Here is a 72089-nt window from a genome sequence, read left to right as displayed (position 1 = left end):
CATCAACAGGCCGTGCTGAAGCTGATTTGCTTAGGGGACACTCAGTGCCAACAGAATGTTCTTCCTGTTATCGGTGATCATGGTTCCAATCTTAAGTTGGCAAGTAGACAGCCAGCATTCGATTTCTTGATGAAGGACATGGAGCAGTTCCTCCCCAGTGTGACTCTGTTCACCCAGGCTGGCCAGGTGCAGAATAGCGTGACTACGCATAAGTGGTATGCTGGAGAACCACTCAGAACTGTGCCTACATTGGAGGCTGAGGACAAGGTGGAGGATGAGGAGGTACAGGAGGACATTGGCGCTGGACTGACTTAAAAGCGGAGAAAGCCTCTTCCGCCTGATCATCCCAGCGAACCATCACTGACTTGCGTCCCTTCAAGTGCCCTGTCAATAGTGCGGCCACCGTAGCAAAGTGGGGGACAAATCTCATGTAATAGCCCACCATTCCCAGGAACATTACTTGCCTAGTGGTGACAGGTTGGGACCAATTCCGTATCGTCTCTATTTTGTTCACTTGGGGTTTGATGACTCCGCGCCCAATGACATACCCCAAGTATTTAGTCTCCTCTAACCCTATCACACATTTTTTTGGGTTAGCGTTTAGTCCAGCCTTCCGAAGGGATTCCACTGCGGCCTGCACTTTGAGTAGGTGACTTTCCCAGTCGGTACTGTGGATGACAATATTGTCCAGGTAAGCCGAAGCGTACAAACAATGTAAATGAAGCACAATGTCCATAAGTTGTTGAAAAGTGGCAGGGGTGCCATGCAAACCAAAGGGTAACACCTTATATTGGTACAGCCCCTCTGGTGTAATGAAGGCAGTTTTCTTTTTGGTAGCCTCCATCAAGGGTACCTGCCAGTACCCTTTGGTGAGGTCCAAAACAGAAAAATACCGGGCTTGTCCTAACCTCTCGATAAGCTCATCAACAGGATACGCATCAAATTTGGAAATCTTGTTTACTTTACAAAAATTGTTACAGAACCGTAATGTCCTGTCCGGTTTGGGTATTAAAACTATAGGGCTGGCCCACTCACTTTTAGACTCCTCATTAACGTCTAGTGGCAGCATTAGCTGCACTTCCTCCATATAGTGCTGTGATATAGAGATATTCTGGATGGAACTGCTCCATAATATGAAGTATAGTTGATTATGTCCTGAACGTGATTTTTTTTCAGACCATTTCTTATGAATTGATTACCGTATACCTTGTTAACTTGATCGTGCTGATTATATGCTCTGCATGTCCAATTACAAAGATCATTATGAAATAAAAAGTATATATATATATATATATGACAGAGGCAACATTTTACAAAGTGGACAGTGCCTTAGACACCTCTGTTTTTTAAAATTACTATGGCTTTTTAAATGTGTGCTCATGTAGTATCTCATGCACATCTTCCCCATTTTCAAAATCTCCTATTTTCACAATGTTATGCCTCCTGCACACGAACGTATTCGTTCTGTTCCGTGCATTGGGGATCGCAATTTGCAGTCCCCAATGCACGGGCAACCTCCGTGCAGCCGCCAGGACGGATCCAGACCCATTCAACTTGAATGGGTCAGCATCCGTCCGTTCCGCAAAAAGATAGCACAAGTTTTATCTTTTTGCGGTACGGACGTGCGGAACGGAACCCCATAGAAGCACTCCGTAGTGCTTCTGTAGTGTTCCGTTCCGTGCTTCCGTTCCGCATTTCTCTGGATTTGCGGACCCATTCAAGTCAACAGTGATGCGGAATGCACACCGAACAGTGCCCGTGTATTGCGGATCCGCATATGTGGTCCGCAATACGGCAACGGGGCACCTACGTTCGATTGCAGGAGGCCTTAACAAATCACTCTGGTTTGTTTGCATCTTCTATGTAGCACTTTCTGTTGATGAGCACTTTCCTTTCTCTGCCATAGTTCCAGCACTTCTCCAGCTAGTTTATAGACTCCCCTCATCTTTGCCTCAGTGGCTGCATTGTCATACCCATGGACATAACACTGCAGGAAATAAGAAAGACCACCAGCATAGTCCAGAGAACAGAAGATAGAGCCAATTAATGTAAAATAAATACTTTTAAATATTTGCTTTAAGAAATGAGCAGAACTTTATGGTGACTCTTTGTGGCAATCCCTATTACCCTTTTATGTGTCTCCCTGTCATTCCCTTAAAACATATATACATAATATTCATATGTAAATTCTTCTTTCAGCGAGTTCCTTTACCCTGGCCATACTGAGCCTATACAGAAATCTGATCTTGGTACCACTACATATGTTTTACATTGCCATCAGAGTCTAATTAAATACCTGCTCAGAAGAAGTAGCACATTTCATTTCCTTTTGGGTATGCTATATTAGCAAGTGTCTATTTTTATAAACAGATGTTGGGTCTTCACAATGTGCGAAGCAGTATAAATATGCTGCATTAACAGTATAGTTTGTCTTTGTATTATACATTTATTCAAAGACAGAACAGAACCCTCGTCCTTATGTTTGTTTCTATGTAAATATGCTGAAACCGTTTTAGTCTTCGGCGAGTCATAGTAATAAGGCATGTGTCTATCTCGCCTTCTGTTGTTATTTGATATGTTTATTTGCATATTGTTTTGTTGTTTGCTCACTATCTGTTAATAACATGAGTGATTCTGACATACCATTTCTTTTTTAAATCAGATAATTTTTATTGAAACTTTTTCAGTTTTAAACACATACAAACATCCAATTCCCCCCCTCCCCCCAACATAACCCTTTGAGACAAAAGCACAAAAATAAATTTGTATCGCATGGTCTGGTATTCCAGCACAGTACAGTAATTTTACCCAAATAAGTACTTCAAATCAGTATAGCATATTTTCAGCAATAAGGCATGTTCTGCAAGATCACTTTTTCAGGTTCCCCTGTTATGTAACTCCTACATCCTAGAACAATGATTCTACTAGACTACCCTTTCAATATCCCATTCCCATTATCATTATGTTATTTCTCCTCACTCACCTCACCGTACCTACATACCTCACATATTTTCCTCACTCAATCCCACATTCATTCCCTTACGTTTGTAAATTGTAGTGTTGAATCCAAGGAGACCATATCTTTTCAAATTTTTTCGCACAGTTCCTTTTTTGGTATACATAGTTTTCTAGACTAATCAGTACATGTACTTTTTTTATCCATTCATCTACTGATGGTGGTTGAACATCTATCCAGTGGAAAGCAATTACCTTTCTAGCTTGATAAAGGATTCTTATAATAGCTAGTCTCCTTTCAGGCATCAATCCTGGTACCTCCACACATCCCAAAACACACGTCGCTATATCCATACTAAGTTCAACATCCAGTACTATTTTCACCGTCCCCACTATCCCACTCCAGTACCTTCTTAGTCTAGGACAGTTCCACATCAGATGGATAAGGTCTGCATTTGTCACTCCGCACCTCGGGCAGCAATCATCCGCTCTGTACCCCATTCTTTTCAATAGGACAGGTGTTTTGTATACTCTGTGCAGTAATAGGAGTTGCGATACCCTTTGAGCCTCACTTACAGCTATTTGTGTGAACTCCTCCAATACCATATCCCATTGCTCCTCAGTCAACTCAGGGACATCTTTCCTCCATTTGTCATAAAGCAGGAATTCCTGTTTTTTAAATTGCGCTTCCATAAGACATGCATAGTTTAGGGATATTACTCCCGCTGTACCTCCCCCGGATTTTACCAAGTCTACTATTGAATTTTTCTTTGCAGGACGTATTGCCCCTACCTGTTCTTGAGCGTGTAGGGCATGCCTAAGTTGCAAATAAAGGTAAAATTGGGATTTCTGCAATCCAAATTCCTGCTGTAGCCCTGAAAATTCCTTAAGGACATCATTGTCAAAAAGTTGATACATATATTTAAGCCCAGAGTCAGCCCATACCTTAATCCCTTTAACTTTATTCACTTCTGAATACATATAATTTGGCCAGATAGGAGTAATATCAGAATAGCCCTGTATCCCTATTATTTCCCTGACCTTCCACCATGTTTTATGAATGACGCTTAATATCCTATAATTACCGCCTAATGCATGAAAAGTACCCTCCTCCAGAGCAGATCTTAAATTTTTTCCTCCTACCCATGACTGAATAATCCTACTAGCAGTTCCCAAGCCATCCGTCGATTCCCATCCCCTCATATGCTGCATTTGTGCCGCCAGGTAATACATCCATGGATCCGGAACCCCCAGGCCTCCATTAGTCTTTGGCCTACATAAAGTTGCCAATTTGATGCGGGGCGTTCCCTTCTTCCATATAAGGTCCCTGAAAATAGCATTAACTACATAAAAGATCCTCAGGGGAAGCCATACTGGAGAGTTGTGCAGCATATAGAGAAGCTGTGGCATCAGTATCATTTTGACTAGATTTGCTCTACCCATAATTGATAACTGCAATTTGGTCCATGTATTTACTTTCTGTCTAAACTTTTGGAGAAGAGGGGAGATGTTCATTTTTTCAAAATCTAGATCATTGCAAGAGATCTGAATGCCCAGATATTTAAAAGAGTGTACCACCTGTAAGCCTTCCTCCCAAGATTCCCCTACATCCCTGTCCTCTTTCAGTGGCATCAGTACGGATTTAGTCCAGTTGATATATAAACCTGACATTTTCCCAAACCCATTAATAACTTCCATCGCTATTGGGAGGGAAATTCTCCAATCGTCCATAAATAACAACAAATCATCGGCGTATAATGCCACTTTCTCTTCTAAGGAGCCATATTTAAAGCCTTTGATCCCTGCAGAGGATCTGATAGCTTCAGCTAGCGGTTCGATTGCAATCGCAAATAGCAGAGGCGATAAGGGGCAGCCCTGCCTCGTCCCTCTATATAGTGTGAAGCTATCAGATAAGTTGCCATTTACCCTAATTCTAGCTGATGGTTTATCATATAAAAGCTGAATCCACCCTATGAAAGATTGGCCAAACCCTAGCTTCCTCAATACCTTCCACAAATATTCCCATTCTACGCTATCAAATGCTTTGGCCGCATCAAGAGATGCGACCGCCGCATCCGAAGCATGTCTCTTACTCTGAATATTTAAGTATAGGCGCCTGATGTTAACTGCCGTAGACATGTTTGGCATAAATCCTGCCTGGTCCGGGTGGATAAGATTGGATATAATCTTATTCAGACGGTTAGCTAAAACCTTAGCCAGGATTTTAATATCCACCTGAAGTAGTGATATCGGTCTGTACGACTCGGCCTCCTGTATATCTTTGCCCGCCTTAGGAAGGACTACAATCGTCGCCTCAGTCATACTGGAAGGCAGTTTTTTCTGTATCATCGCCTCCTTGAATACTTCCAACAACTGAGGCAGCATAACTGAGGCAAATCTCTTGTATATCTCCGCCGGTAACCCATCACCTCCTGGAGCCTTATTGTTAGACATACTTGCTAGCGCTACCTCTAATTCAGAGATTGTTATAGGGGAATCTAAATCACTACTCTGTTCAGGGGTAAGAGTAGGCATATGAAGCCCATCCAAGAATAAGTCTATTTCTTCATCTGATGCTGCCAGACGAGACATATACAGGTTAGAATAAAATCCCTTCATAATTCCCAGTATTTGCTCCGGATTACTACACAAACTCCCAGCTGTATCCCTGAGGGCCGCTATATAACTAGGGGGTCGCTGTGCCCTAGATACCAGAGCCAGCATTCTTCCAGTCTTCTCTCCTTCTTCATAATATGCTTGTTTTTGGAAGAATTGCTTGTTTTTGGCATTAAGTAGCAGTCTGTCATTTAACTCCTTTTGCGCCCCCTTCCACAGTTCTCTGCACCTATCATCCGGTGTTTTTACATAATTAGCTTCAGTTATTTCCACCGCCCGTGTTAAGGCCTGGACCCTAGCTTTGGTTTCACTCTTTTTCCTGCTAATTTGAGCTATAAGCAACCCTCGCATGAACGCCTTCATGGCATCCCATACTATTGTCCTATTAGTGGTAGGCAAATTAATCTTAAAGAATTCCTCTAGTTGTTCCTTTATACTACTCACTTCTGGCAGGACAGATAACCAGAAGGGGTTAAATGCCCACATCATTCCTTGTCCTATTCTGGCGGGCCTAAAAGCAGCAGAGACCATCAAGGGGGAGTGATCTGTCAGCCGACGCGGAAGATAAGCAATTTTTTGTACTAGTCTCCCCATTTCAGCGTTTACTAGTGCCAAATCAATCCTGGACAGCGAGCCAAATGTGCTAGAACAACATGAGTACTGCCTTTCCAGCAAATTTTTCTCTCTCCATATGTCTATTAAGGACACTTCTTGTATGAGTCTTCCAAATGTGGTATATTCTCCCGAGGATTCCCTTTCCGTCGCCCCCACCCTATCAATGTCAGGGCTTACTACATTATTAAAATCCCCCAGTATGATGGTTGGCACCCCTGGGAAGTCCGTCATGAAAGTCAAGACCTTCCTGATCACTAACGGAGAGTATGGGGGCGGGATGTACACTCCACATATCACACACGGCTGGTTATAAAGTGTACCGTACAAGCACACATAACACCCATCAGTATCCACCTTGCTAGAAATACAGCAAAACGGAATACTTCTATGTATCAGGACGCTGACTCCTCTTGCATATGTAGAATACGTGGAGTGAAACCCCATCCCCACCCAGGCCAGTTTAAGCAGTTGTACCTGCTCCGGCAGCAAGTGGGTCTCCTGTAGGCAGCATATGAGAGGATGTAACGGACGGACGCTTTCCAGAATCGCCTTCCTTTTATTTTTTTCCTTTATTCCCCGCACGTTCCAGCTAAGGAAATTAATGCAATTAGCCATTAGTATTATAAGACAATCTCCTACATACCGATTTAGATCCAATCTGTACCACAATATCTTTTTCTCTTTGCCCCCGCAGGAGGCACTCTACCATCCATACCACACTCATCCAACTACATTGCCATTCATAACTAGAATTACCCTGTCTCATAACATATCCCAACCCTCCCCAAAGTTGTAAATTTGCCATTAGTTGGCGAAACACTATGTAGAACTACTGTTCCCTGAGCTAACCGATTGGTTCCACCTCGCGCCCAAATACAAGGCCTGTGGAAAAATACTGCACCAATCGGTGAGATCAGCCGAACATCAGCCAACAACTCGTATCAGCCGGAGGGGCGTAGTCGGCACTGACTACTATTAGTAATTTAACAATGCAAACACTTGAAAGAGCTTTTACACACCCGCTTATTATAACCAATTGCCCTCCAGCTTCCCGCATCTTACCCGGGAAAACATAGCACAACTACCACAGGTGAGAACTGTAGTATTTTGCCCGTGATATCTTAATCCACAATCGGGTATACAACAAAGCAGTCATGTCTATATCCTGGTAGTGTATCAGCATATAAATTCACTGCAGTATACTGTTCATTACAGCCTGGCATGTCACTTTCCCTTCCCCCTCTTTGCTCCGTATCCCATCTAGCAGGGAAGACTATAGATAGCATTTAGTAAGAAAGGGAAGACAGATCATAGAAAAGGCATTCAAATAATCACTTGCAGAGTGAAAACTGAGTCCCATTAGTTAGGGGGTTGCATCTCCATCTTGATCTGACGTTCATTTCTATCCAACCATTTTGCAGCTTCCCTAGGATCTTCAAAGAAACTGGTAGTATTCAGAGCCACAACTCGCAATCTAGCTGGATATAACATAGAGTATGGGACTCCTAGATTTCTCAATCTCTTTTTAACTTCTAAAAAGCGCGCCCTCCTTTTTTGAACTTCCATGGAATAGTCCGGGAACAGTGAGATTCTATGTCCATCAATGGAGAGATCTTGTAGCTCCCTGGCCTTGCGCAGGAGGATATCTCGGTCTCTGTAGTGTAATAGCTTGGCCAGGACCGTTCTCGGCGGTGCTCCTGGGGGCAAAGGCCTAGTTGGCACCCGATGAGCGCGTTCAACTGCAAACAGCGGAGTTATTGCATTTTGCCCCACATTCTCCTTCAGCCATGCCTCAAAATATTCAGTGGGATTCCTCCCTTCCACCTTCTCCGGTACTCCCACAATGCGAACGTTATTGCGGCGCAGACGGTTCTCCATATCATCTTGCTTAGCCATTATAACATTTAACAATCTGGAGTGTTCAACAGTGTCCCTCTTTAGAGGCTGTACCTCATCCTCCACCTCTCCCACTCTATCCTCTAGTGCTGTGGTGCGTTCAGCCAGTTTTCTGAAGTCATGTCTAATAATAGAAATGTCCTCTTTAATGGTGCCTACCTGGACCGATAGTGCGCTCAGGGACTTGCCGCATTTAGATATAGCATGTAGCACATCTTTTAATGTGGGCTCCCCAGATTCCGAATCGCCAGTTTCACGCTCCAGCTCCTCTCCATTCACTTGTAGAGCTGCGTACCTGTTGGCGCTCTGCCGCGTTGTAGTGGCGGGAATCTGCTCCTCATGGTCTGAGTCGTCCCCTTGATCCTGAGGCGCTTCATCTTGTCTCCCTTGGCGCATTCTGTTGTTGGCAGCCTGAGATGATCTCACAAATTGGCTCAGCTTCACCGCTGTTTCTTTCTGCAACTCTGCATTTCGTTCACGCCGCTTCGGCGTGCTTAGCCCAGCGCCATCTTGGGATTCTTTATCGGTCCCTCTGCCTTCTCTTTTCCTTGACATGCCTGCTTCTCCCGTCAACCAAAACCTCAGCCTCGTTTACCGCACTGATCTGTGCTGATTCCCGACTGTTCAGGCTTAATATCTCCGCTGCAATCAGGGTAAAATCAGGATTAATGACCGGGCAGATGCGGGAGCTCTCACAGCGTGCGACCGCTCACATGCCTAGCAAGCCACGCCCCCCAGACATACCATTTCTTAGTGCGAATTATGAGTTATAGCTTTGAAAGATAATCTGTATGGAGGCTTTTAATTTATTCACTTTTCTTTTATGACTTAGGCAACAGAAAAACTGTTTAGCTAATCAGTTTTGAGTATAAAAAAGCTTAGAAATATAATATAATGCATTTTGGTGAAAAAATGGTTTGCGCATAAAGGTTTTCATTCATCTAGGTCAGGGTACATCATTAGTGTTGAGTGAAAGCAACTGGACTTGTATTTTATCTTAAAGACGTTTCGCTAGTATTCTTAATGGCTTTCTCAATTAGTATAACTTGTAGAAGAAATCTCCGGCATTAAATAATGGTGATTCATGCTTCATTTAGCATTATCTGCTTATCATAATCAACACAAGGTCAAGGTCCTCATGGAAGTAAGATGTTAATCGCAGTTTTACTGGCTGGTGTAATTAAACACCTTTTGGGGAGGGGTTTGAACAGCATTGTAAATGGCAGACAAAAGATTCCTCATCGCTCTACCTCTATTTAAAGAGGACCTTTCACCTGGAAAAACATTGTGAACTAAGTATGCTGACATGGAGAGCGGCGCCCGGGGATCTCACTGCACTTACTATTATCCCTGGGCGCTGCTCCGTTCTCCCGTTATGCCCTCCGGTATCTTCGCTCTGTAAGTTATAGTAGGCGGTGTCTGCCCTTGTCCTGTGGGCGTCTCCTTCTCCTAGGCTGCAGCGCTGGCCAATCGCAGCGAACAGCTCACAGCCTGGGAGGTTTTTTTCTCCCAGGCTGTGAGCTGTGCGCTGCGATTGGCCAGCGCTGCAGCCTAGGAGAAGGAGACACCCACAAGAGAAGGGCAGACACCGCCTACTATAACTTACAGAGTGAAGATACCGGAGGGCATAACGGGAGAACGGAGTGGCGCCCAGGGATAATAGTAAGTGCAGTGAGATCCCCGGGCGCCGCTCTCCATGTCAGCATACTTAGTTCACAATGTTTTTCCAGGTGAAAGGTCCTCTTTAAGCTTGGTTTCTCCACTTTGACATAAAAAGCTTCTTTTACACATTCATCAAATAAGTGTCCTTTGTCTTTAAGATGTAGGTACACAGCTGACCAGGGTTGCCAACCAGAATTTATCTTTTTACTGGGCAACTTATCACAAAATCACAGACAGCCAACATTTTTCACGGACAAATTGGAAAACCATAATGAATTATAAAGATTATAAGAAGTACAGGTCAATAGCTCAGTATACTGATAAGGACTCATTACCAGCATTTACTGTGAGCTGTAAAATAATGATAACTACCACCAAAATAATTTAGTTAAGTTCCACCAGCCTAAAAAAAATATCACGGACACATCAATTTTTTTCACAGATACATGAAAAAAGTCACCTATTTTTACGGACTGTCCAGAAAATCCTCGGCGTTTGGCAACCCTGGTCCTGACCGTAGATGTTGGCTATTCTGTGGCGAGTCATATCCTGGTGTACTGTAGCTGCTGTTTTGTTTCCCCAATGTACAAGTCTTGGCACTCAGCACTGCACTGGACTAAATACACAATATTGCTCTTATTGTGTTTCAGCATAGGGTACTTCGGGTGAACCAGTTGTAACTTCATTGTGTTGCTGGGTTGAAAGCAGATAGGGATGCATTGCTCATTAAACATTCTTCTAAGCTACTCTGTTTTTATAACTACCGAGTTATGGACACAGCATAGCTTGTTATGCCTCGTTGTTTGTGTAGCTACCATTCACTGATATAGGAGTTTCTGTAATTCTGTCTACCTCCATCTTGTACTTACTGTAGTTATTTCCATCTTGGCCATGAAAGGCCAAGATGGGACAAGCCCTCTAAAGGGAATGTGTGATCAGAATATGACCTATCGTTGAAATCTTTTTTTTTATTTTTTTTCCCCATATCACGATCTACAGTATATTAAAAATATGTAAATAATCCTACACTTTCACACTATCCGCTATGCCTGCAATTTGTTAAGACTTCCTGTCTTTTGAGAGCAGCTACAAAGACCATAGACACAATGGACAGAAGGGGACCACACTGACTTCTATGGGAGAGTTTTTTAGGTGTGACCTACTGTATGCAGAAGTCAGGAGGGAGCTGATAAGTTGTGATATCAACTATTGTGAATGGTGGATTCTATGTTATCTAGCCAGAACAGGAAATCGTGACCTATTATTAAGCCTAGGGGGAAGTGTGAAAATTGCAGGATTACTGTATATACATTTTTAATATAAATAGTGACTAGTGTTGATCGAGCACCATAGTGCTTGGGTGCCCGGGCCGAACACATCGGGATGCTCGGGTGCTCTACAGCAGTGTTTCCCAACCAGTGTGCCTCCAGCTGTTGCAAAACTACAACTCCCAGCATGCCCGGACAGCCTTTGGCTGTGCGGGCATGCTGGGAGGTGTAGTTTTGCAACAGCTGGAGGCACACTGGTTGGGAAACACTGCTCTACAGCACTATTTGCACTTTAAATGTATCTCATATAATCATATGTTGGTTCCCGTTTTATAAATCACGTTCAGCACTTTGCACTTTATTCAGTATTAATTAACTATTGATCATGCAATTTTAAAATGAAATCAATTTTTATAATTCATAATTTATTATATATTATCATTATTCCCAAGAGCTAAAATGCTAATACTGTTGTTTTCAATACAGATAAGATATTCATGCTTTTAAATAGGTCTCTATCCTCTGATATACGGGTCATCAGTGCGCATGGCCGCTCTGTCTGCCAGTCTGCTTCCGCTTTTTTCCTATTTGGACTGGTTGTGAGCGACGGCAATCTGCGTTCTGATGTATTGATTGCCTTCTCTGGCGTCGGCCTCAGGGTGAGGGCGGAAGCAAGATGACGTGGTGGCAAATGATTGGTCATGCGCCGCACTCTTGATGACAAAGTGTATTGGATATCACATGACAACAGCCCCGACTAGTTATTGGTATGGCTCCCTTTTTAAAGCGACCTCTTTCCCTTATCTAACCACTCCTCCTGAGAAAGCCATAATAAACTAAACGCGCGCCGAGGAGCGCCACCACCTCTACACCCTCTGATTATAATTAGGTATGTTTACCTTATTTTTGCACTTTGGGCTTATGAAAAAAGCAGATCGGCATTTTCTTTGTTACCCTTGGGAACAGTGATAGGCTACCCCACAGCGTATTAATGATTGCAGTGTACATCATATGATTTAGCTGCAGGTCCGTTTCGCATAGGGTTACAAATATCACTAGGAATTGCCTATCTTTCCCGATTTCACTAATATCCAGAGGGAGTATTAGAGATTGTGTGCGGTTGTTTTTCCCTACTATCATGTTTTTGCTGTGATTATTACTTTTTAACTTTGTATTTAATAAAAAAAAAGATTTTTATTCATCAAGGTGTTTTTGCACTCCATTTGGGGTTGTTTTTAATCTATTATTATAGTGCATTATTTTCTGTGACTATATAAATGTAGCCATGTACATCCGCAACATTTATTATCATATTGTGCAGGATGTTTTATATATTTTTTTCCGTGATTAGTGGGACTCCTACACTCATAAAGCCTATGCACTAAGTGAAAGGGCTGCCAAAAATTACAAGGAACCGGCACTACAATACACCCTTTGTTACACATAAAGGAGGGCATCATACACTTGAAAAATTACGATTGATGGCCTGCTGGTGACCCTCAAAAACATTTGGAGCAAGGGCCTTCTGATCTGGCCATCTAAAACAGATCGGGCGAGGATCTGCTGCCGCTTTGGCGACTCTAGATAACCTTGGCCCTATCGCATGTCCATGTGACAGCAACGATCCATTCGGGTGTCTGACCTATCAACTTTCGATGTTATTTTCAGAGTAAACTACGGTGACCATGGGTAACGGGGAATCAGGGTTTGATTCTGGAGAGGGAGCCTTAGAAACTGCTATGGCTACCACTTCCAAGCAAAGCAGCATGCGCACAAATTACCTATTAGGTAAGGGCCTGCTGGTGAGCTGACCCTGTAAAAGATTGTAGGTGAGTGCCTGCTGGTGAGCTGACCCTGTAAAATATTTTAGATGCGGGCCTGCTGGTGAGCTGACCCTGTAAAACATTATATGCGAGGGCCTGCTGGTGAGCTGACCCTATAAAAGATTTTAGGTGCGGGCCTGCTGATGAGCTGACCCTGTAAAAAATTATATGCGAGGTCCTGCAGGTGAGCTGACCCTGTAAAACGTTATATGCATGGGCCTGCAGGTGAGCTGACCCTGTAAAAGATTTTAGGTGCAGGCCTGCTGGTGAGCTGACCCTGTAAAACATTATATGCGAGGGCCTGCTGGTGAGCTGACCCTGTAAAACATTATATGCGAGGGCCTGCTGGTGAGCTGACCCTATAAAAGATTTTAGGTGCGGGCCTGCTGATGAGCTGACCCTGTAAAAAATTATATGCGAGGTCCTGCAGGTGAGCTGACCCTGTAAAACGTTATATGCATGGGCCTGCAGGTGAGCTGACCCTGTAAAAGATTTTAGGTGCAGGCCTGCTGGTGAGCTGACCCTGTAAAACATTATATGCGAGGGCCTGCTGGTGAGCTGACCCTGTAAAACATTATATGCGTGGGCCTGCAGGTGAGCTGACACTGTAAAAGATTTTAGGTGTGGGCCTGCTGGTGAGCTGACCCTGTAAAACATTATATGCAAGGGCCTGCTGATGAGCTGACCCTATAAAAGATTTTAGGTGCGGGCCTGCTGGTGAGCTGTCCCTGTAAAACATTATATGTGAGGGCCTGCTGTTGAGCTGCCCTGTGAAACATTTTAGGCGCGGGCCTGCTGGTGAGCTGCCCCTCTAAAAAATTTGATACGAGGGCCTGCTGGTTATCTGACCCTCTAAGAAATTATATGCGAGGGCCTGCCGGTGAGCTGACCCTGTAAAACATTGTAGGTGAGGGCCTGCTGGTGAGCTGACCCTCTAAAAAATTATATGCCAGGGCCTGCAGCTCAGCTGACCCTGTAAAACATTGTAGGTGAGGGCCTGCTGGTGAGCTGACTCTCTAAAAAATTATATAGGAGGGCCTGCAGCTGAGCTGACCCTGTAAAACATTATATGCAAAGGGCATATATGCGAGGGCATTATATGCGACGAATAAGCATGTTAATATGATGTAAGAGGAGGAGGAGGAGGATGAGAAAAGGAAGATTCAACCATATACTCTTGTTTGTGGTGGAAGGGGTGCATGGGAATACAGTTTATTCAATACACCATAAAAGCCACATTTAAAGTGCCTTTATGTGCAGCCTCTTTCCTCTGGTGGAGTCGAGAAGTCATGGTCAATCCAGGCCTTGTTCATTTTTATAAGAGTCAACCTGTCAGCATTTTCAGTTGACAGGTGGATACGCTTATCTGTTATAATGCCACCAGCAGCACTAAATACCAGCTCAGACAAAATGGCAGTGTTGTCAGATGGAAATTTTTGGAGCAATTTTTCAAAAAGGATATTCTGGTATTGCACCGTTTTGCTTGTCCTCTCCACCAGAGGAATGAGAGATGAGAAGTTCTCTTTGTAGTGGGGGTCGAGAAGAGTGAACAACCAGTAATCCGTGTTGTCTAAAATGCGTATAACGCGTGGGTAGCGGGAAAGGCAGCCTAACATGAATTCAGCCATGTGTGCCAGAGTACCAACAGGCAAGACTTCACTGTCGTCATCAGGAGGATCGCTATCAATCTCCTCCTCCTCCTCTTCTGCCCACCCACGCTGAACAGATGGGTACTACCCTCTGTAGCAGAGGCAACCGTCTCCTTCTCCTCCATCCTCTTCATCGTCCAAGTCGCGCTGAGAAGACAAACTTAGGGTGGTCTGGCTATCACCCTGTGTAATGTCTTCCTCCATATCCATCTCTTCCACCTGCAAGTTTTGTCCTTAATTGTGAGCAGTGAGCATTTGAGTAGACACAGAAGTGGAATGGTTACGCTGATAATAACATTATCGCCGCTCACCATCTGTGTGGGTCAGGTCAGACATCCATGCCCACTCCTTGCTTTGAATAACGGAAGCTGACTGGAAAGGTGACGACCATGTTGCAGCTGGTATTCCACTACTGCCCTCTGCTGCTCCCAAAGCCTGGCCAACATGTGGAACGTGGAGTTCCAGCGCTTGCTCACGGTGAGCTGGCAATTTCAAGCGCTGCTGCAACGTTGACAGACCGGCTAAAGCTGTCGATGACTTGCAGAAATGTGCACACATGCGGCGCACCTTCACCAGTTCTGCACTTTCCTCAAAAAAGGAACAGTTGCTGGTCTGTTTGGTGTGGCCCACCTTCTCCATTTTGTGACCCCATTGCCTCTTCCAGCCTTTTGCGGTGTAGCAGATCCCTCCCCCTCTGTACTGCTGTCCTCGCTCGGCTTTTCACCTTCCGAGTGTGGGATCACTTGTTTGCCCAGACTCTCCATGGTGGGAGGAAGAATGTGGCACAGATAATTTAACTGTCCGCAGCGGAGATGTTGCCCCGGTAATGTCACTGTCCGCAGCAGACACCGTCTACGGAAAAAGTACACTGTACGTCACAGATAAATTTTTTAAGCGCACACGTTACACTGCAGATGTGGCGCTGGTAATGTCACTGTCCGCAGCAGATACCGTCTAAGGAAAAAGTACACTGTATGTCACAGATATTTTTTGAATGCACACACTTTACACAGGAGATGTGGCTTAGCTAATGTCACTGTCCGCAGCGGACACTGTTTACGTAAAAAGTGCACTGGTTGTCAGATATTTTTGGGATGCGCACACTTTACCCTGGAGATGTGGCGCAGCTAATCTCGCTGTCTGCAGTGCCCTAACTATTGTACGCGATTTAGCGCAGGATGCGCTAAAAATAGATATTGCTGCCTCACACAGTAGTCCTTAGAAGGACTTTTGGGTCTGTAAAGTGCTATTTAGCGCAGGTTGCGCTAAAAATATAGATTGCTGCTGCCAAACACAATAGTCCTTTAAAGGACTTTTGGATCTCTGAAAGTTTTGGTGGTAATAGTATTGTTAAATCACTCCCTACACTGTCTGTCCCTTCCTTAGCACAGCTCTCCCTGACTAAGAATGAGCCAAACATGCGTCATAGGGTGCTATATAGCACCCGATGATGCCTTTCGGCCAGCCAATCACTGTAATGCCATCAGCCAACATGGCTACGGCATTACAGTGAGGGCAGTACTTACCTGCACGTTTATTGGCTGCATAGCAGCCAAGAAACGTGCGGGGCGGAGGCTCGAGCATTGCACTCGAGCAAATGCGGTATTTGGCCGAATACCGCCATGTGCCGAGCATTGAGATGGTCGAGCCGAACTGGTGTTCGACTGAGCATGCTCGATCATCACTAGTAATGACATGAAATAAAAAACTACTACTCACCAAAAATCCTAAAAAGAATTTAACATAAAAACCTGATTTAAACAATAGGTAATTTTCTGATGACACATTCCCTTTACTAACATCTATTACCTATCCACAGGACTACAGCCAGTGACATATTGTTTGGCTGCAGTGGTAACATCCTGAACACTGCTGCTGCCAATCACTGGCCTCAGTGCTATATGACACAAGACTGCTAAGAACAGCGTTTTACTGCAGCAATGTACAGAACAAGATCACTACAGCCAAAACAATATGTTACGGGCTGCAGCATGTGGAAGAGGAAGTAGCAGCGGTGGCTGGGAAGGTACCATTGTAAGACTACTTATTATTTTGACAGGTCCTATTACAGTGTAGTTTATAGAAATAAAAAATACCTTGGGCAACCCCATAAGTCTACTTTGCAAGAGAAGCTATATCTCCCATTTTAATTTTTTACCTTTATGGTGGGAGATATGTTCAACTACATGAATCCTTTAAGAGAAGTATATACAGTCACTGTTACATAGACGCTCAGGATTGGGAATCATCAAATTTTTTGAACTTTTGGCATTCCTGATTCAATGGATAACTGCTATTCAGTTCAGATTCACTCCTTGTTCAAAATATCATCTTGCCTCATCAAGGTCTCCCAATCTCCAGTGTTGTATCTATTCAGACCTATCAAATTTCCTAAACGCTGTACATTGTCCATGCCCCTCAATAAGATCAGGCTTGTTGCACCCTCCCACTCCCCCACCCGATACACATGCACGCTCGGTGTAAATATCAGGGATGAGTATCAGATGTGCAGCACAATGCAGATTTATAAGAAACAATGTATAGTTAGCAGAGTTCTATTGAGTTCTATGATCTCTTTATAACGTTAACAAACGCACAACATGACAAATAAAACTGGACAAACACAAGTGCCAAGCAAGTCAATTTATTAACTTTTTTTTAGTAGGAAAAGCCCTGGTATCATTGCTTGTTTAAGTATCCACAGTAGAAAATTCCTATCTTACATTACTTATACTTATGTCTATTGTAGATTTTGAGATGTGCTTAGGATCATTATCTATTTGTAGAAGCCATCCTCTTTTCAAATTCACCTGTTTTACGGTTGGTGTTACGTTTGCTTCCAGAATTTGCTGGAATTTCATTGAATCCATTCTTCCCTCTACACGTGAAATGTTCCCTGTGCCATTGACTGCAACACAACCCCAAAACATGCTAAATGGTTGGAGAGGTGATCTTTTCATGAAAGTCTGTGCCTTTTTTTCCCTCCAAACATACGGTTTCTCATTGTGGCCAAAGAGATCTAGTTTGACCTCATCTGTCCACAGCACTTGTTTCCAAAATGTATCAGGCTTGTTTAGGTGTTCTTTTACAAATTTCTGATGCTGAATTTTGTGGTAAGGACGCAGGATTTGCCTTTCTAGCAATCCTACGAGCAGCTGTCTCTGAAATGTTTCTTAGTCTTCCAGGCCCACTCTTGATCTCCACTCTTCTTGTTAACTGCCATTTCTTATTTACATTTCAAACAGAGGAACTGGCAACATGACACTACCTCAAAAGGTGCAAGCTGACGTTTTTACCATGGCCCTCATATTACCCTGATGTGAACATCATTGAAAATCTGTGGATGGACCTCTAACGAGCAGTGCATGCAAGACTGGCCAGGAATCTCACAGAACCAAAAGACTTTTGCAAGGAAGATTGGCTGAAAATCCCTCAAACAAGAATTGAAAGACTCTAGGCTGGCTTCAAAAAGCATTTACAAGCTGTGATATTTGCCAAAGTGGGTGCTACTAGGTACTAACCATGCAATGTGCCCGAATGTTGGCTTCAGACCCTTTTCCTTTTTTCTATTATCTTGAAAATGTAAAAGATGAAAAAAAGGTTTTTGCTTACAATACAAAGAGAATGTGTCATCTTTAACTTTATGCCCATTGGAGATAACTTTATCTTCAACTTTCTTAACTGTTCACAGTTACAATAATTTTGACATGGGGTGCCCAGAGAGGGAGAAAGAGAAAGAGAGAGAGAGAGAGAGAGAGAGAGAGAGAGAAGACAATGGCAGCACAGCAGGCCAAATATAAATATTTTATAGATCTATAGAAAAATAGATATATCTTTCTAAGCATAGAAATCCAGTGTTTTATTATAGTAAGGCTATAGTAAGCAGTGTATATGATATGTACATGCTAGGACACAGCTCTGCCCTCAGCATGCTGATGTCTCGCCCTGTCAATCGAGTGGGGAGAGTGTGCAGAGCACAGTGGTGTTTCAAAGACAGTGCTCCAAGGATAATGCCCTGCTCCCTGGTGCTCCAGTTTGCTCCACTTTGCTTATTTGACTATGAATAAAACACTGCTATTTAACATATATACAAAAGAAAGTCATCATTTTATTCAGCATGAACAATTCTACCAGGCAGTATGGTCAGCAGTGATGGACGAACATCGGGTGGGGACGGTATGCAAACGCAATCAAATGTTCGCGAACCGCAAGTTCGCGGCGGGCCCCGTTCAATTGAATGGCAGGCGAACCTGAAAAACCTTCAGGTCATATTGGCAGCCACCAAATACTTAGTAGAAGTGCACAAATAGTCCCACAACATGGACAGTGACATACTAAAGGGGGATCAATGACAAAAATTCCAACAAAAAATATGTATCTTAATCGGGGGCCATTTTATGCGTCTTAAAGGGAAATTCTCTGAAATGTGCCCTGTCGGATCTTAGAAAAATTGTATTTTAGGCCACGGGAGTACGGGCCTTAAAAATTATGCATTCCCCTGACATAAAAGAAATTCTGATTTTGTGGCTCGAGGTACATCATGTGGTCAATGGATACAAAATTTACAGTAGGCCACTGGACTACAGGCCCCAAACATTAGGCATTCACCGGACAGAAAAGATCAAGTGATTATGTGGCCAGAGGCATATTACATGGTCAATGGATATCAATTTTAATGCAGGCCAGTACAAATACAGGTCAAATACATATGTTTAAAAGAACTAAAAATATTAAATTGGATTAAAAACATTTATATGAACAGAGTAGTAATGGTGATTTGAGTTAAAACTTAACTTTTAATTATTAGGGTAGAATATGTCCCTACATGTGATACTTCGATACAAGGAGAGTGTATGATAGCACAAGGGATACAAAAATATATACTTGGTGCACGGCGGAAATTGGGTTAAAAGGTGCCTAGACAGCCCTAATATATAAGTGCTATCACGGCCCTAGCGTCCTATTTACGGAGCACCCGTTCTGATAAGAACGACCCCGTCGGGAACCTGACCCTTTCACTACTTGGCCCTATTGTGCCCTAGTGTAGCTAGTCCCTACACGCATGTTTCGTTTTTCAGAACTCATCAGGGGAATTTAGGCACACACAGGGGAGCAATATGATGTGGTGACGTATCGTGTTGGTATCTTTAGTTAGTCAACACATACATCAATACAGTTATGATAATGACACAATTGATACTTCAAAGTGGCAGCCTACATTCGGGGCTCCACTCCTGTATCAGGGCTGAGTAATTGCCTAATGATGTAGAGACAAGATGGAGGGGGTCGCTTGATGATGGCCCGATCCCTCGTGTGGAGCTCAGCGGCGTGTCCAGAGGCTGTGATGAAGCCTGCTGACAGGGAATCGCTCCTATTTGAACATCGTGTGGTCTCAGAACGAGGCCTGAAGCGCAGCGCGATGACGTCAGCGGGGCCGCCGACGCGCTCGCGCATGCGCTGTCAGTGCTATAAGAAAGCACTATTCCGCCTCAGAAGGAGGCTTGGAGCGCAGCGCGGTGACATCAGCGGGGCGGCCGATGCGACCGCGCATGCGCTTATTCACACCGAAGATAGCCAGCGTGATGTTGAGTATAATGACGTAATCCGATGGGGAGGCGTCTTAACAAAGGGCTGAGGGTTGTGTCATTAGCCCGGGACATATATTGACCCACAGCCATTGTTTACTTTGTTGCCTAGTAACCGGGACTTAGTGTGGCAAACATATTAATGACACCGTCTATAGCAAATGCGGTGTGTATTGATGTGACATTTCTTGCAGTAGGATAAAAGTAAGAGTATTCTGGTCGGTAATGGACAGACACGGATGCATAGAGAGTAACCCATAATGCATAGGAACTTTTGTCTGAAAGGATGCACTTATCAGAAGTTAAAATCCAGTAGTAGATTTAAGTGGAGTGTCTCACAACAAAGTTTATTCTGTATGAGAAATCTCATGTTTATTAGATTCCATATTTTCCTGACAGAGGCCCTCCCTGCATGCGGTTCATATTGTCACGGGCATAAGGGGTGCCATATGGGGAATACGCTTCTATTTCCCTTAGAAGTGTAGATAACATAGGTACTATTTGTCATTGATGGATCGGTACAGTCTGGTTTGGGAGGATGAATACCAGAGGGTGTGTTGTTGTGTTACGTCTATCTCTTGACATATGTTATTGTAATGGCAGTGTAGTTCTTCTGTCTAATAAAGACATGTGTTGACTAACTAAAGATACCAACACGATACGTCACCACATCATATTGCCCCCCTGTGTGTGCCTAAATTCCCCTGATGAGTTCCGAAAAACGAAACATGCGTGTAGGGACTAGCTACACTACGGCACAATAGGGCCAAGTAGTGAAAGGGTCAGGTTCCGGACGGGGTCGTTCTTATCAGAATGGGTGCTCCGTAAATAGGACGCTAGGGCCGTGATAGCACTTATATATTAGGGCTGTCTAGGCACCTTTTAACCCAATTTCACCCCCGCCGGGCCCCATTCGCTCTTTTTCCACAGCATACCTGCTTGCGCTGGACATCACCTAAGACCAGAGGTCCGTGGCTGAAAGGGTAAGACCACCGGTTACTCTGGGTGCCACCGTGCACTTATCTACTGTGAATGTAAAGGTGCCGCCGTGCACCAAGTATATATTTTTGTATCCCTTGTGCTATCATACACTCTCCTTATATCGAAGTATCACATGTAGGGACATATTCTACCCTAATAATTAAAAGTTAAGTTTTAACTCAAATCACCATTACTACTCTGTTCATATAAATTTCTAAATACACTGGTGATCAAGTCATCAACATAGTATATAGCTCCCCTTAGCTATTTGGATTAAAAACATGGATAACGAAATCCTCCTTCTTGAAAAAAACCCTAAAGATAATAGTTGAAATTCGATAACACGTGGTTGTCACTGGTGTTGAATTCCTCCGAGGCCCCAACAATTATTCATTCAGGTAGATTGCACGGTCATTGGATATCAATTTTACAGCAGGCCAATGGACTACAGGCCCTAAAAATTATGCATTCAGTGGACAGAAAAGAACAAGTAAGTATGTGGCTGGAGGTAAATTACACGGTCATTGGATATCATCTCTCTGATGGGTTTGTTTTGTTTTTCCAGCCTAATGATGGCTTGCTTCACTGATAGTGACAGCTCTTTGGATCTCATCTTGAGAGTTGACAGCAACAGATTCCAAATGCAAATAGCAGACTTGAAATTAACTCTGGACCTTTTATCTGCTCATTGTAATTGGAATAATGAGGGAATAACGCACACCTGGCCATGGAACAGCTGAGAAGCCAATTGTCCCATTACTTTTGGTTCCTTAACAAGTGGGAGGCACATATGCATACTGTTGTAATTCTTACACCGTTCACCTGATTTGGATGTAAATACCCTCAAATTAAAGCTGACAGTCTGCAGTTAAAGCACATCTTGTTTGTTTCATTTCAAATTCATTGTGGTGGTATATAGAGTCAAAAATGTTAGAATTGTGTCGATGTCCCAAAATTTATGGACCTGACTGTATGTTTAAAATAACTAAAAATATAAAATTGGATTAAAAACATGACTAACGAAATCCCCCCTCTTGAAAAAACTCCTAATGATAATAGTTGAAACACGTGGTCGTACCAGGTGTTGAATTCCGCCGAGGCCCAAAACATTACGCATTCAACGGACAGAAAAGGCCTTCTATGCCGCTGTATTTACCTAAGACAGGGACCAATATTTGTACTGGGTGGTGTCGGATATTTGTGGGCTAGCATGAGGAAATTCTATTAATTGTGGTCATCACAGGTGTAGAATTCCTCTGAGATCCATTCCCCATTCATTTTTTTAAATGTGAGGTAGTCGGGGTTCCTCACTTCTCATAGCGTCCACATCGGCCGTTAACCCGAAGTAGTCAGACCCCTGTCGGTCTAGGCGTTCCCTAAGGTTGGATCCGGAAGTGCTGCATTCTGACAGCCCTCTCTGATGCTGGTAACATGTCCGCCATTTTGTGTTTGTACAGGGGGTCTAAGTACGTTGCCACCCAGCACTGGTATTTGCCATTTATGATTTTTATACAGGGGTCCGTCTTAAAGCACTGGAGCATGAAGGCCCCCATTTGCACTAAACTGGAAGCGGTGGAGTGGTCTGGCTCCTGCTCATCGTCCAGGATAATGTTGTCCTCGGTCTCCTCCACCCAGCCACAGATAACACCAGGGATCCCAGAAAAGTTTAAAGCATGCTCTTCTGGCTCCTCTGACTCCGCTTTAGACTCCTGTTGACTTGTCTCAGATGGAGTAGCCCCCCTGGGTATTCATCCAGCATTGCGACTACCTCATCTTCCTGCTCCTCGACGGCTTGATCAATGACACAACACAATGCACGCACCAGAAAGAAGGCGTAAGGTACGATTCACTGATGGTGCCCCGGCTGCGACTGACCAGTTTGGTGATCTCATCAAATGGCTGCAGAAGTCTACATGCGTCACTCATGAGCCGCCACTGGCGTGGTGAAAACAAGCTCCCCAGAACCTGTCCTAACGCAGAGTTCATACAGGTAGTCGTTAACGGCACGTTTCTGCTGGAGCAGCCTATCAAGCATATAAAAGGTAAAGTTCCAGCGTGTCGAGCAGTCACAAATCAGACATCTGACGGGCAGGAGGTGTCACCACTGAACGTCTGCAAGATGAGCCATGGCAGTGTAAGATCTTCTAAATGGCCAGAGATTTTCATGGCCTGACGCAAGACGTCCTGGACCCTGGGGTATTTGGCAATGAATTGCTGCACGACTAAGTTCAGGACATGTAGCATGCATTGCATGTGTGTCATTTTGCCCTGTTTCAGCACGCTCAGCAGATTGGCACCGTTTTCACACACCACTTTACCAACTGTTAAATTGAGTGGGGTTAGCCACTGATTGGCATATGACCACAAAGCTGAAAGGAGTGCAGGACCGGTGTGGCTCTTGGTTTCCTGGAACAACAGCCGCAGCACAGCATGGCAACGTCTCACCTGGCACGTCAAAATAGGTTCTGGGGAGCTCGGAAGCGCAGCGGAAGAGGTGGTAGCAGTGGAAAAGGAGGAGTAAGCCGAGGAGGATATGGAGAATGGAGTAGCAGGAGGAGAAGAAGAGGCAGGCCTGCATGCAATCCGTGGTGGTATTACCAAATCCACATGGGTGCCACGGATTGCATGTTTGACGGCCGCCAGAAGGTTCACCCAGTGGGCCGTAAAAGTTATGTACCTTCCCTGCCCGTGTTTTCTAGACCACATGTCTGTGGTCAAATGTATCTTCACACTGACACTGTGTGCCAGAGATACATTCACTTGCCGTTGAATGTGGCCATATAGCTCTGGGATGACCTTATGGGAGAAATATTTCCTTCCGAGGACCTTCCATTGCGCTGTGCCAATGGCCAAAAATTATCTAAAGGCCTCTGAGTCTACCAGTTTATATGGCAGTAGTTGGCGGGCCAGCAGTTCCCGACAAGCCGAAAGTCAGCCGCTGGGCAAGGGGGTTATCCGGCGTCATCATTCTTTTACGCTGGAACATTTGGGCCACGGAAGCCTGCCTTTTGCCAGATGAACGTGACGACGGCACGGTGGAAGATGGAGTGGAGGACAAATGAGAGGAGAGAGGAGAAGAGGCAGGATGTGGAGAGCCGGGAGTGTGGCTTTGTGGGTTCTGATGGTGTTTCTCCCACTGGGCTTGGTGATGGGAGGCCAGGTGCCTTCTTAAGGCGGTCGTCCCTGGGTGAGTCTTGGGCTTACCGCGACTTATGCGTTGACAGCACAGGCTGCAGATGGCAACACTATAGTCAGCAGCGGACACGTTAAAAAAAGCCCACACTGCGGAGACATGTGCCGGCATCTTGGGAGCGCCAGATGTGACCGTGCATGGTGGATGGCTCGTTCCAGATACATTAGCAGTCTGCTTTTCGCCTCCAGTGCACTGTAAGTTCTGCCTGATTCTCCTCCTTCTCCTCCCTATCTGCTGCTCCGTCTCTCCCTCTGAACTCCCCTCCTCTTCCTCTCTTGTGGGCACCCACATGACGTCCATCGACATGTCATCATCGTCACCTTCACCACCACTGACATTAGAGATCTTGGAGTGGGCAGCCTCCTTGGGCTGATCTGGGTACTGACATCAAACTGCTGGGTGTCGACCGTTGATACCTACTCTTCCTGATCCGATGCCAAGATTGCTTGCGCATCAACAAGGTCTTGGAATGGATGGGAAAATAATTCCTCTGACTCTAGCGAAGGTGATATGGTATTGGTGGTGATGGTGGTGTATTTGGGGGTGCACACAGCAGAGAGTGAAGAGGGTGCAGATAGAGAGGATGAGGAGGGTGCAGAAGCGGAAGGCTGGGTGAGCCACTCAACCAACTCTGGTGCATCCTTTGATGTAATCGCACGCACCTTCTGTAACTTCCCACTTATGCTTCGGCCTGGGGCACCTGCCCGACCCTACCACCCCTGTGGCATGGCCTGCCTCTTCCTCTGCCTGTCATTTTCAAAATGACCCTGTGACAAAAGTCTTTATAGAAGAGCAGTATTTGTGGAAGAAGGTATCTCACACCCCTGCCTTAATCATTTTTTTGGGGGGGCAACTGGTATATCACACCAGTTGAAATGATTTGTTCCAATAGCGTTTGTCACTCTATGTAGCTGCAGTAACGCAGCAGAACCGCAATCAAATGCTGCACTACCCAAATGCACTATATAGAAAGTATATTATTGGTAAATCACACCCCTTTCTCAATCAGTTTTTTGGGGGGGCAACTGCTATATCACACCAGTTGAAATTATTTGTTCAAATAGTGTTTGCCCCTCTGTATAGCTGCAGTATCGCAGCAGAAACGCACACAAATGCTGCACTACCCAAATGCACTATATAGAAAGTATATTATTGGTATATCACACCCCTGCCTCAATCAGTTTTTTGGGGGTCAACTAGTATATCACACCAGTTGAAATTATTTGTTCCAAGAGCGTTTGCCCCTCTGTACAGCTGCAGTATCGCAGCAGAACCGCAAACAAATGCTGCACTACCCAAATGCACTATATAGAAAGTATTATATTGGTATATCACACCCCTGCCCCAATCAGTTTTTTGGGGGTGCAACTGGTATTTTACACCAGTTGAAATTAATTGTTCCAAGAGCGTTTCCCCTCTGTATAGCAGCAGTATCGCAGCAGAACCGAAAACAAATGCTGCACTACCCAAATGCACTATATAGAAAGTATTATATTGGTATATCACACCCCTGCCCCAATCAGTTTTTTGGGGGTGCAACTGGTATTTTACACCAGTTGAAATTAATTGTTCCAAGAGCGTTTCCCCTCTGTATAGCAGCAGTATCGCAGCAGAACCGAAAACAAATGCTGCACTACCCAAATGCACTATATAGAAAGTATTATATTGGTATATCACACCCCTGCCCTAATCAGTTTTTTGGGGGTGCAACTGGTATTTTACACCAGTTGAACTTAATTGTTCCAATAGCGTTTGGCACTCTGTGTAGCTGCAGTATCGCAGCAGAACCGCACACAACTGCTGCACAATACAAATGCACTATAATATACTTTCTATGTTAGAAAGTTTATTATAAGTATATTACACCCCTCATTAAGTCACACCTATCGATAGCACACCTATACTATTTCTTAAAAGGACTTTTGTGGCCCTATTAGCTAGCGTTTGGTGTCCCTAACAGCCTGTCCCTGCTCCACACAGCAACCTCTCCCTACACTGGCAAAAGACTGAATGTAAAATAACGGCCAGATCGGGTTTATTTATAAGGTAGGGGGTATGTCCATGTGCTGAAACATCTCAATTGGCTGTCCTGTACCACCTGATGGATGTGTCATGGGTCAAAGTTCTTCACAATGTAAAAGAATATGGCGCTGGTGGACATATGTTTGCCCGTTCGGCGAACCTTGAAAGAGCAAAGTTCCCCGCGAAACGACCGCCAGGCCAACCGCAAGGCCATCTCTAATGCTCAGTATAATAGCTTTGATCATGCTGACAGATGTGCTTCAATATACTCAAAGTGTATAGCATTATAACCTTGCAGAATACAAGGCATATTTGGAATTAAAACATTTCTGAGCTAATAAAGAGATTTTTCTGTCAAATATTCTTTAGTAAATACATTTTTCAGTATTGTCAATTTCGTTCCTCAGCCAAAAGAATCCACCTGCTGAGCGCAATTCACCTTTTTGAACTTGAAATCAAGCAGAGAAAAAGATTAAGAAAATGCTAATATCTGGTTTCCTAACAAGAGTATTGACCCCTTCTGAAAATATCAGAAAAAGAGCATAGTATACATGTCATAGGGTTTAATTATCTCAGGCTGGTTTCTTTCTGCTGTTTTTGACTTTTTCAGATTTGTAAATTAACACCGTAGGGCAGATTTACTTATACTGTCTAAAAGTAAAAGCCATATTACACAATGTTCGGGCAGTGAGAGCGCTGATGGATACATCAGCACTTGTTTTGAATATGGGAGGAACAATTGCTACTGTATTGTCATTATGTTTTATTCCTTATCAACAGCATACCTCTGATTACACAGGAAGATGTGCTGCCAAAATCGAGCATCTTTCATCTTTCAGCCAATGCCGAGAATTTGCTACAGCTATTTTACAATAGTAACCAGTCATCTGGTGCTAGCTAGTGTTGGGCGCGAATATTCGAATTGCGAATTTTAATCGCGAATATCGCTACTTATTATTAACTAAAGTGCTATATATTCGTATTCGTGAATATTCTAGATTTTTTTTTTCATCAGTAACCTCACTTCTTGCTTGTGGGCCAATGAGAAGGATGCAATGTCTTTGTCTGAACTTAGCAACATCCCTATCAACTAATAGGAAAGTTGCCTACCCCTTACTATATAAGAAGCTCCCCAGCAGGCATTTTCTGTAGTTTTATGGAGTTCTGAGAGAGACATCAGTGTTATTGCTTTGCTATGTGCTTTACTGTTTAATTACATTAGATAGTTATTTAGTTAGCCTATATATATATATTTATATATATATATATTACAGATAAATAGTGGGAGATTTGTGAATATATGACGAATATTCGCCCAAATATTCCCGAAATATCGCAAATTCGAATATTGCCCCTGCCGCTCATCACTAGTGCTAGCACCCAATACAATTCTGCAGTCTTTGTAATTCCTTATATTAGTAGCTCAATAGCTAGCTAGTGCCAATTTGACATAGATTCTGTAGTCACACTGACTCTAGCCTTTCCATAGACCACTGGCCTGAGACTGACTCATGGTCTACAGCACCAATCTGTAGTGATGGACGAACGTTTCGCGAATGCGCGTTTGCAATCAAATGTTTGCGAACCATGCGTTCGTGGCAGGCCCCATTCACATTAATGGCAGGCGAACCTGAAAAACCTTCAGGTGATATTTGCAGCCACCAAATACTTACTAGAAGTGCACAAATAGTCCCACAACATGGACAGTGACATACCAGAGGGGGATCAATGGCAAAAATTCCCACAAGAAATGTGTATTTTAATCAGGGGCTATTTTTATGTATCTTAAAAGGAAACTCTCAAAAATGTGCCCTGCTGGAGCCTAGAAAAATCTTATTTTAGACTACAGGAGTACAGGCCCCAAAAATTAGGCATTCACGTGACAGAAAAGAACAAATAATTATGTGGCTGGAGGTACATTAGGCGGTCACTGAATAACAATTTTACTGTAGGCCAGTGGAGTACAGGCCCCAAAAAGTAGGCATTCACCTGACAGAAAAGAACAAGTGATTATGTGGCTGGAGGTATATTAGACAGTCAGTGGATAACAATTTTACCGTAGACCAGTACAGGCCCAAAAAATTAGGCATTCAAAATAACTTGTGATTATGTGGCTGGAGGTACATTAGGCGGTCACTGGCTGAAAATTTTACTATAGGCCAGTACAGGCCCCAAAAATTAGGCATTCACCTGACAGAAAATAACTAGTGATTATGTGTCTGGAGGTACATTAGGCGGTCACTGGATAAAAATTTTACTTTAGGCCACTGGAGTAGAGGCCCCAAAAATTAGGCATTCACCTGACAGAAAAGGCCTTTTATGCCGCTGTATATACATAGGACAAGGACGATTATTTGTTTTGTGTGGTGGCGGATATGTGTGGGCTGGCATGAGGAAATTCAATTACACGTGGTCGTCACAGATGTTGAATTTCCCCGAGATCCATGCCTCATTCATTTTTAGAGATGTGAGGTACTCCACACTGTCGTGAGTTGGGAGAGTGCGATTATCGGTCACGATCCCCCCTGCTTCGCTGAACGTCCTTTCGGACAGGACACTTGACGAGGTGCAAGCCAAGAGTTCCATGGCAAATTGTGCCAGCTCTGGTCACAGGTCAGGCCTGCAAACCAGTAGTCCAGGGGTTCCTAGCTTCTTATAGCGTCAACATCGGCCGTTAACCCGATGTAGTCGGACAACTGTCGGTCTAGGCGTTCCCTGAGGCTGATCTCATATCCGAAGTGACCAACACATCTTCAAACTGCCCTCTTCTTGCAGGCACGGTAGGATTGGTACCCATACCTGTTTCGTTATGGTGGAAATTCCTCTGCCAGTGCTCGCAACAGCAGAATGCAGCATCTCTCGCGGCAAGGCCTGGAAATGCTGCATTCTGCCAGCCCTCTGTGATGCTGGTAACATGTCCACCATTTTGTGTTTTTACCTGGGGTCTAAGTACATTGCCACCCAGTACTGGTCCTTGCCCTTTATACTTTTTATACTGGGGTTGCAGCGTCCCACTACGTGTGTGTGGGCACTGCTTAAAAGCACTTTTTGGTCTTAACAATGTATTGTGCGGTATTGTATGATTTTGTATTAATGTATCTGCAAAATCCCTGTTACCAGGCAGATTAGGTGTAATTTATACATCCCGCCACTAGATGGGGATATAGCTTAGGTCCTATATAAATACCTAGGTCAGGCCTAGTTAGTCAGTTGAGACCAGAGATCAGAATTGAGTTCATAGTTGACTAAGAATGTAGTTCAGAGGAGAGCAGATTTGAGGAAGTCAGATCACATTAGTGGGAGAAAATGTAGAGTGAAGACTCCATGACACAGATTAGTGAGTGGAGCCAACTTCGCTAGGAGGTGATACTAAGAATAAGATGTGAGGCGCAGAAGAGCGTTTTCCTTCTGTGGCCGGACTATAGACTTGCATCCCTGACCAGCAGGAGAAGAGTTTGCCTCCCTGGAATAGAAACAAGCTTCCTAAGGAATCATCGGTGATAAGAGCCATTATTGAGGGCCACAGACACCTTTGCATGGTGGAGGATTTATAGCTTCTGGCAGCCACACCATACTTCTGAGAGACAGTTGAGTTTTCCTGTCCAAATGTTCAGCTTCTAGGGAAAGAACAAGGAATAGGATCCAGCACATCAATAGTAACAAGGTACATCTAACCAACGGCTCCAAACTAAAACCTGAGAAGCCTAGAAACTGTGGATTTGCAGAATCAACTCTGTAACATCAGGAGACTGCATTTTTGTACTGCTGCAACCAAATTCATCAACAGTAAAAGTTGTGAGTTGCATCTTACCACTGTCTACCTCCTTATGACTACTAATGGTTGTACCACCATTAACGGTACTGGCGTCACGACAAAAACCATCAAGGGACTCAGCTGCCACAAGCACCCTAAGCACCCCTAACATCAAGGGCACCTCAACCACCATCTTGGCTGATGCTTCCCTACACAGAGCGTGCCCCGGATGATTTTGTGCAGTCCACCTCAACACTATGCTACCAGCCCAGGGAGGCTTTCTGCTAACCGTGAGTAAACTGATGAACTGTGTGTTATTACTTGGCCCCTCATCGGTCCACCGTGCACCTCACGTGCTGCCCCTGCGCTACTGGCTGGCTGCAGGGTCCTCCTTTAAACATTTGAGCATGAAGGCCCCAATTTGCACTAAATTGGAAGCGGCCAGGAGAATTTCGTCCTCTGTCTCCTCCCCGCAGCCACGGACAACACTAGAGATCACCGAAAACCACAGACAGAAGTTGGGTGAGAGATCCGCTGCTAAACCCCGCCAGGCCTGCTGCCCTCTTGCCTGTAGGAATCAGCACACTGTGTGGCAGGCTGCGTTACAGTAGTGTTCTGCTCTAGACTCGATGTGCCCGATATGGAAACTGAGAGCAGACCAGTGCGGGCGGCGTGTGAAGCTAAATTTGTACTAATTTATTGTGAGCTTTATAAAGTTAAAATACCTTTGAAAAAAAAACTTTTTAATGGAAAATATTGCATTTTCTATGCTTAGGAGCACATTTCTGCTCTAGACGAAGAACCTGCTGCTGTCCGAGGTGTCTAAGTTTATTTGTGGTGTTGCCCTGGTCTGGGGGGGGCCTATTCCTGGGAACACATTCCTGCTGCAAACAAAGAACCTGCTGCTGTCCGAGGTGTCTAAGTTTATTTGTGGTGTTGCCCCGGTCTGGTGGGGCCCATTCCTGGGAACACATTCCTGCTGCAAAGAACGTGTTGCTGTCTTTCCTGATCATGCAGAGTTATGTGTTGGCCTTATACTACACCATTACCTTTACCTGCTGCTGTCTGTCCTAATCCTGCTGAGTTATGTGTAGGCCTTATACTTCACCATGTACCTGCTGTTGCTGTCTGTCCTGAAAAAAAATAAAGAAAATTACAATTCAGATTAAGAGGCAATTAGTGCATTGTGTGTAGTATTTGTTTAAGCACTGCCGATTTACATCTCAATTCGTTAGTTAATGATATTTATGCTAATTATATAGTTGGTTAGTTAGTGATAGTTAAGTAGAGTATAATGTTATTTATTTGGTTAGTTAATGGTTTTTATGTAGATTACAGTGTTAGTGTCCAATGTTGTTGTTTTCTTTTACTGTACTTTGTGTTGCCCGCTCATTGTTGGCCGTTTTAACCCCTTCCCGACCAGCGCCTTAAAAGTACAGCGCAGCGGGACGTGACTTGCCGCCCAGCACTGTACTATTACGGTGCAACGTACACCCGGCCACCAGGCATAATTGTTCGAGAACCAGAGTGCAATGGCTGCTCTGCCTACCCAGCAGCCATGTTAACTAAGGGCTGCGGGAGGTTTTTCTGGCCCCTTGCAGCCCCGATCGCTGCTATTGGCTGGATTCCTTATACATGCCCATTGCAGCTTCGGAGCTGTAGGGGGCAGTAGGTGTCATGTGGCGGTGACCGACGATGAAAAAGCCATCACCTGTCTACTCTGAGGTGAGGCAGGGGACATCAGTATTTTGGGTCGCCTGCCAGCACTGCTATTGGCTGGAACAACGCTCCAGCCAATGGTAGGGCTGTAGCTGTACAGGAAGAGGCAGAACTTCCCTGCATGCAGCAATTCTAGCTGGTGACTGCATGCAGAGAGGTTATGTACCTTTCTGTGCTGCTTGTGGATTGCTGGGACTTGTGGTGCACACAACTGCGATTTAACCCTCTTCATGCTGAAAAGAAAAAAGAAAAAGAACATCCAGAATTGCTGCACAGATTTTTTTTTTTCATTTGCAGCTGTTCCAGATCATTCTCAGCTGAATTTATCCAGACAGCAAGAAAGGGAAGGACCCAAAAAAGATGCAGAGTGTGTTCAAAAAGGGGTATTAGGAAGGACACCATTTACCACTGCGAAACCTGCCATGATAAACCTGGCCTGTGCATGAAGAAGTGTTTTAAAATCTACCACTCATCCATGGTGAGTAAGTTTAATTTCATCCTTTATGCTCCCTGTAATATTTCCACTTTATATCTCTGATTTTGTCCACCTTGCTTGCATATCCACTTTCCAACAACCAATACATAATTTTTCATGTGGGACCACTGTTAGGTCAAAAGTTACATTTCCACCCCTTAAAATGTTCGTATGGGGGTGCTCTTTCCGAAATGGGGTCACTTGTTATGGTTTTTCATTTCTGGGGACCTCAGGAATTTATTTAATGCCACATGGCACCTAAAATACATGTCTGCTAATTCAGGCCTGTCATCAAAATTCATATTTGCTTATTGATATATATCTGTATGAAAGTATTGTATTCAAAATATGCAAACAACTTATGATTCATTACATCTATTGCATACTATGGATTTCAATAAACACAAATTGAACCAAATTTCATATTTGGCAGTTTTACTCTAGAGCGTTGCCATGCGCCCATATATTATTTTTTTAGCACATTTTGGGTGTTGGCGTATTCGGGGGGAAATGTGGGCTGCATTTTGTCCGGTAACCCTTTGAGAAAGTGAAAAATGTGGGTGTAAAGCAACTTTTTCTGGAAAAAAAATTAATTTTTATTTTTCACAGCCAAGCGTTTCCTAATTCAGTGAAATGCCTGATGGGTTAAAGTGCTCAGCATATTCTTTGAGGGGTGTAGTTTCCAGAATGGAGTCACTTTTTGAGGTTTGCCACTGCAGGGCCACCTCAGAATGTCTTCACATGCGACATAGCTCTAGCTCGTAATTACCATTTAAGCTAAATCCTCTCTCCTAACGCCATATAGTGCTCCTTCCACTCTGAAGCCTGCTGTGCGGCCATACATCTGTTTTTGAGCACAAGTGGTAAGGCTGGTTACAGCCTGGATTTGTGGGTGGGGCTGCCCTCTATATAATCCCAAGCGGCCTCACCCTGGGGACGGTCGCTTTGTGCTTCTACCTCCAGCCCGTTCCGTCACTTCCGGGGTTCCCAGCCTACGTCACTTCCGGGTAAGTCACGGCTCTCCAGCTTCATCGGCCGGGGGCAGCGTCCGTCCGGCCTGCCTAGCTGTGCTCGGCCGGGGCTTCCTCTCTCCTTCAGCTCCTGGGAAGCCTCCTCGCAGCATGCAATCTTCTCTTTCCTGTTTAGGGCTTTTCGGCAGGGCCGGCGTCCACGGCGCTTCAGGTACGGCTGACCGCTCCCGCTGGGCTCGGTTTGCGGCACTCCATGTCAAAAGCCGCACTGCTCTGTGGCCTCTCGTTCCCCCTAATGAGGTTATCTCCATGCAGGTTGTGTGGGTTGTGGGGTTGTTTGCTTTCCAACATTGGGCTGCGGGATGCTGGTAGTACCAGAGGCAGCCCATGGCATGGATTGGGTCCTCAGCATTGCTCCGGTGGGTCTCTGACCCATCCCATGCTCTGGGCCTGGGCTTAAGGTGGAGGTGCTGCCGTGCACTTCAGTGAGTTCTCCGGTCACCTGGAGAGCATCATCTCCACTTGGCTGACACATATGTGGGGGGGGGGAAGGGTGGGATGTCCCTTAAACGGGTCCTTCTCTTTCCAGGTTGGGTGGAGATGCTGTTTTTCCGGTTGTCTAATGTACCATTTCTACCATGTACCATTTCGGGCTCAGGACTTAATTTATGAGCTTGTTGTCTATACCTAGGTGCTGATAAATTTTTCCAAAATGAACAGGGCTGCAGTACCGGCTGATATCCAGTCTTCCCGTTCAGCCAAGTAGCTGCTCAGCTCAATTTCTTCAGGTATCACGCACACGTCATTTTGTCTGTTTTCCATGCTTCTTGTCTCGCTCTCACACATCATCTGTAGTCTCCCTGGATCGCCCAGGCTCGTCCTGTCTCTGTCATCCTGGATCGCCCAGGCTCGTTCTGTTTCTGTCATCCTGGATCACCCAGGTACACGCTGTCTCTGTCATCCTGGATCGCCCAGGCTCGCTCTGTCTCTGTCATCCTGGATCGCCCAGGCACACGCTGCCTCTGTCATCCTGGATCGCCCAGGCTCGCTCTGTCTCTGTCTTCCTGGATCGCCCAGGCTCACTCTGTCTCTGTCATCCTGGATCGCCCAGGCTCGCTCTGTCTCTGTCATCCTGGATCTCCCAGGCTCGCTTTGTCTCTGTCATCCTGGATCGCCCAGGCTCGCTCGGTCCCTGTCATCCATGGTTCGTCCACTCACGTTCCGTCCAGGTCTTCCTGAGCACGTCGGGTCCACTTACACGGACACTTTCTCCAATTTGTCTTCTACCTGCACCTCCAGGGTTAATTTTCAGCCTGATTCAATCTGGTATTCTTGTTGGCCAGTGTCCACCTGAATCGCTCAGGTCTACGTACTGGCTGTCTTTTCCTAAAATAACTCAGACGTCAGCCACCAACAGGGTCCATCTTAGTTTCCACCCCATACCTTTCCGGTGCCTTTCCTGAAATCTCTCAGGACATTTAACAGCCTGGCACCTCCCTGAATCGCTCAGGCCTATGTCTCCACCATGTCGCTCGGGTCTCCTTTTCTATCACGGAACGTACACGTCCAGGATCGCCCAGGGTCAGGTACTTCATCTTGAGTCACTCAGGACCTCACTCGATTCACTCAGGTCCATTCGGCTTGTCACCAGATTCGTTTTTAGTTCCTCTAGTCACCAAATCACCCGACCCCGTCCTCGGCACACCCCGGCCCTCTTTTCCCGGCAATCCGCATCTCCGGGTCGGGTCCCCCCTCTCGTTCATTTTTTCGCCACTCTCATCCTTCCTTGCTCCCCGTCCACGGTCCTCCGTTCCCTCTTCTTCCTTCTCTTCCCGGCTCTCCTAAAGCGTTTTTTTTTTTATATAAAAAAAAATTAAAATAAAAAAAATTAAAAAAATCTAATTGGTACAAGTGCTTTTTCAGTACGCCTGACCTGGGGGTATCTACAACTGTAATTAGTTATAATTGTATGTATTGTCATGTATTTCATTTATTTGGCAGTACATTCCAGCCGAGAAGGCATGGTTGGCATTGGTTGGCAGGAACGGGGCTGGCCGGCCTGTTTCTCCATTCTTGGTGGGAGTGGGCTGGTCCTGCTTCTTGCTAGGGGGGGAGTTCAAGTATGGAGACAGAGAGGAGAGGAAGCACATGCCAGAGCTTTTACTCCTGGGAACAATAGATGAGACAAAAAAAAAAAAAAAAGAGCTTCAAGAAAGCAGCTGAGAGACCAGACACCGGTGTGATCAGTAAGGTGCTGCCTTGCGGACACTGCTGCGGGGTTAGGGACTGCAGCTCTGATTCCCATCACCTATACTACCACTAGCCCAGGTCAAGTTCAAGTCTGAACCTCCAGTGGACCCCTATCCCCACAAGTGCCAATCAATTGCTGCACAATCGCTCTATGCCTCCTCGACTGGTGCCAGAAACGGCACTTTCCATTGCTGCTACTAGATGTAACACAAGTTATCCCCTCTAGTGTAGCTGACTCCATGAATGTTGTCTTGGTAGTGGGGTTTGTTGCCGTGCTATATTCCTAATGTACCATTTTGGGCAAATATTTTTTAAAACAAACAGGGCTGCGGTACTGTCTGATATCCAGTCCTCCCGATCAGCCAAGTTGCTGCTCAACAGCTTCCTGAATTCTCAGGTATCACGCATAAGTATTTGTCTGTCTTCCCTGCTTCTTGTCACACTCTCACATCATCTGATGTCTCCCTGGATCACCCAGGCCCACGCTGCCTCTGTCATCCTGGATTGCCCAGGCTCGCTCTGTCATCCTGGATCGCCCAGGCTCACTCTGCCTCTGTCATCCTGGATCGCCAAGGCTCGCTCTGCTTCTGTCATCCTGGATCGCCCAGGCTCGCTCTGCTTCTGTCATCCTGGATCACCCAGGCTCGCTCTGTCTCTGTCTTCCTGGATCGCCCAGTCTCGCTTTGTTTCGGTCATCCTGGATCGCCCAGGCTCGCTCTGTCTCTGTCATCCTGGATCGCCCAGGCTCGCTCTGTCATCCTGGATCGCCCAGGCTCGCTCTGCGCCTGTCATCCTGGATTGCCCAGGCTCGCTCTGATTCTGTCATCCTGGATCGCCCAGGCTCGCTCTGTCATCCTGGATCGCCCAGGCTCACTCTGCCTCTGTCATCCTGGATCGCCCAGGCTCGCTCTGTCTCTGTCTTCCTGGATCGCCCAGGCTCGCTCTGTTTCGGTCATCCTGGATCGCCCAGGCTCGCTCTGTCTCTGTCATCCTGGATCGCCCAGGCTCGCTTTGTCTCTGTCATCCTGGATCGCCCAGGCTCGCTTTGTCTCTGTCATCCTGGATCGCCCAGGCTCGCTCAGTCCCTGTCATACTGGTTCGTCCACTCACGTTCCGTCCAGGTCTTCCTGAGCACGTCGGGTCCACTTACACGGACACTTTCTCCAATTTGTCTTTTACCTGCACCTCCAGGGTTAATTTTCAGCCTGATTCAATCTGGTATTCTTGTTGGCCAGTGTCCACCTGAATCGCTCAGGTCCACGTACTGGCTGTCTTTTCCTAAAATAACTCAGACGTCAGCCACCATCAGGGTCCATCTTAGTTTCCACCCCATACCTTTCCGGTGCCTTTCCTGAAATGTCTCAGGACATTTAACAGCCTGGCACCTCCCTGAATCGCTCAGGCCTGTGTCTCCACCATGTCGCTCGGGTCTCCTTTTCTATCACGGCACGTACACGTCCAGGATCGCCCAGGGTCAGGTACTTCATCTTGAGTCACTCAGGACCTCACTCGATTCACTCAGGTCCATTCGGCTTGTCACCAGATTCGTTTTTAGTTCCTCTAGTCACCAAATCACCCGACCCTGTCCTCGGCACACCCCGGCCCTCTTTTCCCGGCAATCCGCATCTCCGGGTCGGGTCCTCCCTCTCGTTCATTTTTTCGCCACTCTCATCCTTCCTTGCTCCCCGTCCACGGTCCTCCGTTCCCTCTTCTTCCTTCTCTTCCCGGCTCTCCTAAAGCGTTTTTTTTTTATATAAAAAAAAATTAAAATAAAAAAAATTAGTACAAGTGCTTTTTCAGTACGCCTGACCTGGGGGTATCTACAACTGTAATTAGTTATAATTGTATGTATTGTCATGTATTTCATTTATTTGGCAGTACATTCCAGCCGAGAAGGCATGGTTGGCATTGGTTGGCAGGAACGGGGCTGGCCGGCCTGTTTCTCCATTCTTGGTGGGAGTGGGCTGGTCCTGCTTCTTGCTAGGGGGGGGAGTTCAAGTATGGAGACAGAGAGGAGAGGAAGCACATGCCAGAGCTTCTACTCCTGGGAACAATAGATGAGACCAAAAAAAAAAAGAGCTTCAAGAAAGCAGCTGAGAGACCAGACACCGGTGTGATCAGTAAGGTGCTGCCTTGCGGACACTGCTGCGGGGTTAGGGACTGCAGCTCTGATTCCCATCACCTATACTACCACTAGCCCAGGTCAAGTTCAAGTCTGAACCTCCAGTGGACCCCTATCCCCACAAGTGCCAATCAATTGCTGCACAATCGCTCTATGCCTCCTCGACTGGTGCCAGAAACGGCACTTTCCATTGCTGCTACTAGATGTAACACAAGTTATCCCCTCTAGTGTAGCTGACTCCATAAATGTTGTCTTGGTAGTGGGGTTTGTTGCCGTGCTATTTTCCTAATGTACCATTTTGGGCAAATATTTCTTAAAACAAACAGGGCTGCGGTACTGTCTGATATCCAGTCCTCCCGATCAGCCAAGTTGCTGCTCAACAGCTTCCTGAATTCTCAGGTATCACGCATAAGTCTTTGTCTGTCTTTCCTGCTTCTTGTCACACTCTCACATCATCTGATGTCTCCCTGGATCACCCAGGCCCATGCTGCCTCTGTCATCCTGGATTGCCCAGGCTCGCTCTGTCATCCTGGATCGCCCAGGCTCGCTCTGCCTCTGTCATCCTGGATCGCCGGGGCTCGCTCTGCCTCTGTCATCCTGGATCACCCAGGCTCGCTCTGATTCTGTCACCCTGGATCGCCCAGGCTCGCTCTGCTTCTGTCATCCTGGATCACCCAGGCTCGCTCTGTCTCTGTCTTCCTGGATGGCCCAGGCTCGCTCTGTTTTGGTCATCCTGGCTTGCCCAGGCTCGCTCTGTCTCTATCATAATGGTTCGCCCAGGCTCGCTCTACCTCTGTCATCCAGGATCGCCCAGGCTCGCTCTGCTTCTGTCATCCTGGATCGCCCAGGCTCGCTCTGCTTCTGTCATCCTGGATCACCCAGGCTCGCTCTGTCTCTGTCTTCCTGGATCGCCCAGGCTCGCTCTGTTTCGGTCATCCTGGATCACCCAGGCTCGCTCTGTCTCTGTCTTCCTGGATCGCCCAGGCTCGCTCTGTTTCGGTCATCCTGGCTTGCCCAGGCTCGCTGTGTCTCTATCATCCTGGTTCGCCCAGGCTTGCTCTACCTTTGTCATCCAGGATCGCCCAGGCTCGCTCTGTCAGCCTGGATAGCCCAGGCTCGCTCTGCGCCTGTCATCCTGGATCGCCCAGGCTCGCTCTGATTCTGTCATCCTGGATCGCCCAGGCTCGCTCTGCTTCTGTCATCCTGGATCGCCCAGGCTCGCTCTGTTTTGGTCATCCTGGCTTGCCCAGGCTCGCTCTGTCTCTATCATCCTGGTTCGCCCAGGCTCGCTCTACCTCTGTCATCCAGGATCGCCCAGGCTCGCTCTGTCATCCTGGATCGCCCAGGCTCGCTCTGCGCCTGTCATCCTGGATCGCCCAGGCTCGCCCAGGCTCGCTCTGTCTCTGTCATTCTGGATCGCCCAGGCTCGCTCTGTCTCTGTCATCCTGGATCGCCCAGACTCGCTCTGCTTCTGTCATCCTGGATCGCCCAGGCTCGCTCTGCTTCTGTCATCCTGGATCGCCCAGGCTCGCTCTGTCTCTGTCATCCTGGATCGCCCAGGCTCGTTCTGTTCCAGTCATCCTGGATTGCCCAGGCTCGCTCGGTCTCTATCATCCTGGATCGCCCAGGCTCACTCTGCCTCTGTCATCCTGGATCGCCCAGGCTCGCCCTGCCTCTGTCATCCAGGATCTCCCAGGCTCGCCCTGCCTCGGTCGTCCTGGATCGCCCAGGCCCACGTTGCCTCTCTTATCCTGGATCGCCCAGGCACGCTCTTCCTCTGTCATCCTGGACCGTCACTTTAACTATCCGGTGCATTCCTGAATTGCTCAGGTCATTTAACAGTTCAGCTCCTGCCTGAATCTCTCAGGCCCTTGTTACCTCCTGTGTCGTTCGGTTCAAATAAATATTTCCCTCCTAACGGTGTTGGTAGTCTTTTTGCCCACTTATTCAGGCCTACCCCGCACTGGCTCCGGGCACAGTTCAGCCAGATAGATCATAGAGGGCTGGTAGGCGTCCCTCCCTACTCCACGCTCATGTACACCTCAGCCCAGACCACAAGTGGTAAGGCTGGTTACAGCCTGGATTTGTGGGTGGGGCTGCCCTCTATATAATCCCAAGCGACCTCACCCTGGGGACAGTCGCTTCGTGCCCCACCCTCCCGACCCGTCTTTCCTTTATTTTACTCTCCTGGGTGGCCCACTTATTCAGGCCTACCCCGCACTGGCTCCGGACACAGTTCAGCCAGATAGATCATGGAGGGCTGGTAGGCGTCCCTCCCTACTCCACGCTCATGTACACCTCAGCCCAGACCACAAATGGGTGTTTTTGTAAACTCCAGATTCAGGGTAATAGATTTTGACTTTTGTTTGGCTGTTAAACATTGATGTGTTTCAGAAAAATGCATTAAAATTTTAAATCTGCTAAAATAAGTGATTTTTTGAAATTTCATTCCCATTTTTATTTCCTTCTCGTGGGCCACTTAAAGGGTTAACAAAGTATGTAGAATCATCTTTGATTAGCTTGAGGGGTGTAGTTTCTAAAATAAGGTGATGTATGGGTAGTTTCCACAATGTAAGCTCCAGAAAGTAACAAAAGAAAAAATTGGGGTTTGGAAGAGTTCTTAAAAATTTTAAGATTTGATTCTAAACTTCTAAGCCTTCTAACTTATTTTTCAAAAAGATCCAAACATGAAGTAGGCATATGTGGAATGTAAATTAATAACTATTTTTTTAGGTATTACTATTAGGGTTGTGCGAACCTGAACTGTAAAGTTCGGATTCATACCGAACTTTAGGATTTTGGGATCCCGAACCCGAACTTTTCAGTAAAGATTTGGTTTCGAGTTCGGAGTTCGGCAAGTGAATGGCGCTTTTTGAAAAGCTTCAGAGCAGCCAATCAACAAGCATTTTACTCATGTGCCCTTAGAAGCCATCACATCCATGCCTACTAATGGCATGGCTGTGATTGGCCAGTGCAGCATGTGACCCACCCACTATATAACCTGGAGTCACGTAGTGCTGCACGTCACTCTGCTCTTATTAGTGTAGGGATAGGATGCTGCTGCTGTGAGGGAGAGAATAGGAAAGAATCTGTTATCAGAAGTGCTTGTTAACTCAGCGATCTACCGCAATTTTGTTTTGTGTGTGCAGTGCACCATTTTTTTACCCTGCCCTGAGCCCAGTGACACAAAAAAATAACTTTTATCTGTCTGTTAGTTAGGTGGGCGTCGGTGGACAAATTGTGTAAGTTCAGTACACCAGCACAGCATATGTGCATTTGTGACAAATACAAGGTTTAAATATTGCAGTTATATTCAGTGTTTAAAAAAACACCCATTTGTTGCATAACCCTACATTTGGTGGACGCAGATAGGCCTCAATCAGTATTTGGTGGAAGCAGTTATATCAAACCCCTTAATCAATATTTTGTGGAAGCCGGTGTATCGTAGGTGTCAATAAATATTTGGTGGAAGCAGGAATATTAATCCCCTCAATCAGTTTTTTGTGGAAACAGGTATATCTTAGTCGTCAATCAATATTTGGTGGAAGCAGGTATATCAATCCCCTTAATCAGTATTTTGTGGAAGCAGGTGTATCGCAGGCCTTAATCATTATTTGGTAAAAGAAAATGTATAAAACCCCTTAATTTGTATTTGGTGGAAGCAGTTATATTGCACCCCTCAATCAGTATTTTATGAAAGCAGGTATATAGAACCCCTTAATCAATCTTTGTTGGAAGCAGATATATCGCACCCCTCAAACTATATTTTTTGGAAGCAGGTATATAAATCCCCTTAATTTGTATTTTGTGGAAGCAGGTATATCGCAGGCGTCAATCAATATTTGTTGGAAGCCGGTATATCAAACCCTCCAATCAGTATTTTGTAAAAGCAGATATATCGAAGGCCTCAATCATTAATTGTTGGAAGCAGGTATATAGAACCCCTTAATCATTATTTTGTGGAAGCAGGTATATAGCACCCCTCAATAAGTGTTTTGTGGAAGTAGGTATATAGAACCCCTTAATCAATATTTGGTGGAAGCAGGTATATCTCGCCCCTCATTCTATATTTTGTTGAAGAAAGTATATTGCACCCCTCAATCTGTATTTTGTGGAAGCAGATTTATAGCAAGCATCATTCATTATTTGGTGGAAGCAGGTAAATCAATTCCCTCAATCAGTATTTTGTGGAAGCAGGTGTATCGCAGGCATCAATTAATATTTAATGGAAACACATTTATCAATCTCCTTAATCAGTATTTTGTGGAAGCAGGTGTATTGCAGGCCTCAATCAATAATTGGTGGAAGCAGGTATATCAATCCCCTTAATCAGTATTTTGTGGAAGCAGGTGTATCGTAAGCAATGCATCAATCAATATTTGGTGGAAGCAGGTATATCAATCCATTTAATCAGTATTTTGTGGAAGCAGGTGTTTTGCAGGCCTTAATCAATATTTTATGAAAGTATATCAAACCCCTTAATCAATATATGGTGAAAGCAGGTATATCGCACTAATCAATCTGTATTTTGTTGAAGTAGGTATATTAAGCCCCGTAATCAGTATTTTGTGTAAACTGGTATATAAAACCCCTTAATAAATATTTTATGGAAGAAGGTTTATCGCACCCCTCAATCTTTATTTTGTGGGAGAAGGATATAGAACACCTTAATCAATATTTGGTGAAAGCAGGTATATCACACTCCTTAATCAGTATTTTGTGGAAGCGGGTATATCGTAGGCCTCAATAAATTTTTTGGTGGAAGCAGTTATATCGCACCCCTCAATCAGTTTTTTTGGGTGCAACAGGTATATCACACCCATTTCAAATAGTTGTTCCAATAGCACTTGTCCCTCTAAATACTTCGGTATCACAGCAGAACCGCACACAACTGCTGCACAATACAAATTTATGATATCATTTCTATGTTAGAAAGTATATTTTTTGGTTATTACACCCCTCAATCAGATTTTTTGGGGCAACAGGTATATCACACCAGTTGCATTTAGTTGCAATTAGTTATTCTAATAGCGTTTGTCCCTCTATATAGCTGCTGTGTCACAGCAGAACCGCACACAACTGTTGCACAATACAAATATACTTTCTATGTTAGAAAGTTTATTATAAGTATATTACACCCCTCATTAAGTCACACCTATCGATAGCACACCTATACTATTTCTTAAAAGGACTATTGTTGCCCTATTAGCTAGCGTTTGGTGTCCCTAACAGTCTGTCCCTGCTCCACAGAGCTACCTCTCCCTACACTGGCAAAACACAGAATGTAAAATGGCTGCCTGATCAGATTCTGTTATAGGGTGGGGGTGTGTCCATGTGCTGAAACGTTTCATTTGGCTGTCCTGTCCCACCTGATGGATGTGTCATGGGTCAAAGTTTAGCGCAATGCAAAAGAATATGGGGCATGCGAACTTCGCCATATGTTCGCATGTTCGGCAAATCGTGAACGAGTCAAATTTGCTGCGAAATGACAGCCGGGCAAACCCCAAGGCCATCTCTACTAATCTGTAGCTATCTCCTCCTGCACCAAACTATTCTAATCCCTCCTGATCCTTGTAACACAAGTCCAGTTCTTCTGTCAGTAGGCTACAGAAGGTGCTCAATGGCTGTTTCACAATACGACAAAGTGAACACTCTGAATCTCTTATCTTCAATTCTGCAAGCAGATCCCTCTCAGGGACATTCTACTGACATGTACAAGAACAGCTCTCTCCTCTTGCAGTGACTTGCAGTGACTTGCAGTGGTCCTTCAACAGCTTCTGCTTGCATGTGTAGCTTGCATTCTGACACATTTACGTCAAATTCTGCAGGACAGTCAATTAGGTGAAGGAATTACACTCTGTAGAAGCAAAATTATATGAAATATTTAATAAGGATTATTTAGAAAGTTGCTTAATTTTGCAAATACAAAGCAAACAAACCACAAAAAAATTAATTGCAAAGTGTCTATAGTTTTTACATCAAAACTATTACATGGTGTCATAAAAACCCAATTAAATCAAATAGATCCACAATAATAAAACAGACAACTCTGAAAAAATAAATATTAATATCTTTATTGAGAACATATATATAAGGCCACAGTGTTTTATGTATTCCAGTTAAATCATTCAAACTCTATCATCGTAATTTACCAACCAATTATATCAAACCATCACTATCATTAATTAACGAAAAACAAATAGTCTGCTTCCACAAGCGACTATTATCCCCATACAAACACCATGACACACCTTTTTATTTTATTTTTTATGAAAAGGGTTGGGGGAGTAGGAAGATTCTTTGTTGTTTTCAGATGCAACTGCGCAAACACTAAGGCTGGGTTCACACTTGAGCGTTTTACAGCGCTGTAAAACGCTCAACACATGAAAACCAATGCTTCCCTATGGCCCTGGTTCTCACTTGAGCGTTTTACAGCGCGTTTGAACGCGCTGAAAAACGCCCTACGCTCAAACAAGTTCTTGAGCTTCTTTGGGGCGTTTTGACGCGCGTTTGTGGCCATAGGACACTGCAGTCAATCACACAAACGCGCGTCAAACGCGTGTTTACTATTGCAAAAAACGCGCATATAAGATGCGCTCAAGTGTGAACCCGACCTTACTGCTTCTCTTCTCTTATAGGATCCACAAGCAGGACTGTTAGGCTGGGTTCAGACCTGAGCGTCTTTGATATGCGCGTTTAACGTGCGTTTTTGACGCGCGTTTTTGACGAGCGTTTTTTGCAATAGTAAACGCGCGTTTGACGCGCGTTTGTGTGATTGACTGCAATGTCCTATGGCCACAAACGCGCGTCAAAACGCCCCAAAGAAGCTCAAGTACTTGTTTGAGCGTAGGGCGTTTTACAGCGCGTTTTTCAGCGCTGTAAAACGCTCAAGTGAGAACCAGGGCCATAGGGAAGCATTGGTTTTCATGTGTTGAGCGTTTTACAGCGCGTTTGAACGCGCTGAAAAACGCTCAAGTGTGAACCCAGCCTTAGAGTGATCTCCAATCAAACGCTTCTTCACCTGCACGAGGACCCTTACAGACTGCACCAACAAGCATCTGTGACTCAGGTAAGCAAACTAATGCGTACCTATATTGCGTATGCAAGATTTGGGTTCATGACACCATGTCCCCCCTTCTTACATCTGCAACAAGGTTTGATCATGGTGTCATAAAAACCCAATTAAATCAAATAGATCCACAATAATAAAACAGACAACTCTGAAATAATAAATAATAATATCTTTATTGAGTACTATTATATATTGGAAATATAAGGCTACAGTGTTTTATGTATTCTGGTTAAATCATTCAAACTCTATCATCGTAATTTACCAAACAATTATATCAAACCATCACTATCATTAATTAACGAAAAACAAATAGTCCACTTCCACAAGCGACTATTATCCCCCACCGCCATACGTCAAATTTGACCATATGGCTAAACCACACAGTAGCCGAACTCAATTAAATTCTGCAGAACGACATTCAGGATGTCCAATCCAATGTTGGAAAGTGGTAACCTATCATTGTCATATAAACCAGGTAAAAATCCCTCTAACTCAGAATGTCTATAAGCTAAACAATTATGTTTTAACATAAATTTACCAATATTCCTATTCACCCGAATTCAGATTTTTTTCAAGAAATTTTAATCCTAAATAACTCCACTCGAATCTAGGAAAGATTTCAGAATACGCCAAAACTACCCTTGGCAGAAGTTTTTGAATTTCCAAAATGGAATTTTTTTTATTGATTAATAAGTAAGTGCGTATTGACTCTACCCAAATCATCAGAACCAACATACAATATGATCAGATTAGGAAGAGGCCAATTTCGCATGAGAAACAAAACAAAACTACAAATCTGACTAACTCGTAAATCAGGAATCCCTTTCAAATAAATTTTAATACCATTACCCAAACCCAGGTTGTCAGAATTGAATCTCTGAACAGACCGATAGGAAGCTTCTGTAATTATCTCCGTTCCTATAATGCATATGGTTCTCCATTCTGAAACGAAATTAGTACAAGAGATAAGGTCTAATATACATTTTAAACCTGTTAGATGACTATCTTCCTATCTTTTTTATAATTTTATCATGTAAACCAATTTTATAAGCATAAGTCTCAGCTCCAATGCGGAATGAATGCGAAGATATTTTCCTATTGTCCAGACCAAAACTCTTTTTGCATCTTTTTAACATAAAGTTAAATTGATATTTAGTTAATGGTGAAAAATCTAAATGCATAAATAAAGGGCCTGGCTGAGTATCTCTAATTTTTAACCAATCCCCTAAAGCTAGAACAGGGCAAATAACCGAATTGGAAATCCTACTTAAAAACAACCTCATTTACCCGACTGATCAGTTTTGTATTTTTTGACAAAAACGTGCAATTTATTATGACAAATACGAATGTCCTTGATCTATAATGGTGACTCTGCCCTAATATTTGCAGCTGCTATCTCACTGATGCGAAGAGCACCAAAGAATGACAAAATGAAGGCAGCCTTGAGCAAAGAAGATTCATAACTAGAGGAGCAAATGGATGGTAAGAAACTGACAAACTGCTTTAAATGATCTATATATAAATGACAAGTTCTCTGAGTTTTAGGAGTGGTTTTACTAGCACCTTTAATAATTTGCTTCAATAAGAAATTCAATGAGAAAGGTGGAATTTCCCAAAAATTTTGGAAATAGGAAATTTCAGACAAGATTTTTTGAATGTAATTACCTTTCTTACCATTTCTTAAAAGATTGTCTACAAAATGAATTGCTGGGACCACATTTTTGCCAGAATAATTGCAATTATGGGATAAGCAAAATTCCATCCACCCGTTCCAGGAATAAGAATACTAAGCCCAAGTATTTTTTGCAAGTGCAGTACTTATTAAATTGTTGACAAAATACCAATCGATTTCCAGATTTCCTGAGGGCATGGTATCCCATCTCCTTCTGCATCGGGAACTAATTTTCGGAACAGCGAGAACCTCTGTCGAGATAAAGAATCGGCAATGATGTTAGATTTACCCTCGACATACCTTCAACCAAATATTATTATTTAGACATATTAATACAATATGCCTCAAAATATTAATAACAGCTTCTGATTTTGCAGATAAGCAATTGATAGCAAAAAACAACACCTTTGTTATCAGAAGACAGAAGTATACACTTGTTCCAAAAATGAGCCTTCCAGATAGCCAAGGAGACCAATACAGGAAAAAGTTGAAGAAAATTAATATTTTTAATAATCGGACTGTGAAACCAATCAGTCGGCTAACTTTCTGCCGACCATTGTTTGTTAAAAAATGACCCGTAGCCTATGGAGGCTGCAGAATCTGTGAACAACAGTAAAGAATCCGAATCAACAAATTCCTCCTGCCATAAAGAATTCCCATTTAATCTGTCTAAAAACTTAACTATAGAGAAATATCCTCTCTCAACTGTTCGGTCAAGCGAATATGATCATGAGGATTCTTTTTCCCAGCCGTAGCGGCATAAAGTCTTTTGGAAAAAAATTCTCCCCATAGGTACTACTCGTGAGATAAAGTTTAAAGAACCTAGGGCAGATTGGAGTTTTCTTAAAGTACATTTCTTAGAAGCCAATAAATTATTCAAAGCAATCCTTGTAGAAAGGATTTTTTCCTCAGGTATCCTAAAAATCATATTCTCAGTATCAATTTCGATACCTAAAAATTTAATAATATGAGTCGGGTAAACCGTTTTTTCCTCTGCTATTGGAATGTTAAAATAATTAGCAATGCACTTAAAAGTGTTTAATAAGTTGATACAATCGTCAGATGAGGGTTTACCAATAAATAAAAAGTTGTCTAAATAATGAGGAACGTAACCTCCACTATAATGAGATTCCACCATCCATTGTAAGAATGAGGAAAAGGCCTCAAAATAAAAGCAAGACAATGAAAATCCCATGGGTAGGGCTTTATTGTAATAAAATTTCCCATTGAAATGAAAACCAAGAGAATTATAGCCCAATGGATTTATCGGTAATAACCGAAAAGCAAACTTAATATCAGTTTTTGCTAAAGGGGCATATCTACCCGCTTTCTTCAATAACTATAAGGCTTCATCAAAAGAAGAGTAATGAACTGAAACTGAATCCTTATTTATTGAATCATTTAATGAGAATTTTTTTGGATATGACAGGTTGTGAATTAATCTGAAACTATTCAGTTCTTTTTTGGGAACCAAACCCAGTGGAGAAATTCTCGAAAGGGGGTGAAGAAAAAGGACCAGCCACCCTGAACATAAAACCCATTTGAAAAACATTAATTAATAACCAAGCTTTCTGCTTCTTTGGGTACCAATTTATACATTGAATAAGCCTTGACAGCCTCATTGGAGTCACCTGTTCTATTGAACTCTTTACTGAGTTGTTGGCCATGTTTCTTGAAGCATTTTGTGGCAGGATGAGTTCCGGCACAGAACGTACATTCATGTTTATACTTACAGTTTGCTTGCCACTTACAAGAAGACTCATTATATGCAAAGCAAACTCCTCTTTTTGGGATTTGCTGCCGAAAATTGCTAGATCTTTGTGGAAGCATTAAGTTTAACCAAAGTCGCACGTCTTTATGACCCCAGTTAAGTTCAGGGTAAATTGATGATTTCTGATGAAAATATTCGTCATAAACACACCAAGCAAATACGCCTCCAAAATGCTATCAAGATGGTGAAACAATCCACTGCAATGCATTGGATGTTTCTCGCCGAGCACAGCTGCATAGATGCAAAAGGCTTGAATCCAATTTAAAAGGGATTTTTGAGGACTTCTCTTTTTTTCATCCTCATCTTTCTTGTCAAATTTTTAATTCTTTTTAGATGAGGGGAGTAAAGAAAAAACATCTATATAATCCCTGTTGCAAATTTTTTTCTTTCACTTGCTTAGGTAAGTGAAAGCCTAACGGAGATAATTGACAAGGCAATGTTTCTTTCATAGAAATTTCTTTAACCCCGCTGCCAACTTCAAAAGAAGGCAGTAAATGTTTTTCCTGGAATGTCTTGACTCAGGTATGATGTGACAGTCAGACTCTGAAATTACACTTGAAATGGACCATGCCGACTCCTGAATCACACCTGAGTCCTTCTGAGACATGAAAGACCAAAATTCCTCAAATAATTTAAACATCCAAATTTAACCCTTTCATTACTGGATCATTAAAAACAATAGACTGCCTAATAGGCATATTAGTGCCCTGCAGATCAAAGTCACTATTCAATACAGCATGAATATTCTCACCATCCTTAGGATTGATGTTTTCTTTAACCTCCGTTGCAGCTCGTGACCTCCTCACAGCTGTTTCTTGTGATCGCTGAGCAGCGTTGGTGCGCAACCATTGCTCCTTGCTCGCGCAGAATGTTGCAGAAACAGGTTTGCTCCTGCGCTTTTTCCTATCCATAGAGGGGGAGAACGATCTCTTCTCCTTACACTTTCTCTTCTTAGGAGGAAAGGGGGGAGGTGCCGAGCCGGCAGGAGGCAACACGATGTTGCTTGAAATCCGCGCTGCTGAGAAGAGTGGGAGGGCAGAATGGATTAGTAGCTGGCTGATTAGGTAAATTATTCCCACCGATGCTACACTGAAGACAGGAATGGACCCACACTTCTCCACCCGAAGATTCAGCCTTCTGAATTAGTTGTTTAAGCAGTTCCTCCATGATATTGCCAGGCACAGGTCCAGATTCTTTGTTGTTTTCAGATGCAACTGCGCAAACACTAAATGCTACTCTTCTTTTATAGGATCCGCGAGCAGGACTGTTCAATCAACCTCTTCTTCACCTGCACGAGGACCCTTACAGACTGCACCAACAAGCATCTGTAAGTAAACTAATGCGTACCTATATTGCGCATGCAAGATTAGGGTTCATGACACCATGTCCCCCCTTCTTGCATCCGCAACAAGGTTTGATCACACAAATCCCAATTAATTTAGCACTTTGTTCATGTCAGCAAATCCAATGCTATTTACTACTGAATGTCAAGACTAAGGAGCTGTCACTTCACGCAAGATATTTGTCCTTGAAATCTGGGTAGTTGTCATACACACCTGGCATTTATACACCTCATGGCAGATTGTGATGGTCATAAACATGGAAATGTTTGATGTTTTATGGAAATGTAAGTTCTATCTTTATAGTCAATGACATCCTTAGAGACTTTTAATCTGCTCTCTCCGGAACTGCCAGTTTGTTCATATAACACTTGTTCAAAAAAGAAGGTTATTAAAGGCAATATTATAAAAAGATCTAAAGCTCTTTCCAGAGATTGTGATGTCAGTGGAAGAATAGAAAATTCTATAATTAAACCAGAATATCTTTAGTCTTAGAGTTATATAATAATGTTTAATAAGATCATTATTTAGATTCCTTGTTTTATACTTTCCTTTGTATGTCCATAGAGAGCCCCTATTATATATCTTACTGCTCATATATTATATCTACTTCATGTACATTACTATAAATACTTGTTGATAAGAGTTTTCTTATACTTACTATCTTTTAGTAATATAAAGGCTACCTTAAAGTGGTTATGCCATGATTAATGTAAAAAATGAAAATCAGACATAATGACAGTCTCTTTCTTACAAAGCTAGAACCAGCCCTTTACCCTGTATGAACACAGAGATCGCCCCATTCATTGCTACAATTGCTCCGTTTTATGTTATGATTAGGGATGAGCGAACCCGAACTGTATAGTTCGGGTTCGTACCGAATTTTGGGGTGTCCGTGACACGGATCCGAACCCGAACATTTTAGTAAAAGTCCGGGTTCGGGTTCGGTGTTCGTCGTTTTCTTGGCGCTTTTTGAAAGGCTGCAAAGCAGCCAATCAACAAGCGTCATACTACTTGCCCCACGAGGCCATCACAGCCATGCCTACTATTGGCATGGCTGTGATTGGCCAGTGCAGCATGTGACCCAGCCTCTATTTAAGCTGGAGTCACGTAGCGCCGCACGTCACTCTGCTGATACCAGTGTAGGGAGAGGTTGCAGCTGCGACGTTAGGGCGAGATTAGGCAGTGATTAACTCCTCCAAAACACTTAAGTCAGTGATTGATCTACAGCTGTGGATCATTGAACTGCTGCTATTCAATTGCTCACTGTTTTTAGGCTGCCCAGAGCGTTTTTCAGTCACTTTTTTCTGGGGTGATCGGCGGCCATTTTGTGGGTTGTGGTGCGCCAGCACAAGCTGCCACCAAGTCCATTTAACCATCAATAGTGTGGTTATTTTTTTGCTATATCCTACATCAGGGGCAAGCTGTCACCAAGTCCATTTATCCATCAATAGTGTGTTTTTTTTTTGGCTATATCCTACATCAGGGGCAAGCTGCCACCAAGTCCATTTAACCATCAATAGTGTGGTTATTTTTTGGCTATATCCTTCATCAGGGGCAAGCTGCCACCAAGTCCATTTAACCATCAATAGTGTGGTTATTTTTGGGCTATATCCTACATCAGGGGCAAGCTGCCACCAAGTCCATTTAACCATCAATAGTGTGGTTATTTTTTGTCTATATCCTACATCAGGGGCAAGCTGCCACCAAGTCCATTTAACCATCAATAGTGTGGTTATTTTTTGGCTATATCCTACATCAGGGGCAAGCTGCCACCAAGTCCATTTAACCATCAATAGTGTGGTTATTTTTTGGCTATATCCTACATCAGGGGCTTGGCTGTGCTTGCTATTTTATTGAGGGGTTAAATACAATTGACAAAATAGCAGTACCCTAAATCTGGTGTTTCAGCTGTGGCCAGCCAATTGTAATACTGTCTGCTGTCTGGCAAAGGAGAAATTTTTGTTCTGGGTTGAAATACAATTCCCAACCTAGCAATTTCCTAAATTAGTGGTTTCTGCTGTATCAGGCCTACTTTAAATCTATCCATAAAGGGTATATTAGATTCAAGGTGCTGATAGGGTCATTCTCAATAACTTCACACACACGCTACTGTGCATATCCAATTCTAATTCTGTCCGTAAACATATACCTGTCACCCAGCGCCTAAATAATAGGCCTCAAATTTATATTCAGCTAAATCTGTGCTTATTGCTGTAGCTGGTCAAGTTATTTTGTGTCCGTCAAAGCACAGTTTTTGTTCTGGGTTGAAATACATTTCCCAACTTAGCAATTTCCTAAATTAGTGGTTTCTGCTGTATCAGGCCTACTTTAAATCTATCACTAAAAGCGTATATTAGATTCAAGGTGCTGATAGGGTTATTCTCAATAACTTCACACACACACTACTGTGCATATCCAAGTCTAAATCTGTCCGTAAACGTATACCTGTCACCCAGCGTCTAAATAATAGGCCTCAAATTTATATTCAGCTAAATCTGTGGTTATTGCTGTAGCTGGTCAAGTTATTTTGTGTCCGTCAAAGCACAGTTTTTGTTCTGGGTTGAAATACAATTCCCAACCTAGCAATTTCCTAAATTAGTGGTTTCTGCTGTATCAGGCCTACTTTAAATCTATCCCTAAAAGGGTATATTAGATTCAAGGTGCTGATAGGGTCATTCTCAATAACTTTACACACACGCTACTGTGCATATCCAAGTCTAATTCTGTCCGTAAACGTATACCTGTCACCCAGCGCCTAAATAATAGGCCTCAAATTTAAATTCAGCTAAATCTGTCATTACTGCTGTGCCTGTATTAGTGTAATACGGTACCTAAATAGATAGCCAGATAGTGTTAGGTGTCTGTTTAAAAAGGCCTGAATTTGAATTCAATACATTGGGCCAAATAATATTTTTCTTATTGTGGTGAACGGTAACAATGAGGAAAACATCTAGTAGCGGACGCGGACATGGTCGTGGTGGTGTTAGTGGACCCTCTGGTGGTGGGAGAGGACGTGGCCATTCTGCCACAGCCACACGTCCTAGTGTACCAACTACATCAGGTCCCAGTAGCCGCCAGAATTTACAGGGATATTTGGTGGGGCCCAATGCTGTTCTAAGGATGGAAAGGCCTGAGCAGGTACAGGCATTAGTCAATTGGGTGGCCGACAGTGGATCCAGCACGTTCACATTATCTCCCACCCAGTCTTCTGCAGAAAGCGCACAGATGGCGCATGAAAACCAAGCCCATCAGTCTGTCACATCACCCCCATGCATACCAGGGAAACTGTCTGAGCCTCAAGTTATGCAGCAGTCTCTTATGCTGTTTGAAGACTCTGCTGGCAAGGTTTCCCAAGGGCATCCACCTAGCCCTTCCCCAGGGGTGGAAGAGATAGAATGCACTAACGCTCAACCACTTATGTTTCCTGATGATGAGGACATGGGAATACCACCTCAGCACGTCTCTGATGATGACGAAACACAGGTGCCAACTGCTGCATCTTTCTGCAGTGTGCAGACTGAACAGGAGGTCAGGGATGAAGACGATGCAGGGGACGATGAGGTCCTAGACCCCACATGGAATGAAGGTCGTGCCACTGACTTTCACAGTTCGGAGGAAGAGGCAGTGGTGAGACCGAGCCAACAGCGTAGCAAAAGAGGGAGCAGTGGGCAAAAGCAGAACACCCGCCGCCAAGAGACTCCGCCTGCTACTGACCGCTGCCATCTGGGACCGAGCACCCCAAAGGCAGCTTCAAGGAGTTCCCTGGCATGGCACTTCTTCAAACAATGTGCTGACGACAAGACCCGAGTGGTTTGCACGCTGTGCCATCAGAGCCTGAAGCGAGGCATTAACGTTCTGAACCTTAGCACAACCTGCATGACCAGGCACCTGCATGCAAAGCATGAACTGCAGTGGAGTAAACACCTTAAAAACAAGGAAGTAACACAGGCTCCCCCTGCTACCTCTTCTGCTGCTACCGCCTCGGCCTCTTCTGCTGCTGCCGCCTTGGCCTCTTCCTCCGCCTCTGGAGGAACGTTGGCACCTGCCGCCCAGCAAACATGGGATGTACCACCAACACCACCACCTGCGTCACCAAGCATCTCAACCATGTCACACGGCAGCGTTCAGCTCTCCATCTCACAAACATTTGAGAGAAAGCGTAAATTCCCACCTAGCCACCCTCGATCACTGGCCCTGAATGCCAGCATTTCTAAACTACTGGCCTATGAAATGCTGTCATTTAGGCTGGTGGACACAGACAGCTTCAAACAGCTCATGTCGCTTGCTGTCCCACAGTATGTTGTTCCCAGCCGGCACTACTTCTCCAAGAGAGCCTTGCCTTCCCTGCACAACCAAGTATCCGATAAAATCAAGTGTCCACTGCGCAACGCCATCTGTGGCAAGGTCCACCTAACCACAGATACGTGGACCAGTAAGCACGGCCAGGGACGCTATATCTCCCTAACTGCACACTGGGTAAATGTAGTGCCGGCTGGGCCCCAGGCGGAGAGCTGTTTGGCGCACGTCCTTCCGCCGCCAAGGATCGCAGGGCAACATTCTTTGCCTCCTGTCTCCTCCTCCTCCTACTCAGCTTCCTCCTCCTCTTCTTCCACCTGCTCATCCAGTCACACACCTTCACCACCAACTTCAGCACAGCCCGGGGTAAACGTCAGCAGGCCATTCTGAAACTCATATGTTTGGGAGACAGGCCCCACATCGCACAGGAGTTGTGGCGGGGTATAGAACAACAGACCGACGAGTGGTTGCTGCCGGTGAGCCTCAAGCCCGGCCTGGTGGTGTGCGATAATGGGCGAAATCTCGTTGCAGCTCTGGGACTAGCCGGTTTGACGCACATCCCTTGCCTGGCGCATGTGCTGAATTTGGTGGTGCAGAAGTTCATTCACAACTACCCCGACATGTCAGAGCTGCTGCATAAAGTGCGGGCCGTCTGTTCGCGCTTCCGGCGTTCACATCCTGCCGCTGCTTGCCTGTCTGCACTACAGCGTAACTTCTGCCTTCCCGCTCACCGCCTCATATGCGACGTGCCCACCAGGTGGAACTCCACCTTGCACATGCTGGACAGACTGTGTGAGCAGCAGCAGGCCATAGTGGAGTTTCAGCTGCAGCACGCACGGGTCAGTCGCACTGCGGAACAGCACCACTTCACCACCAATGACTGGGCCTCCATGCGAGACCTGTGTGCCCTGTTGCGCTGTTTCGAGTACTCCACCAACATGGCCAGTGGCGATGACGCCATTATTAGCGTTACAATACCACTTCTATGTCTCCTTGAGAAAACACTTAGGGCGATGATGGAAGAGGAGGTGGCCCAGGAGGAGGAGGAGGAGGAAGAGGGGTCATTTTTAGCACTTTCAGGCCAGTCTCTTCGAAGTGACTCAGAGGGAGGTTTTTTTGCAACAGCAGAGGCCAGGTACAAATGTGGCCAGACAGGGCCCACTACTGGAGGACGAGGAGGACGAGGATGAGGAGGAGGTGGAGGAGGATGAAGCATGTTCACAGCGGGCTGGCACCCAACGCAGCTCGGCCCATCACTGGTGCGTGGCTGGGGGGAAACGCAGGACGATGACGATACGCCTCCCTCAGAGGACAGCTTGTCCTTACCTCTGGGCAGCCTTGCACACATGAGCGACTACATGCTGCAGTGCCTGCGTAACGACAGCAGAGTTGCCCACATTTTAACGTGTGTGGACTACTGGGTTGCCACCCTGCTGGATCCACGGTACAAAGACAATGTGCCCACCTTACTTCCTGCACTGGAGCGTGATAGGAAGATGCGCGAGTACAAGCGCACGTTGGTAGACGCGCTACTGAGAGCATTCCCAAATGTCACAGGGGAACAAGTGGAAGCCCAAGGCGAAGGCAGGGGAGGAGCAAGAGGTCGCCAACGCAGCTGTGTCACGGCCAGCTCCTCTGAGGGCAGGGTTAGCATTGCAGAGATGTGGAAAAGTTTTGTCACCACGCCACAGCTAACTGCACCACCACCTGATACGGAACGTGTTAGCAGGAGGCAACATTTCACTAACATGGTGGAACAGTACGTGTGCACACCCCTCCACGTACTGACTGATGGTTTGGCCCCATTCAACTTCTGGGTCTCCAAATTGTCCACGTGGCCAGAGCTAGCCTTTTATGCCTTGGAGGTGCTGGCCTGCCCGGCGGCCAGCGTTTTGTCTGAACGTGTATTCAGCACGGCAGGGGGCGTCTATACAGACAAACGCAGCCGCCTGTCTACAGCCAATGTGGACAAGCTGACGTTCATAAAAATGAACCAGGCATCGATCCCACAGGACCTGTCCATCCCTTGTGCAGATTAGACATTAACTACCTCCCCTTAACCATATATTATTGTACTCCAGGGCACTTCCTCATTCAATCCTATTTTTATTTTCATTTTACCATTATATTGCGGGGCAACCCAAAGTTGAATGAACCTCTCCTCTGCCTGGGTGTCGGGGCCTAAAAATATCTGACAGTGGCCTGTTCCAGTGGTGGGTGACATGAAGCCTGATTCTCTGCTATGACATGAAGACTGATTCTCTGCTGAGTCGCTGACATGAAGCCTGAATCTCTGTTATGGGACCTCTCTCCTCTGTCTGGGTGCCGGGGCCTAAATTATATGACAATGGACTGTTCCAATGTTGGGTGACGTGAAGCATGATTCTCTGCTATGACATGAAGACTGATTCTCTGCTGACATGAAGCCAGATTCTATGCTATGTGACCTCTCTCCTCTGCCTGGGTGCCGGGGCCTAAAAATATCTAACAATGGACTGTTACAGTGGTGGGTGACGTGAAGCCTGATTCTCTGCTATGACATGAAGACTGATTCTCTGCTGACATGAAGCCAGATTCTCTGCTATGGGACCTCTCTCCAATTGATATTGGTTAATTTTTATTTATTTTATTTTTATTTTTATTCATTTCCCTATCCACATTTGTTTGCAGAGGATTTAACTACATTTTGCTGCCTTTTGCAGCCCTCTAGCCCTTTCCAGGGCTGTTTTACAGCCTTTTTAGATCCCGAACCCGAACTTCTCGAACCCGAACATCCAGGTGTTCGCTCAACTCTAGTTATGATGGCAGCTCAGGGAGCATGTCCTTTCTCAGGGGAGGCGAAAAATACAGGGTAGTCAAAAAAGTCTCAACTCTCACAGAGAAGAGAGTATCTTTAAAAAAAAAATTAACCTAATGCATTAAAACTGGCACAAAAGAAAAAAAACTCAGGGGTATCGGGAATAAGCCCTACTCGGATCCTGCCTAAAGCAGGATGCCCACGCTAATAAGAGCTATACCACACCAGAACCTCGCCTACTACATCCTGATTTGTTTATAGGCAGTACACCATTGCTTAGTTAACCTAGATGACGGACATGAGTCATTCCTGGTTTTGGTTTTAAAGAGTGCATTGAAAAAAATGTATGGAAACCCAGTCTATCTGTAATGCATAATATTTCACATAGAGTAAGATTCAAGGCCTCCATCAGGACAGTACAGGTGCCCAGACAAATAAGGGTTCAAGATTAATCAGTGAGCTGCCAACCACCTGCGACCCAGCAGTTATTGCAAGGGAGTGAAGATGTTATACAGAGGTTCTCTAACTCCAATTTCAAAGGTACATCAAAGCCCCTAACTGTGTGCAAATACGGTAAGAATAGTATTAAACACATGATAGCTGCAACTACTCACTGGCCTTATTGATATTTAGCATGCTATTGCTGAGGCCACTAATTGTCTCATGCTATATACGACTAGCAGGGAATTAAATGGTGAGCAGGATTTATTTATTTATTATTTTAACATTTGGGGACTTTGGAGAACATGTAGTAAGCTGGATACCCCTATTATTATAAAATAATGGGAGCATATTTGGTACATAATAATAGGCAAATCTTGTTCTCAACATGGTGCCATTCCCTTCTCCCCCACAGACACACTAAATACATGGTATGAGCTTCACAGTCTGCCAAAACATAATTTTGTTTTTTTCATTTCAATATCTCTGGGTCACTATGTTTTAAAAGAAGTATAATAACCTTTCTCAAGTCCCCCAAAATGGTATGCAATACAGTACAACATGGTGGTTGATGGACAAAATAGTAAGGCTCCAGATGTTTCTGATGTCTGCCTAGATGAGACTGGAAATGGACTACAGTAGGTGAATGAAAGACTCTCTAATAAAAACTCCTCTCTATGACCTTATGGCTTATTTAAGACCCTTTTACACATTCCAGTGATTTGGCCAATTATCGGGATTGGGATGAAACTCTCAATACTGAAAATTGGCTCTTGTAAATGTGCCAGCAATTGAGCAAGTGCTCGTTTGTCGACTGATCCAATCCTACGATAAAACTGTATAGGGGAGATGTAATAATGATTGTTCATTCTCATATGGAAGTAATGATTGCTGCATGCAAATACAGCTAACAAGTAGGTAATGATTGGGAATGAACATTTTTAGGAATATTAGTTCCCAATCATTTCCCACTGTATTGGCCCAGGTAATAAAACGTTGGAACGCCCTCACACATGGCGGATTCTTCCGCTATAGGTGTAAATTTTACAAAGTTGCGTTTTTTGTTGCGGATTAGGCTACTTTCGCACTAGCGTTTTTGCTGGATCCGGCAGGGATCGGCAAAAACGCTTCCGTTACTGATAATACAACCGGCTGCATCCGTTATAAACGGATCTGGTTGTATTATCTTTAACATAGCAAGGACGGATCCGTCATGAACACCATTGAAAGTCAATGGAGAACGGATCTGTTTTCTATTGTGTCAGAGAAAACTTAACCTTCCCCATTGACTTGCATTGTGGGTCATGCTGGATCTGTTTTGCTCTGCATCCCACGACGGAAAGAAAACCGCAGCATGGGTATGGGAACACAACCAAATGGAACAGAATGCATTTTGGAGCATTCCATTCTGTTCAGTTACTTTTGTCCCCATTGACAATGAATGGGGAGAAAACAGAAGCGTTTTTCTCCGGTATTGAGATCATATGACGGATAGTGACTGGTGCAATATAACTGCTTCCACAAAATACTGATTGAGGGGTGTGATACGACACCATCCACCAAATATAGATTGAGGCCTGCGAAACACCAGCTTCCACCAAATATTAAGGGGTTTGATATACTGGCTTCCAGCAAATACTCATTATTGGGTTCTATATACCTGTATCCGCAAAATACTGATAGAGGGTATTGATATACAGGCTTCCACCAAATATTGATTAAGGAGTTTGATTTACCAGCTTCCAGCAAATACTCATTATTGGGTTCTATATACCTGTTTCCACAAAATACTGATAGAGGGGATTGATATACCAGCTTCTGCAAAATATTGATTGAGGCCTGCGATATACCTGCTTCCACAAATATTGATTAAGGGGTTTGATTTACCGGCTTCCAGCAAATACTCATTATTGGGTTCTATATACATGTTTCCACAAAATACTGATAGAGGGTATTGATATACCGGCTTCCACTAAATAATTATTGAAGCCTGCGATGCACCAGCTTCCACCAAATATTGATTAAGGGGTTTGATTTACAGGCTTCTAGCAAATACTCATTATTGGGTTCTATATACCTGTTTCCACAAAATACTGATAGAGGGGATTGATATACCGGTTTCCACCAAATATTGATTGAGGCCTGTGATACACCAGCTTCCACCAAATATTAATAAAGGGGTTTGATTTACAGGCTTCCAGCAAATACTCAATATTGGGTTCTATACACCTGTTTACACAAAATACTGATAGAGGGGATTGATATACCAGCTTCCACTAAATATTGATTGAGGCCTGCGATATACCAGCTTCCACCAAATATTGATTATGGGGTTTGATTTACTGACTTCCAGCAAATACTAATTATTGGGTTCTATATACCTGCTTCCACAAAATACTGATAGAGGGGATTGATATACCGGCTTTCATCAAATATTGATTGAGGTCTGCGATACACCGGCTTCCACCAAATATTGATTAAGGGGTTTGATTTACCAGCTTCCAGCAAATACTCATTATTGGGTTCTATATACCTGTTTCCACAAAATACTGATAGAGGGGATTGATATACCGGCTTCCACAAAATATTGATTGAGGCCTGCGATATACCTGCTTCCACAAATACTGATTTTCTATAGGGACTTTGTCACAGTGTCATTTGGAAAATGACAGGCAGAGGAAGAGGCAGGCCATTCCACAGGGGTGGTAGGAGTCGGGCAGGTGCACCAGGCCGGAACCTAAGTGGGAAGTTGGAGAAGGTGTGTGCGATTACATCAAAGGACGCACCAAAGTTGGTTGAGTGGCTCACTCAGCCTTCCGCTTCTGCACCCTCCTCATCCTCTGTATCAGCACCCTCCTCACTTTCTGCTGTGTGCACCCCCAAAGACACCACCACCACCACTATAGCTCCTCCACTCGAGTCAGAGGAATAATTTTCCCACCCATTCCCAGAGATCAGCCCAAGGAGGGTGGTCCCCGCTGTTGCTGCCTACTCCGAGATCTCTAATGTCAGTGCTGGTAAAGGTGACAATGTTGACGTGTCGATGGACGTCACGTGTGTGCCCAAAAGAGAGGAAGAGGAGGGGAGTTGAGAAGGAGAGACTGAGCAGCAGATAGGGAGGAGAAGGAGGAGAAGCAGGCAGAACTTGCAGTGCACAGGAGGCAAAAAGCAGACTGCAAAATGTATCTCGAGTGAGCCATCCACCATGCACTGTCACATCTGGCGCTCCCCGGACACCGACACATGGCTCCGCAGTGTGGGCTTTTTTTAACATGACAGCTGCTGACAATAGGGTTGCCATCTGCAGGCTGTGCTGTCAATGCATGAGTCACAGTAAGCCCAACACTCACCTAGGGACAACCGCCTTAAGAAGGCACCTGGCCTCCCATCACCGAGCTTAGTGGGAGCAACACCGTCAGAACCCACAAAGCCACACTCCTGGCACTCCACATCCTGCCTCTTCTCCTTCTCCTCTCACCTCTCACATTTGTCCTCCACTTCACTTTCCACCGTGCCGTCGTCACGTTCATCTGGCAAAAGGCAGGCCAAAATGTTCAAACGTAAAAAAAGTTGATGACGCCGGATAACCCTCTTGCCCAAAGTATGACCGCCGGCTTGTCGGAACTGCTAGCCCGCCAACTACTGCTATATAAACAGGTGGACTCGGAGGCCTTTAGAAAATTTGTGGCCATCCAGAAGGAAATATTTCTCCCAGAAGGGCATCCAAGAGCTATATGGCCATGTTCAGTGGCAAGTGAATGTATCTCTGGCACATAGAGTCGTTGCCAAAATACATCTGACCACAGACACGTGGTCTAGCAAATACGGTCAGGGAAGGTACATAACTTTTACTGCCCACTAAATGAACCTTCTGACGGCTATCAAGCATGCAACCCGTGGCACCCATGTGGATTTGGTATTACCGCCACCGATTGCATGCAGGCCTGCCTCTTCTTCTCCTCCTCCTACTCCATCCTCCATCTCCTCGGCTGACTCCTCCTTTTCCACTGCTACCGCTTCTTCTCCTGCACCCCCCAGCTCCCCAGAACCTATTTTATGTGCCAGGTGAGACATTGCCATGCTGTGCCTGGAAACCAAGAGCCACAACGGTCCTGCACTCATTTCAGCTCTGCGGTCACAGGCCGATCAGTGGCTAACCCCGCTCAATTTGCCCAGGAAAATCTCTGGCCATTTTAGAAGATCTTACACGGCCATGGCTTGCCTTGCTTATGGTCAGCAGCAACACCACCTGCCCCTCAGAAGTCTGATTTGTCACTGCCCGATGTGCTGGAACTCCACCTTGTATATGCTTGATAGGCTGCTCCAGTAGAAACGTGCCGTTAACGACTACCTGTGCGAACTCTGTGGCAGGACAGTTTCTGCAGAGTTTTATGTTTTTTTCACTGTGCCAGTGGCTGCTCATGCGCGACGCATGCAGACTTCTGTGGCCATTTAATGAGATTACCAAACTGGTCAGTGGCAGCCAGGGCAACATCAGTGACATTGTACCTTACGCCTTCTTTCTGGAGCGTGCATTGCGTCGTGTCATTGATCAAGCCGTCGAGGAGCAGGAGCAGGAAAATGAGGAAGTCGTCATGCTGAAAGAATTCCCAAGGGGGGCTACTCCATCTGAGACAAGTCAGCAGGAGTCTGAAGAGGAGCCAGAGGAGGATGGTACCTGAGGGAAGGAGGAGGAGCAAGAAGAGCAGGCTTTAAACTTTTCTCTTATCCCGGGTATTGTCCGTGGCTGGCGGGAGGAGACCGAAGACGACATTCTCCTGGGTAATGAGCAGGAGCCAGGCCGCTCCTCCGCTTCCAATTTAGTGCTCCAGTGTTTTAAGAGGGACCCCCGTATAAAAAGCATAAAGGGCAAGGACCAGTACTGGGTGGCAACGTACTTAGACCCCCGATACAAACACAAAATTGCGGACATGTTACCAGAATCACAGAGGGCTGTCAGAATGCAGCATTTCCAGGCCTTGCTTCGAGAGATGCTGCATTCTGCTGTTGCGGGCACTGGCAGAGGAATTTCCACCCACAGAGAAACAATTGCGGGTACCAATCCTACAGCGCCTACAAGAAGAGGGCAGTTTGAAGATGTGTTGGTCACTTCGGATTAGTGATGAGCGGCAGGGGTCATATTCGAATTCGCAATATTTCGCGAATATTTCGCGAATATTTCGTAGAATATTCGTAGAATATTCGCAAATTCGAATATTCGTTATATTCTACGATTTTTTTTACTCAAAAAATCGGCAAGGTAATGATCGTGTGATATGTGAATTTTTGGATTCGAATTTTCGAATTTTCGAATTTTTATTGCGAATTTTTCAACTTTTAGACAAAGAATATTATAGCACTATATTAGCTAAATTGCTCTATATTCGTTTTTTTTTCCGAATATTCGCTATATTGCTATAACTTTGTTTTTTCGAATATTCGTAATATTCTAAAACAAGAATATATAGCAATATAGCGAATATTCGAAAAAAATGAATATAGAGCAATTTAGCTAATATAGTGCTATAATCTTCTTTGTCTAATAGTTGTAATTTTTTTCTCATCTGAAGTTCAGATTGGAAAAAAATTACAACTATAAAAAAAGATTATAGCACTATATTAACTAAATTGCTCCATATTAGTTTTTTTTCGAATATTCGCTATATTGCTAAAACAAGAATATATAGCAATATAGCGAATATTCGAAAAAAAAAGAATATAGAGCAAAATTCGCAAACAACACTACTCCTAAAGTCAAGAATATTGCAGCCTTCTTATTGGCCCACAAGCTAGAAGCAGGGAGGGATCATGTGTACTGATAAAAAAATAAAAAAATAGAATATAAAACAAATAAAAAAATAAAAATTGAATATTCGAAATTACGAATATATATCACTATATTCTAAATATTCGCAAATTTTCGAAGTACCTATATTCGCAATAAAAATTCGAAATTCGAATATTCGTGATCAACACTACTTCGGATATGAGATCATTCTTGCATCATATACAGCCGTCCTCCGGATCCAGCCTCAGGGAACGCCTAGACTGACAGGTATCCGACTACATCGGGTTAACGGCCGATGTGGACGCTCTGAGAAGTGAGGAACCCTTGGACTACTGGATGTGCAGGCTTGACCTGTGGCCAGAGATGGTACAATTTGCCATGGAACTCTTGGCTTGCCCCTTGTCGAGTGTCCTGTCCAATAGGACGTTCATCGCATCAGGGGGGAATTGCGACCAATAAGCGCACTCGCCTAGCTCACTACAATGTGGAATACCTCACGCTTCTAAAAATGAATGAGGCATGGATCTCGGAGGAATTCAACACCTGTGACGACCACGTTTAATAGAATTTCCTCATGCCAACCCACACGTATCCGCCACCACAAATAACAAAGAATGGTCCCTGTCTTACGTAAATAGAGCGGCATAAAAGGCCTTTTCTCTCCGGTGAATGCCTAATGTTTGGGGCCACTGAGAAATTCAACACCTGTTACGACCACGTTTTTATCGAATTTCAACTATTATTATTAGTTTTTTTTTTCAAGAGGGGGCATTTCGTTAGCCATGTTTTTAATCCAACTTTATATTTTTAGTTCTTTTAAACATATGTATTTGACATGTACAGTCAGGTCCATAAATATTGGGACATTGACACAATTCTAACATTTTTTGCTCTATACACCACCACAATGGATTTGAAATGAAACAAACAAGATGTGCTTTAACTGCAGACTGTCAGCTTTAATTTGAGTGTACAGGGAGTGCAGAATTATTAGGCAAGTTGTATTTTTGAGGATTAATTTTATTATTGAACAACAACCATGTTCTCAATGAATCCAAAAAACTCATTAATATCAAAGCTGAATATTTTTGGAAGTAGTTTTTAGTTTGTTTTTAGTTTTAGCTATTTTAGGGGGATATCTGTGTGTGCAGGTGACTATTACTGTGCATAATTATTAGGCAACTTACAAAAAAACTAATATATACCCATTTCAATTATTTATTTTTACCAGTGAAACCAATATAACATCTCAACATTCACAAATATACATTTCTGACATTCAAAAACAAAACAAAAACAAATCAGTGACCAATATAGCCACCTTTCTTTGCAAGGACACTCAAAAGCCTGCCATCCATGGATTCTGTCAGTGTTTTGATCTGTTCACCATCAACATTGCGTGCAGCAGCAACCACAGCCTCCCAGACACTGTTCAGAGAGGTGTACTGTTTTCCCTCCTTGTAAATCTCACATTTGATGATGGACCACAGTTTCTCAATGGGGTTCAGATCAGGTGGACAAGGAGGCCATGTCATTAGATTTTCTTCTTTTATACCCTTTCTTGCCAGCCACGCTGTGGAGTACTTGGACGCGTGTGATGGAGCATTGTCCTGCATGAAAATCATGTTTTTCTTGAAGGATGCAGACTTCTTCCTGTACCACTGCTTGAAGAAGGTGTCTTCCAGAAACTGGCAGTAGGACTGGGAGTTGAGCTTGACTCCATCCTCAACCCAAAAAGGCCCCACAAGCTCATCTTTGATGATACCAGCCCAAACCAGTACTCCACCTCCACCTTGCTGGCGTCTGAGTCGGACTGGAGCTCTCTGCCCTTTACCAATCCAGCCACGGGCCCATCCATCTGGCCCATCAAGACTCACTCTCATTTCATCAGTCCATAAAACCTTAGAAAAATCAGTCTTGAGATATTTCTTGGCCCAGTCTTGACGTTTCAGCTTGTGTGTTTGTTCAGTGGTGGTCGTCTTTCAGCCTTTCTTACCTTGGCCATGTCTTTGAGTATTGCACACCTTGTGCTTTTGGGCACTCCAGTGATGTTGCAGCTCTGAAATATGGCCAAACTGGTGGCAAGTGGCATCTTGGCAGCTGCACGCTTGACTTTTCTCAGTTCATGGGCAGTTATTTTGCGCCTTGGTTTTTCCACACGCTTCTTGCGACCCTGTTGACTATTTTGAATGAAACGCTTGATTGTTCGATGATCACGCTTCAGAAGCTTTGCAATTTTAAGAGTGCTGCATCCCTCTGCAAGATATCTCACTATTTTTAACTTTTCTGAGCCTGTCAAGTCCTTCTTTTGACCCATTTTGCCAAAGGAAAGGAAGTTGCCTAATAATTATGCACACCTAATATAGGGTGTTGATGTCATTAGACCACACCCCTTCTCATTACAGAGATGCACATCACCTAATATGCTTAATTGGTAGTAGGCTTTCGAGCCTATACAGCTTGGAGTAAGACAACATGCATAAAGAGGATGATGTGGTCAAAATACTCATTTGCCTAATAATTCTGCACGCAGTGTATTTACATCCAAATCAGGTGAACAGTGTAGGAATTACAACAGTTTGCATATGTGCCTCCCACTTGTTAAGGGACTAAAAGTAATGGGACAGAATAATAATCATAAATCAAACTTTCACTTTTTAATACTTGGTTGCAAATCCTTTTCAGTCAATTACAGCCTGAAGTCTGGAACGCATAGACATCACCAGACGCTGGGTTTCATCCCTGGTGATGCTCTGCCAGGCCTCTACTGCAACTGTCTTTAGTTCCTGCTTGTTCTTGGGGCATTTTCCCTTCAGTTTTGTATTCAGCAAGTGAAATGCATGCTCAATGGAATTCAGGTCAGGTGATTGACTTGGCCATTGCATAGCATTCCACTTCTTTCCCTTAAAAAAAACTCTTTGGTTGCTTTTGCAGTATGCTTTGGGTCATTGTCCATCTGCACTGTGAAGAGCCGTCCAATGAGTTCTGAAGCATTTGCTGAATATGAGCAGATAATATTGCCCGAAACACTTCAGAATTCATCCTGCTGCTTTTGTCAGCAGTCACATCATCAATAAATACAAGAGAACAAGTTCCATTGGCAGCCATACATGCCCACGCCATGACACTACCACCACCATGCTTCACTGATGAGGTGGTATGCTTAGGATCATGAGCAGTTCCTTTTCTTCTCCATACTCTTCTCTTCCTATCACTCTGGTACAAGTTGATCTTGGTCTCATCTGTCCATAGGATGTTGTTCCCAAACTGTGAAGGCTTTTTTAGATGTCGTTTGGCAAACTCTAATTTGGCCTTCCTGAGTTTGAGGCTCACCAATGGTTTACATCTTGTGTTGAACCCTCTGTATTCACTCTGGTGAAGTCTTCTCTTGATTGTTGACTTTGACACACATACACCTACCTGAAGGAGAGTGTTCTTGATCTGGCCAACTGTTGTGAAGGGTGTTTTCTTCACGAGGGAAAGAATTCTTCGGTCATCCACCACAGTTGTTTTCCGTGGTCTTCCGGGTCTTTTGGTGTCGCTGAGCTCACCGGTGCGTTCCTTCTTTTTAAGAATGTTCCAAACAGTTGTTTTGGCCACGCCTAATGTTTTTGCTATCTCTCTGATGGGTTTGTTGTGTTTTTTCAGCCTAATGATGGCTTGCTTCACTGATGGTGACAGCTCTTTGGATCTCATCTTGAGAGTTGACAGCAACAGATTCCAAATGCAAATAGCACACTTGAAATTAACTCTGGACCTTTTATCTGCACATTGTAATTGGGATAATGAGGGAATAACACACACCTGGCCATGGAACAGCTGAGAAGCCAATTGTCCCATTACTTTTGGTACCTTAACAAGTGGGAGGCACATATGCAAACTGTTGTAATTCCTACACCGTTCACCTGAGTTGGATGTAAATGCCCTCAAATTAAGGCCTCATGCACACGACCGTTGTGTGCATCCGTGGCCGTTGTGCCGTTTTCCGTTTTTTTTCGCAGACCCATTGACTTTCAATGGGTCCGTGGAAAAATCGGAAAATGCACCGTTTTGCAGCCGAGACCGTGATCCCTGTATCCTGTCCGTCAAAAAAATATGACCTGAATATACTAAAAGAACTGTGTACATGACTGCCCCCTGCTGCCTGGCAGGTGCTGCCAGGCAGCAGGGGGCAGCCCCCCCCCTGTAGTTAACATATTGGTGGCCAGTGCGTCCGGCCCCCCCCCCTCCCTCCCCTGTAGTTAACTCATTGGTGGCCAGTGGGCCCCCCTCTTTCCCCTGTAGTTAACTCATTGGTGGCCAGTGGGCCCCCCTCCCTCCCCTGTAGTTAACTCGTTGGTGGCCAGTGCGGCCGGCCCCCCTCCCTCCCCTGTAGTTAACTCGATGGTGGCCAGTGGGCCCCCTCCCTCCCCTGTAGTTAACTCGTTGGTGGCCAGTGCGGCCGGCCCCCCTCCCTACCCTGTAGTTAACTCGTTGGTGGCCAGTGGGCCCCCCTCCCTCCCCTGTAGTTAACTCGTTGGTGGCCAGTGCGGCCGGCTACCCTCCCTCCCCTGTAGTTAACTCGTTGGTAGCCAGTGGGCCCCCTCCTCCCTTCCCTGTAGATAACTCGTTGGTGGCCAGTGGGCCTTCTCCCCTCCCTCCCCCTCCTAATTAAAATCTCCCCCCTATCATTGGTGGCAGCGGAGTGTACCGATCGGAGTCCCAGTTTAATCGCTGGGGCTCCGATCGGTAACCATGGCAACCAGGATGCTACTGCAGTCCCGGTTGCCATGGTTACTTAGCAATTTGTAGAACCATTAGACTTACCTGCGAGCTGCGATGTCTGCGTCCGGCCGGGAGCTCCTCCTACTGGTAAGTGACATGACCTGTCACTTACCAGTAGGAGGAGCTCCCGGCCGGACGCAGACATCGTTGGTGGCCAGTGGGCCCCCCTCCCTCCCCTGTAGTTAACTCGTTGGTGGCCAGTGCGTCCGGCCACCCTCCCTCCCCTGTAGTTAACTCGTTGGTGGCCAGTGGGCCCCATCCTCCCTTCCCTGTAGATAACTCGTTGGTGGCCAGTGGGCCTTCTCCCCTCCCTCCCCCTCCTAATTAAAATCTCCCCCCTATCATTGGTGGCAGCGGAGTGTACCGATCGGAGTCCCAGTTTAATCGTTGGGGCTCCGATCGGTAACCATGGCAACCAGGACGCTACTGCAGTCCCGGTTGCCATGGTTACTTAGCAATTTGTAGAACCATTAGACTTACCTGCGAGCTGCGATGTCTGCGTCCGGCCGGGAGCTCCTCCTACTGGTAAGTGACATGACCTGTCACTTACCAGTAGGAGGAGCTCCCGGCCGGACGCAGACATCGCAGGCGCAGCTCGCAGGTAAGTATAATGGTTCTACAAATTGCTAAGTAACCATGGCAACCGGGACTGCAGTAGCGTCCTGGTTGCCATGGTTACCGATCGGAGCCCCAGCGATTAAACTGGGACTCCGATCGGTACACTCCGCTGCCACTATTGATAGGGGGGAGATTTTAATTAGGAGGGGGAGGGATGGGAGAAGGCCCACTGGCCACCAACGAGTTAACTACAGGGGAGGGAGGGGGGGCCCACTGGCCACCAACGAGTTAACTACAGGGGAGGGAGGGGGGGCCCACTGGCCACCAATGAGTTAACTAGAGGGGAGGGGGGCCCACTGGCCACCAATGAGTTAACTACAGGGAAGGGAGGGGGGCCCACTGGCCACCAATGAGTTAACTACAGGGGAGGGGGGCCCACTGGCCACCAATGAGTTAACTACAGGGGAGGGAGGGGGGGGGCCCACTGGCCACCAACGAGTTAACTACAGGGGAGGGAGGGGGGCCCACTGGCCACCAACGAGTTAACTACAGGGGAGGGAGGGGGGGCCCACTGGCCACCAATGAGTTAACTAGAGGGGAGGGAGGGGGGCCCACTGGCCACCAATGAGTTAACTACAGGGAAGGGAGGGGGGCCCACTGGCCACCAATGAGTTAACTACAGGGGAGGGGGGCCCACTGGCCACCAATGAGTTAACTACAGGGGAGGGAGGGGGGGGGGGGCCCACTGGCCACCAACGAGTTAACTACAGGGGAGGGAGGGGGGCCCACTGGCCACCAACGAGTTAACTACAGGGGAGGGAGGGGGGGCCCGCTGGCCACCAACGAGTTAACTACAGGGGAGGGCTGCCCCCTGCTGCCTGGCAGCACCTGCCAGGCAGCAGGGGGCAGTCATGTACACAGTTCTTTTAGTATATTCTAACCTGAAGCGTCCCCATCACCATGGGAACGCCTCTGTGTTAGAATATACTGTCGGATTTGAGTTTCACGATGTAACTCAAATCCGACTGTATATTCTAACATAGAGGCGTTCCCATGGTGATGGGGACGCTTCAAGTTAAAATATACCATCGGATTGGAGAAAACTCAGATCCTATGGTATATTAACTCCTGACTTTACATTGAAAGTCAATGGGGGATGGATCCGTTTGAAATTGCACCATATTGTGTCAACGTCAAACGGATCCGTCCCCATTGACTTGCATTGTAATTCAGGACGGATCCGTTTGGCTCCGCACGGCCAGGCGGACACCAAAACGACTTTTTTTTCATGTCCGTGGATCCTCCAAAAATCAAGGAGGACCCACGGACAAAAAAACAGTCACGGATCGTGGAAAAACGGAACCCCGTTTTGCGGACCGCAAAAAAATACGGTCGTGTGCATGAGGCCTAAAGCTGACAGTCTGCAGTTAAAGCACATCTTGTTTGTTTCATTTCAAACCCATTGTGGTGGTGTATAGAGCCAAAAATGTTAGAATTGTGTCAATGTCCCAATATTTATGGACCTGACTTTATTTGTACTGGCCTGCAGTAAAATTTATATCTAATGACCGTCTAATATACCTCCAGCCACATAATCACTTGTTCTTTTCTATACATTGAATTAATAATTTTTGGGGCCTGTTCTCCACTGGCCTAAAGTAAAATTGTTATCCAATGACCGTCTAATATACCTCCAGCCACATAATCACTTCATGTTTTCTGTACAGTGAATGCCTAATGTTTGGGGCCTATACTCCAATGGCCTGCAGTAAAATTGATATTCAATGACTGTCTAATATACCTCCAGCCACATAATCACTTGATGTTTTCTGTCCGTTGAATGAATAATTTTTGGGGCCTGTAGTCCACTGGCCTGCAGTAAAATTGATATCCATTGACCGTCTAATATATCTCCAGCCACATAATCACTTGATCTTTTTTGTACAGTGAATGTATAATTTTTGGGGCCTATAATCTAACTGGCCAACAGTAAAATTGTTATACTGTGGCCGCTTAATGTACCTTCAGCCACATTATCAATTGTTCTTTTCTGTATGGTGAATGAATAATTTTTGGGACCTGTAGTCCTCTGGCCTACAGTAAAATTTATATCCAATGACCGTCTAATATACCTTCAGCCACATAATCACTTGATGTTTTCTGTCCGGTGAATAAATAATGTTTGGGGCCTGTAGTCCACTGGCCTGCAGTAAAATTGATATCCATTGACCTTCTAATATACCTCCAGCCACATACCGTATTTTTTGCCTTATAAGATGCACCCCCCCAGTGGGGGAAAAATAGCGTCTTATGGGGGCGAATGCTGCGGCCGTCGGGTGTATCGGCTGAGAGGGAAGAGGGGCTGGGGGCCGGAATCTGTTTCTGTAATGGCAGCGGGGTCCGGTGCAGTCACTGTATTCTACTACACCGGGCCCTGCTCACTGTAGTATAATCATATATAACCTTTAGTTATTGTTAAACTATTCAAATCATCTGAAATCCAGCTCTTGTTGTATTTACTACTAACTTCATAGCAGTCAGGAGTCCGGGCGGGCGGCAGCGCAACTCACTACGTCACGCGCCTGCTCCGCCCACTTTATGAATGAAGCAGGCGGCGCAGGTGCGTGATGTAGTGAGTCACGCTGCCGCCCGTCCGGCCTCCTGGCTGCTACAAAGTTAGCAGTAAGTAGTACATGCACTGGATTTGAGATGATTTGAATAGTTTAACAATACCTGCAAGTTAGATATGATTATACTACAGTAAGCGGGGCCCGATGTTGTAGAATACAGTGACTGAACCGGGCCCCGCTGCCATTACAAAACCAAATGCCGGCCCCCATTCACTACACAGGGACACTGTTATGGGGGATCTGTGGATGACACATTAGATAAGATGCTATATATGTGTCATCCACAGATCCCCCATAGCATTGTCATGCCATCCACAGATGCCCCCATAACAGTGCAATCCACAGATGCCCTCATAATGATCCCCCATAACAGTGCCATCCACAGATGCCCCCATAACAGTGCTATCCACATATGCCCCCATAACTGTGCCATCCACATATGCCCCCATAACAGTGCCATCCACAGATGCCCCCATAACAGTGCCATCCACAGATCCCCCATAATAGTGTCATCCACAGACTACCATTAGTTTAAACCCACTAAAAGCACACCTTTTGGTTAAAAATATATTTTTTCTTATTTTCCTCCTCAAAAACATAGGTGCGTCTTATGGGCCGGTGCGTCTTATAAGGTGAAAAATACGGTAATCACTTGATCTTTTCTGTACGGTGAATGCCTAGTTTTTGGGGCCTGTAATCAAACTGGCCAACAGTAAAATTTATATCCAATGACCGTCTTATATATCTGCAGCAACATAATCACTTGATGTTTTTTGTCCGGTAAATGCCTCATGTTTGGGGCCTGTACTCCCCTGGTCTAAAATAAAAATTTTCTAGCCTCCAGCAGGGCACATTTTTGACAGTTTCCCTTTAAGACGCATAAAAATGGCCCCTGATTAAAATACATATTTTTTGTGGAAATTTTTGCCATTGATCACCCTCTGGTATGTCACTGTCCATGTTGTGGGATGATATGCGCACTTCTAGTAAGTATTTGGTGGCTGAAAATATGACCTGAAGGTTTTTCAGGTTCAACTGCCATTAAAGTGAATGTGGCCCGCCTCGAACTTGCGGTTCGCGAACATTTGATCACATTCACACGATCGCATTCGTGAATCGTCCCGGCCGATGTTCGTCTATCACTACATGTGAGGGCCCTCTTACACGGATGGGTATACATCAAATGAATGACAGACTATCAGAAGACACTGAAGACCTAACCCCAGATGTTAAAGGGATTGTCTCACTTCAGCAAGCACGACCACCACTGATGGATTTGAGGGTGATCTGTAACCATGGAAATGAGCAGTGTATAATGTGATGGAAAAATCAATCTAGGCAGCAAAGGAAGCAATATGGACAATCACAATACATTAGTATTGATAAATGCTACTTGCTGAA

This window comes from Bufo bufo, chromosome 3 (genome assembly GCF_905171765.1).
Source record: "Bufo bufo chromosome 3, aBufBuf1.1, whole genome shotgun sequence".
In the NCBI taxonomy this organism is placed as follows: Eukaryota; Metazoa; Chordata; class Amphibia; order Anura; family Bufonidae; genus Bufo; species Bufo bufo.
The sequence above is the reverse complement of the archived record's forward strand: the minus strand, read 5'-3'. Positions refer to the sequence as shown.